Here is a 72,089-nt window from a genome sequence, read left to right on the forward strand (position 1 = left end):
CAAAAAGTCCAGTGTTCTTGCTGGACTGCACAATCGACTACTTACCGGAAGCCATAGTATACTTATACAGTCCGTTCTTTACCGGCGTCGCGCGAGTTAAATGTATGCGAGATCCCCTGTATGACGTGGTACTGGGAAACATTGAAGGTGCCCGTGCACCTGATGACCTGGCTAATTCATGGCCTCCGTTGAAACATGACAGTGACAAGACGAGTTACCCTGCCAACAGGATGTCATCCACCGCTCATGCAGAGCCACCAGATGTAGAGGGCCAAACGTTGTTCACACCTAAAAACGCAGCCGCCTCCTCGAGATATACAGAAGACTACGAATCTGGTACCGAGCTCGTTGCTGTAACAAGGGAAAAGAAGATACGGTCCCTGCCTACATTGCCTGTCCCGCAACCCGCAGTCACTGGAATAGAGCAAGACACATTGAAAGCTTTACAGAGGAACGATGGGTCTCTGAGGAGATGCTTCGAAAAGGTCGGCAAGATGATGGTCGCGGATGGCCGCGCATGCGAGTATTACCTACAGGACGACATTTTATACAGAAAGCACACAGTGTCAGGTGGGAAAATACTACATGAGCTAGTGGTGCCAAAAGACCTCAGGGGGATGGTGATGAAGTTGGCTCATGAAGGGATCCTCGCCGGTCACCAGGGTGTGAGGAGAACGGTGGATCGAATTGTTGCTGAATTTCACTGGCCAGGGGTCCAGTCGGAGACGAAACGGTTTGTTAAATCGTGCGACGTCTGTCAACGAACGGTGCCGCGTCATTTAGTCGGACGCGCTCCACTGGGTACGATGCCTGTAATTGAGACTCCCTTTGCTCGCGTAGGCATCGATATTATTGGTCCTTTATCCCCATCTTCAGACAAAGGCAACCGTTACACCCTTACTATGGTTGACCGAGTCGAGAACTGCCACCACGCCGCACCATCCCATGGCAAATGGATTAGTCGAACGATTTAACGGCACGCTAAAGCGCGCGCTCGGGCGGATGCGCCAAGAGCGACCTAAATGTTGGGACCGCTACCTCGGCCCGCTACTCTTAGCGTACCGAGAAGTGCCACAGAGCAGCATCGGTTACTCACCATTTGAACTGTTGTATGGGGCGCTATGTCCGTGATCCGATGGCAGTGCTAAAGGAACTGTGGACAAATCCCCGTTTGGATAACGACACGAAATCTTACGAATACATCGTGGAACTGCGTCAACGGCTAGAGCGTACGTATGCCATCGCCATGCAAGAGCTCACGAAAGCGAAACAGCAACAGAAAACGTATTATGACAGGAAAGCCAAGATGCGAGAGCTCAATCCTGGAGACAAAGTATACTTGTTCTCCTGCCTGGTGAAAGGAATAAGTTGACACTTATGTGGAAGGGACCTTTCAACATTGTAGAAAGGAAAAGTCCGTTGGGCTATGCTGTTGACCTTGGGAGCAGAACAACGGTATTACATATAAATATGCTAAAAAATATGAAGAGCGACCTAACAGCGAATTGCTTCGGGTAACAGCGACAACGGTGGGTACAGATGACGCAACAGGGCTAGAGCTACAAGAGACGACGCCGCCTTACCCGTCACTTATCCGAACACAGAGATCAAAAGACGTCGTCATTTCGAACCACCTGACTATAGACCAGCGACTCCAAGTTGAAGCTGTCCTTACAACCTACGACGATATATTCTCCGATCTACCTGGAAAGACTAATGTCGTGCAATGTCATTTTGAATTGACTACCACTGCACCCATATACAAGTCCGGCAGTACCCCATGCCATTTGCTGCCAGAAATGCCGTGGAAAAAGAAGTTCAGGACATGCTGAACTTAGGTATAATAGAAAAATCAAAGCCAGCCAGCGGCGTAGCCAGAAATTTCGTTCGGGGGGGGGGGGGCTCACTTAGCAACTCGGCCTCCTCGTTATAGAATTAGTCGAGGGATCATATATATATATATATATATATATATATATATATATATATATATATATATATATATATATATATATATATATATATATATATATTGTACTGTAAAATAGGGAGCAGTGGGGCTGTGGCTAAGAGAGAGGCAACGACGACGAGAAAGAACAACCTTGTTTCGGTGCTCGGTCGGCTACACTACCTCTCGCTGCTCCAACGTTCTAGTCGCGAACGCTTACTGCTCAAAGTGCTTCGCGACATTTGGTGGAAGGTGCTGGACTTATTGCCAACCTGGAACTTCGAAGCCGACCGATCCCTGTCACATCTCCCATGCCTGAGGAGACTAGCCCTACCGCGCCACCCATGGCACCGCCTCCAGTCATCTGTCCTGGTGCGCCACGCCAACGGGATCCTCCCATATTCAATGGAACTGACGATCATGACGTAGAGGACTGGCTCTCATCATACAACCGAGTGAGTGCCCACAACAAATGGTCTGATGCTGACAAGCTTGGCTACGTCCCTTTCTACCTTTCCGGGGTCGCCCATCTTTGGTTCCGCAACCATGAGGCTGACTTTTCCACCTGGTCAGCATTCCGAACGGCACTTCAAGAAGTATTCGGTCGCCCTGCTGTGCGCAAACTTCGGGCTGAACAACAGCTTCGCTGTCGTGCCCAACAAAAGGGCGAAACTTTTACGAGCTACATTGAAGATGTAGTTGACATCTGCCGGCGTATAGACCCTGATATGACCGAAGATGGCAAGGTCAAGAACATCTTGAAAGGCATCGAAGACGACGCCTTCCAAATGCTCTTGGCAAGGAATCCTCAGACCGTCAACGACATCATAGCGCTTTGCCAGAGCTATGAGGAGCTGCGCAAACAGCGGCTTTCTACGCGCCGAGCTCTCGCTCCGGACGTCGCGCTTTCAGCTCTGAGTGATGGCGTCACTTCGGCTCCTTGCAGTTCAGAACTTTTCGACAGCATCAAGCAGTTTGTACGAGAAGAAGTGGCGCGCCAACTCTCTCTTCTGCCAGTCGCTCCAGCCTCAGAGCCGCGCTTGTCTCCAGATCTCCGTCACCTGATACAAGAACAAGTCGCTAACGCAGTACCACTTGCTCATCAACCGCCTCCTACGCCTGTGCCACTTACGTACGCTGCCGTTGTAGCCAATCCACGGCCTCCTTCTGCAGGTAATCAATCTGGACTTACCAGCGCCTTTCCCTCACCTCCGCAAGCAGCTGCAACATATTCTCCTGCCCACCCAAGCAGCTACTGGCCGCCACAGCAGCCCGTGCGCCCACCTCGCCAATATTTCAGACAGTCTACGCCCGCTGTTCTTAATCCATGGCGCACCCATGACAATCGGCCTATCTGTTTTTCGTGTGGCCTACCTGGGCATGTAGCACGGCTTTGCCGCCGGCGTGGATGGTATCCTTCGGATTCTCCGAGGGCACAAAGTAACGGTTTCGACTCTCCGTCCCGTTCTGCTACTGCCGCTCAGCCCTTCGAAGCCTCGTCTCCTCTTTCCCGACCCTTCAATACCCGTCGGTCTCCGTCTCCCCGTCGGCGTTCTCTGTCGCCGCTTATCCGTCGTACTGAAGCTATCCGAGAGGAAAACTAAGGACCGCAGTTCCAGAGGCAAGAACTGCGATCTCAGCGAACTCCTCAAGACCTCATTTATTTCCTGCGAACATCTTTGAAGTTTATGCAGAAGACATTGCCGTTCATGCGCTTGTAGACACGGGAGCAGCAATATCAGTGATTTCGGACCAGCTTCGTCTTACCCTTAGAAAAGTCGCGACGACTTATTCAGCCATTTCATTACGTACAGCAAGCGCTGCGCCGATTGAACCCTTAGGGAAGTGTACCGTGCGTGTTGTTATAAGCGGCGCTTTATACCATGTTGAGTTCGTTGTTCTGCCTCGCTGCTCCCATGCCATGATTTTAGGATGGGACTTTCTGTCCTCTCATCATGCCGTTATAGATTGTGCCCGTGCTGAACTCGCGCTGTCGCCATTCGGCACCAACGTTTTTGAAGATACTGATGACACTTCCAGTCGTGTGTTCGTCACCGCCGACACCGAGATTCCTCCATACTCTGCCGCACTTGTACCCGTTTCCTGTGTTGGGTTTTCCAACTCCACAGTTCTTTTCACGCCGTCTCAGCTTGTTGCTCGCCGCCATCCTTTCTTGCTTCCTTTTGCCCTTCTTGCCATTCGACAAGGTTCGAGCGCACTTTATGTATCGAACCTGTTTCCTTGCCCTGCCAGGCTGCTCCACAATGAGTGTCTTGGTTATGCCGACGAACTCGAACCAAGCTTCCTTTACGATGTGCCTGACGACCCGGCTTCTCCTCCGGTTGACGCTCTGGCCCTTCAAGTTTCTCCTCCCACGCCGCCGTGTGACCCAGCATTTTACCAGAGTATTGATCCCAACCTCACTCCAGCGCAGCACGCCCAGATCGTCCATCTTCTAGACCGCTTTCGCACGTCATTCGACCTACAACAATCTCGTTTAGGCCGTACTTCCACTGTTGTCCATCACATCGACACCGGCAACCATGCGCCTTTACGCCACAGACCGTATCGTGTATCCGCCACGGAGCGTAGCGTGATCGCTGAGCAAGTTGCAGACATGCTCCAACGCGGTGTCATACAACCTTCGCACAGTCCCTGGGCTTCTCCTGTAGTGCTGGTAAAAAAGAAAGATGGCACAATTCGTTTTTGCGTGGACTACCGGCGACCTAATAAGATCACACGCATAGACGTTTATCCGCTACCCCGTATTGACGACGCGCTAGACTGCCTCCAAGGCGCTGAATTCTACTCATCCTTAGACTTACGATCCGGGTACTGGCAAGTGCCAGTGGCTGAGTCCGACCGTCCGAAAACGGCCTTCATCACACCTGACGGTTTATTTGAATTCACCGTGATGCCATTTGGCTTGTGTAATGCGCCTGCCACATTTGAAAGAATGATGGACAACATCTTGCGCGGCCTCAAATGGCAGATATGCCTGTGTTATCTGGACGACATCGTTATCTTTTCACCGGACTTTCCTTCCCACTTCGACTTGAACGCGTCCTAAAGTGCATCGCCGATGCTGGCCTCCAGCTTAACTTGAAGAAGTGTCACTTCGCTGCCCGGCAGCTGGTCATCCTCGGCCATGTCGTGTCGAAAGAAGGTGTACTTCCTGATCCGGCGAAACTACAAGCTGTTGCCCAGTTTCCCCGACCAACGACTTTGAAAGAACAGCGCAGCTTCATTGGATTGGCGTCATACTTTCGCCGTTTCATCCGCAATTTTGCCACTATAATTGCACCTTTAACGCAGCTTCTCCATGGTGACCACAGCCTTTCAACCTGGTCACGGGATTGCGATAACGCCTTCACAAAGCTGCGTCGTCTCTTGACGTCACCACCAATCCTGCGCCATTTCGACCCCAGCGCTCCAACTGAAATACACACGGATGCCAGTGGCGTTGGCCTTGGGGCCGTTCTCGCTCAGAGAAAGGCTGGCTTCGATGAGTACGTCGTTGCCTTCGCCAGTCGTGCACTCACTAAACCTGAATCGAACTATTCTGTCACAGAAAAGGAATGCCTCGCTATAATTTGGGCCATAACCAAATTCCGTCCGTATCTTTATGGCCGCCCGTTTGACGTCATAACTGATCACCATTCGCTGTGCTGGCTGTCATCCTTAAAAGAGCCGTCCGGTCGTCTTGCTCGATGGGCCCTTCGACTGCAGGAGTATGACATTCGCGTACTGTATCGTTCTGGCCGAAAACATTCGGATGCGGATGCCTTGTCTCGTTCGCCACTAACAGACGAGGCTAGCTTCCCGAAAGCCTCATTGTCCGAGTCTTCCCTTGCTGCCACGGACATTCTTCTGGAGCAGAAGAAAGACCCATGGATTGTGTCCATGCTGCGGTTTTTGTCCAGCCCATCGACACCCACTAACAATCGCGCATTACGTCGCCAAGCACATCACTTCTCCATTCGCGACGGGCTCCTGTACCGTCGCAACTACCTCCCGGACGGCCGCAAATGGTTGCTTGTCTTCCCGCGACACCTGCGTTCGGAAATTTGCGCAGCGTTTCACGACGATCCCCAGTGCGCGCATGCAGGGGTACTGAAGACATACGCGCGTCTACGCCTTCGTTACTACTGGCGGGGGATGTATCGATTCATCCATCATTATGTCCGCTCCTGTTTGGTTTGCCAACGCCGTAAAGATCCCCCTCGTCGTTCAACCGCCCCATTGCAGCCTCTGCCTTGCCCAGCACGTGCTTTCGATCGAGTAGGCATCGACATTTATGGACCTCTGCCAACCACATCAGATGGCAATCGCTGGGTAATCGTGGCCATCGACCATCTTACGCGCTATGCGGAAACTTCCCCTTTGTCCAGCGCTTCTGCACGTGACGTCGCCTGGTTTCTCCTGCGCCACATCATCCTTCGCCACGGAGCTCCCAGGGAATTACTCAGTGACAGAGGCCGCGTCTTCCTCTCCGACGTCATCGAGGCTCTCCTCAAAGAATGCCGCATCATTCATCGCACCACTACTGCGTATCATCCGCAGACTAATGGCATGACCGAGCGCTTTAATCGCACTCTTGGTGACATGCTGGCCATGTACGTTGCATCCCACCAAACCAAATGGGACCATGTCCTACCTTTTCTGACCTACGCTTACAACACCGCCACGCAGACTACCACGGGATTTTCGCCCTTCTTTCTCCTGTACGGACGCGAACCTTTTTCCACAATGGATACTATCCTTCCGTACCGCCCTGACTCCACGGAAACAACTACCCTATCCGAAGCTGCTGCACACGCAGAAGAGTGTCGCAAGCTTTCCCGTATATTCACGTCAGAAGACCAGCAACGCCAGAAGCACCATCGATAAAGTTCCAATGCTTCTGTATCCTATGCTCCTGGCTCGCTAGTGTGGCTTTGGGTTCCAGCCTCTACCACTGGACTGTCACCGAAACTCGCGTCGAAGTACCAGGGCCCATACCGCGTGATCAAACAAACGTCTCCAGTCAACTATATTGTGGAACCCCTCGAGCTACCTTTGGATCATCGCCGCCGTGGACGCGAAATTGTGCATGCCGAGCGTCTCAAGCCCTACTATGATCCGCCTGTGCTTTCCTACCCGTAGGTCACCGGGACGGCTTCCTTTTCCGCGGGGGAGATAACTGTACTGTAAAATAGGGAGCAGTGGGGCTGTGGCTAAGAGAGAGGCAACGACGACGAGAAAGAACAACCTTGTTTCGGTGCTCGGTCGGCTACACTACCTCTCGCTGCTCCAACGTTCTAGTCGCGAACGCTTACTGCTCAAAGTGCTTCGCGACAATATATATATATATATATATATATATATATATATATATATATATATATATATATATATATATATATATATATATGCATCTGTCCTTCAGCAACTTTGTTTGCATTTTCGTACGTATGCAACGATCAGGGGAAAATCTCAATAACGCTGTCCTTTGTTAGAATGTATTGCGCAGGGGCAGCTGTCACCGGTAGTGTATTGCGAGTAATTGCTCCGAAATTATAGTCGCAACTGAGAGCACATATAAAAACCAGGAGTTCTGCAAAATATACGACGGCGAGTCAAATGAAAGTTAGCGAATGCGAATATATGACTACTTATTTAAAAGTAGTCACCATGAGTATTTAGACACTTGTCCTACTAACGAGTCGCGTAATTCCCGTCTCATAAAACTCCTTGGTTTGATGCCTCAAAAATCTGTAAATGACTTACACGTCATCTTCCGACACGAATCTGGTTCGCTTGAGCAGTTCTTTTAAATTTTACAAAATGTGGAAGACGCAAGGCAACAGGTCTGGGCTGCATGAGGGATGTTGCAGCGTTTCCCAATTTAACGTTGCCAGTTTGGTATTAACCACATCAGCAACTTAGGGACGGGCAATGCCGTTAAGCAAGATGTTCCAAATGCTCAATTTTTCATGTCGTTTGTTCTTGATTGCGACACGCAGCCGATCCGACCTTTCACAATATCTGACACGATTTAGAGTCTCTCCAGGTTTCGAAAATTCGATCAATAATGGCCCCTGAAGATCTAAAAAGAAGTCGACACTTTTCCGGCAGAAATGGCGGCTTTTGTTTTCCTTGGGAGTGGTGAATTCAAATGTTTCCACTGTAAGCTTTGCCGTAGTGTTTCATGCTAGTAGTAGCGGCACCATGAGTCATCCCCGGTCACAACTGCAGACAAAAAGTGGTCACCCTCATCGTGATAACGGATTAGATGAGTCAAGGCAGCGCCGAGATTCTCCGTCTTCTGGCGGTGGTTCAAAATCTTAGGCATCCATTGCGCACCCAAGAACCGATAAGCGAGATGTTCACCCGAGCCGTGAGTGATGTTCACACGCCCTGCCACTTCATCGATGCTAATCAGCCTTTGCATTTGTTTAAAAAATATAAATTATGGGGTTTTACGTGCCAAAACCCTTTTGTGATTATGAGGCATGCTGTAGTGGAGACTCCGGAAATTTCTACCACCTGGGGTTTTTTGACGTGCACTTAAATCTCAGTACACGGGTGTTTTCGCCTCCATCGAAATGCAGCCGCCGTGACCGGGATTCCATCCCGCGACCTCGTGCTCAGCAGCCCAACATCATAGCCACTGAGCAACCACGGCCTTTTCAATTGTGTTGGGGGTGATTGCACGGTGGCTTTGGCCCGGCCATGGATCGTCTTTGTAACTTTCATGTCCTTCTTTGAACAGCTTGCTACAACGCTTCACAGTGGCCAATGAAACGCAATGTTCAGCGCATACGGCAGCCATACGGCGAATAATTTCTTTTTTGGAAATATCTTCATTTGTCAAAAACCTCACGACACCAAGCTGTCAAGCTTTTGGAGTGTCCATTATGTCACGCAGCCATGTTCAACCCAGCGTATGAGAGCATTAAAGAACATTTAACCTCGCCTCTGCATGTCACTTGTAAATGAGATGCGTATGTGCTACGCACCCCTATTGAAAAAATATGTATGATAATTGAGCGAGAACTTCTCTACGCTATTATTGCTTCGTAGACTCAGCGACATCGTATGTCACATGTGTACGAGTGGACATCGTCACTGAACGAGATTCTCGCATGGCTACAGTAAGCGAGATCGTTCTCGCATAGCTATGCTTGACGATATAGTTCTCGCATGGCTACGCTCAACGATATCGTTCTCGCATGGCTACGCTCCACGATATCGTTCTCGCATGGCTACGCTCCACGATATCGTTCTCGTTTGTGTATGCTACATGAAAATGTTCTCTTCAGCTATGCAAAAGACGCTATTCTTATTCAGCTACATTGTACAAGTGTTCTCATTTGTGTTGAACGAGTTCTTTTGTTCATGCAATATTTCTGATGAAGTTGCACACAGTAACATCGTCTGCCAACATTGCAGCGAGTGAATTTCAATCGCACGTGAGTCGGGCAATGAGCCACCAGCTCCGAAGAGGTCAATTTTAGGGCACGCAGCACAAACCATCTTTATTTGGCATCACGCAGCATGGTGGCCAGATGCTTGTTCAAGTCTTTGAGCCTCCTGGCCTCCGTATCTACAGTGCTCGGGTGGTTTGCCACAAAGTGCTCGTATGACTCTGCACAAAAAATGCAAACAAAGCATGCCCCGTTAGATTCCACAAGCCATTGGAACTGACATGCACAGTAGGTGGCTCCACTGCGTAACTGATTGGGCTAGTTCTGGCACGATATTGAGTGTAAAGCGTGAACATCTCACAGAGAAACCGCAAAAATAGAGCACGGAGGCTTATGAGTTTTTTACCAACGTAAATTGATATTTCAACATTAACCACAGCAGTTGAAAACAAGTGCTCGTCCTCGCATTCTTGTTCCCATCTCTGTGAAATGTTCGTGTTTTACAAACAATATAAATGGCTGCAGAATTGCAATAAAACACCACAGAAATAGTCTAATACATTTCCACACATACTTTACATTAATTAATCAAGTATATACCAGCTCATGCAAGTGACTACACAAATTACACAGCTTTTAGTTACCGCACCGCGGAATATGCAGATGGAAAACACTGCATAGATGCCAGTGCAGAACTATTAATAGGAAAGATTAATGCACCTATAATACCACCATAGAAACTAAGTGATAGTTTTTTATTAGCGAGAGCGCATCACTAAATATGCACATACAGCTATGCATGCCCCTGATGTGTAGATGTAAACTATGTCGGCCCATATAACAAGATCACCTCTATACAACCCCATCTTACAGCCCATTATATTCGTGCAGAAATAGCACCATGTGATAGGCATTGCTCCTTTAACTTCAAAACACTTCGCAATCGTTATGAAAACATGAGCTAGCAGGGCAGGGTCTACTTACTTCGAACTGCACCAAGTTTCTCTGGCGTTAACGCTGGCTTTGCTTCGCCACCTTCCTTGAGTTTGCTCATGCAAACTTTGCCGGTCATGCTCCTGCCCACCAATTCATGTGGCTGCCACAGGCACCGGGCAACCTCCCTGGCAAACGTACTGTCCGTTTTCGCTTGGTTCACCCAGGTCCACTTATTGGCACAAATAAACAGGCCATTTCCAATGTGTACCTACAAAAGATAAAAATTGCAAGAGATTAATTACTCAAATACAAAAGAGCATATGTACTCTCAGAAAAAGTCTCTGTTCTTGAAATAATGGATAAAAAAGGTAACAGTTATTAAGGAAAAGTAGGTTGCCAAACAGTGATGGCACTCAAGGATAAAACCAAGATATATGCAAAAGGTTCAAAGTTTACGCCCTGACTGTAGGAAGCCCTAGTCGATGAAGCTTCACTGATAATGGCCCAGCTAGGGACAACAATTCTACCTCGGAGGATTCACCACATTTAATCCCACAGTCAGCGACAAGCACCTTTTGTACGGGATATACTAGTTTTTATTTAGACTTGAGAAAAAGTCTAGGGAAGCAGATGGGAAGAGCAGAAAACCACAGTAAAACTTATTGCACACTTAAGGAGCTGCTTTGTCCCAGAGCTAGCAATCTTACCCTTGAGGCTGAAAACACTTCTTGCAGTATCCCAGTGAGCTCAAATTACACATGCGGTGAAAGAAGGGGTGTAATACAGTAAAACCTCATTCATTCAAATTTCACAGGACTGGAACTAAATTCTGAATTAACCAAATGTTAAATTGTTAAGGGTATGAAAAGAAAAAAACAAATGTTCACACCAACACACTTTTATACTGAATCAATCCGCAAATCCTGTTTATACTTCACATATAAGCAGTGCAGGAGCTGCAGATGTCATTTAGCGACTGATCATACTGCCCGCAGCGGCAAGGGCCTTGAGGAAGTACTTTCTTTGCAGTGCAGTCATAGTACAAGACTTGGCCGCATCTTTGTCGGAGGCATGCTATTCACTACCACATGTCCATCCCGATAATTTTTTCACCACTGCGCTGGCTGTACAACAGATTGTACAACAATCTCAATGTAACTGGCTGATTGGATGCAAGCCTGGCCACAGTACAATCACTATCCTCAATAGACACCATGTTTGTGAGACAGCATGCATTGCACCAAGTCGCAATGAACTACTACTTGTCACAACAGCTGCGAACGAAACCGTGGTCATGATCATCCCGACTACAGAGGGCAATTATGCAGTTCTGAAGGCAGGTGGCCAATGCAGTGTCATGCAAGGCAGCTAGCAAATGCGAGAATAAAGACACAACAAGGCATGACACATTTTGGCATCCCTGTACAATTTCCCCCAATGACAAGGCAATGTTGACTTGCTGTGTCATTTCAGTTGGACACTGGCACTGCTTTTGCTCTTTTGCATTGCACAATAGTCGCACACCTTGCTCAGAGCCCGAGTCATTAGGCAATACCTAATGTCACCTGCAGTGCTGAACTAATTGAATAGAAGTACTCATCCTCTGGAGGAAAAAAGAAATGTCTTACAATGCAGAAAGGATGACAGGACAGAAAGGGCACTAGTCTTCAACTGGTTTCATGGCATTGAAAAAAAGCTCTTAATGTTACACAATAGCATAAGCAACTGTTCAACACATGGTACTTTCACCAAACCACATTCCACGCACATGTAAGATACCACCATTAGCATGGGTTTTTCTTTATTTGGTAGCGCAACAGATGCAGGACTTAAACTATATCAGATATCTTTTATGCAATGAGCTTCCTGCAACATTCTGCATTACTCTATTATTTTTTCTCTCCTAGAACGTATGCTGCCAGTTCCTTATGGTATAGTGACAAGGCCACAATGTAAACGCACCTGTCTACTAAGTACTTAATATGAACAGCTTCTATTACACCACATGTCAGCTGCTGTCCGGCCCTGCCCAGATACTGCACTGGTCAAACAAAGGTGCAACCACACTTTCTACAATGGCACGCTACTGACTAACTGCCAAATTTCTTTAGATTGTTATGCTCCCGTAGCCAATCATTCAGGCATCATCCTGTTTGTCCTACATAGAGAATCTAAAGCACTGCAGGTGTATTGCCCGATGATGCACGAGGCACAATCAACAAACTTATTTTCACGCCTTTTTTCGCAGTGGAGTTTGGCATCATCATTTGGGTTAGTCATCCAGCATACCCTTGCTAGCTTGTTAGGTGCAGAGAATACTAGTTGTACATTCAATCGCTGGCCAATCTTTTTCGAGTTGTGTGATAACTTATGTATTTAATAAAAAGAAAAGCCACGCAGTTGAAAAACAATTTGTCCTGGTCTGGAACTCGAACCCGGGACCACTGCCTTTCCGGGGCAGCCGCTCTACCATCCGAGCTAACCAAGCGGCTAGTAGATGGCAGGGCGAAGTCAAATTTGTCGACAACTTGAAGCAAAGGCAAGAGGTTGACCTAATAGTTCTACAAAAACCCGCAAGTTGGAGAGAAGTAATTAATAAAGGGTAAAGCAGACCTCCAACCGTTCATAGCAATTGCCAAGATATTCTTGCAGAAAGGGGTTGATTAGCAGCCGAGAAAATTTAAACCAAACTTCATTTTTGCTCTCTTTTCTCGTACTGAATGTTGCCTACAGTCGTGGCTGCGAATGATTTGCGGTTGCGGATTATCAATGCCTTGGCACGCCCCTATTTACCTTGCGGTTTTCCGCAGAAATATTAGGTCAAACTCTTGCCTTTTATTGCTTCGAGTTGTCAACAAGTTCGACTTCGCCCTGCCATCTGCTAGCCGCCAGGTTAGCTCAGATGGCAGAGCGGCTGCCCCGGAAAGGCAGTGGTCCCGGGTTCGAGTCCCAGACCAGGACAAATTGTTTTTGAACTGCGAGGCTTTTCTTTTTATTCAATACATAAGTTATCACACAGCGCAAAAAAGATTGGCCAGCGATTGAATGTACAACTAGTATTCTCTGCACCTAACAAGCTAGCAAGGCTATGCTGGATGACTAACCTGAATGCTGTTGCCAAACACCACTGCGTCATCTGCCACTTACACCTGCAATGCAGTCTGCAATCTTATGTAGGACAAACAGGATGATGCCTGAATGATTGGCTACGGGAGCATAATAACAGTGTAAAGAAATTTGGCAGTGAGTCACTGGCCCAATATTGTAGAAAGTGTGGTTGCACATTTGTTTGACCAGTGCAGTATCGTGGGCAGAGCCAGACAACAGCTGACATGCGAGGTAATAGAAGCTGTTCATACTCGGTACTTAGCAGACAGGTGCATCAGCACTACGTCCCTGTCACCATCCCATAAAAAACTTGCTTAATTAAAAAGTGATGTTTACGTGCTGTCATTTACAGGATGTCACACCATTGTTGACGTGTGCAGAGTCCATAAAAGGACATCTTCCTTTCCAAAATAAGCAGTTGGAAGTTAGCACCATATGCGGTAGTCATTTATCTGTCCCTGCATTTTAACCGATATTGAGGCTCCCAGTACGAGACCAACTAGTCTGAATCAAGGCCTTGGCACACTACTTACTAAACATGGTAAGAACTCCTGAGCTGCCTTATCATACTACAGTAATACCGTGTTAACTCAAACTCTCACATCTAAAAAAAAAATCGGCAGTGGAATTTTTCCAAGGCATCGAACTATTTTTGGACCAAATAGCGGATACCTCAAAATCTTCACTAAGAGTGGAACAAGAACTCTGCCGCAGGACCGTTAAACAAGCTTCGCGCAAGACTGCTGCACCTACCACGAAGTGGACACTTTCCTAGGATGTGAACTCAGAACCTAGTGGCATAACAACTTTGTCAAGCAACCATGTAGCACATCATGTGATGGGAGAGACATGCGCAGAGGCAGGCCCGGCAAAATAGCATGCTTGACACAGTTCGTTGTGTTCGCTTTGTGCAACGCATGCGATTTACCATCAGAGGTCCAATTTCCGTTTTACTTTTATTCTACACAATGCTCGCGGCACTGAATTTTAGTCTATACAGCATAGAATAAAAACCCATGTGCAGCATGCATTTCGGTATGCCCTGCTTGCATATAGCGCATACTCGTGAATGCTCACATCGCTTTCTGTGGCAGGGTTCCCTGTAAGTCTGTGCTACGTGTGTTGCATAGTAGAAAGCGACATGAGCATTTACAAGTGTGTGCTATGCAACCAGGATGTACCGGTGATAGGTGAATTTACTGACACCGAAATCGCTGGGATGGCTACAAACAGAAGGGGCGGTGAAGGCAATTATAATGCAAGACCTAAAGAGGTGCCGACATCTGCTGAAACAAGAAACGTGCTTCACTTGCTGCAAAATAAAGTTAAATGCAGCGTCGGGAACGATCAGCTCATGCGATGTGTGAAGCGGCTCAAGGACGCTTTTCTAGGTCCAGGAGCTACAACGAAGCAGACCAGCCCTACGCACTTTTCATGCACAGAGTAAGACTGCAGTGCCACAAAATGGAACTGATTGATATCTCTGGCATGTTTTTATTTATTTCTTTGAAACCTTTATGTTTAGCTGTTGTTGAAAAGCTTGTCAGTAGCAGTAAATTTTTTAAAACGAACTCAGCTTTTCACTGCAATTTCCACGACTGATTATCTGGAAAATTCACTTGTCTCAAATTTTTTCCAGATTTTACTACTTTCAGTTAACAAGGTATTACTGCACATAAGTACTCTCATAAACCATTGCTCATAGACGATTGATGTCGACTTTTCCTGCTCACACAGCAATGCACCACTGCTAGCAGAGCATTCATTTTAATAGACGGATAAAACAATTGTAGGAGTGGTACATTCCCAGAAATACGAATTTTAGTAGAATAATGACAATCTTTATATGCACTGCGAATGAACTTGAAATACTAGCACGTCAGCACCTGTTATTTCTTCAGAACACTGCTGTACTGGCTGGCTGCTTTCACAACTGCATACACTAAGCTCCACAGTTAGTACCAAGTAAAGTACTCGGCACATATTCTGGTGTATAATGACATAAACTAGTTTGATTCAGATAAGCAAACACAGCTTGCCTTTCCACCAACTGGTGTGAAGAGTGGAGCTTCCACACCCAGCTCTGCAGGTACTGGGACTGGCCCCTGAAATAAAAGCAGCACACCTATGTGGTTAGCCAACCTACCTTTCCTAGTTTTTTCTGTTTTACACAAAAAAATATCAAACCTGACATTAGAAAGAATACCCTACAGAAGACTGCATACAATAAGCATGCATAATCAGTGAATGTGATTATACCTCATTTCCACATTGCTTGTGCATCAAGCACGTGCTATAAGACAAGCCTGCATCGCCACTGGCAAAAAGTAAACTACAAACTACATAAGCAGAACCTACCTGGAGATACATTAAAAGTTTTTTTTTTATATAAATGGTTCTTCAATGCCATAAACACAAATTTTCCCGTGCCAAACAAGTTCATTAGTCTAGCATTCAATTAACACATAGTCAAACCTCAGGATAGCAAAAGCCGGACACAATATTCTGGCCACAATGAAATAAGGTTTTCAGCTGTTGGAGAATTGTAAAACAATCCCCAAGCTTTGTTTTGATTTTTTTAGGGCTTTCCTAGATTCGTCATTCCACCATTGGGTGCGACGATTCTTTGCCAGTCTGTTAAATTGTTTAATACATTTTGTTGCAGCATCAATAACACAATCAGTTAGGTATGCCACAGCATCATCTACGTTAAAATCAGAATTGTCATCACCGCCTAAATATGCGAGTTCTCGAAAAAAGTTCCCAGTTTGCTGATTCGAGGTTCCATCAAGGAAAATGCGGACAGCATGCATCTGGTTTTGTTACCTTTAATGTAATTGGGAAGTAGTCACTCCCATAGGGGTTCTTCGGAACAGACCACTCCAGGTAACGAAATAGTGAGCTCGAAACTATGCTCAAGTCTATGGACGAGTATACTTTATGTGTAACAGTGTAGTATGTTGGTTCTTTTTTGTTCAATAAGCATGCACCTAAAGAAAACAAAATTTTCTATCAGGCACCCACACGCATCTGCACATGTGTTGCCCCACATGGGCCTATGTGCATTTAGATCACCACGACTATACATGATGGAGGAAGTTCATCGATCAAGCTGTGAAACTCTGCTTTAGTAAGTTGACAGGAAGGGGAGACGTACATCAAACTAACCGTAATTAGCTGACCAAATAGCACAGCTCGTAATGCAACTGCCTCGAGGGAGGTTCAGAGATTTATTTGCCGACATTCAACGCCCTTATAGACTATTACGGCTACACGCCCTGAGAAGGTGAGTGCATCATCACGGTGTTTGCGGAAAGTGGCATATTGCCTTAGAAAGTTGGTCTGCATTAATTTTAGGTGTGTTTCTTGTACACACGGCACCCTTGGAGTGAATTTGCGGAGGAGTTCTTTAACATCGTCAAGGTTGTGAAGAAGTCCGCTCACGTTCCATTGTAATATTTGCGTATCCATATGGGAACGAGGTTAGTGCTGTGTGTCTAACAAGAAAAGTTAGGTTACAGGGCCCTTTGCCGGTCCCATAATGCGATGTTTCTCTGTTATGGAACGGTCAAGATTCTCGCCGCTCCTAAGGCGCTGGTGGTGCTGTTTGACTAAGTGTTGTGTACATCGCCTCCTGCGAGGCGCTGGACACCGGCTCTTGAGAGCGATTTGTTTGTCGAGAAAGCCTCTTAAGTGATGAGGCCTTTGAGGCCACCAGCCCAGAGGTCGATGGCCCCTTCATCTCGGACGGTGGAACAGCGCCAGCTGCAACCGCCCAGGGGGCAGGTGACGGCACTGCCGGCTCACTGTGTATGGGCCACACAGCCGCTGGAGGCAGATGTGGCACTGCCCCGACGCGCCACTTTGGCAAGAAGGATACATGCCTGCGTGCCTCTTTAAACGAAATTTGCTCTTTGATTTTGATTGCCATTATTTCTTTTCCTTTTTTCTAAGATGGGCAGGACCGCGAGTACGCAGGGTGCTCCCCTTCACAATTCAGTGTGCAGTGTTCACGCATGACTCGGACGGATGTTCATGGTCGCTGCCATTTGGCACAGGTTATTCAGCCATAGCAGTTCTGGGAACTGTGGCCGAACCTTTGACATTTAAAAGCATCGGAGGAAATTTGGTATATATGGCCTGACCCTGATCTTCCATAGCCTGCCTCGATTGTTTCAGGCAGAACACCTGAGCCGAATGTGAGAATAAGATGCTTAGTCTGTATTTCTTTACCATCGCACCTCATCTTGATTCGTTTTACACTGATCACATTCTGGTCACCCCAGCCTTCAAGTAGTTCAGCCTCTGTCAAATCAATCAGGTCACTATCAAATACAACACCACGGCTGGTGTTTATGGTGCGATGCGGCGTCACATTCACTGGAAAGTCACCAAAAGACAAGATTCGGCAGCCTTTCATATTGATTTTGATCTCGGAGTTCTAAAAGGAGATCTCCACTTGGAAGTTTGGAAAGTTTATAGCCTTGACCAAGAACATTGGTTATTGATTTCGACACCAGAAAAGGAGATCATTCTCAGTGACATTGCGGTTTTCTCAGAATGCATGACATGGAATTTGGGAAAGTTTTCACTATGTTGGCCATAGAAGCTAAATACTTCTTCGGTGCGCCCTCGTTTATGAGGGCGATCAGCAAGTGGGGGAGAAGAACATGCCATAAATATATGCGGAAATTCAGCAGCACCGCCAACCACCCACCTCCATATGGAGCCCAACAAGGGGATGATGCAAGACCGTGAAAAAACACGTCCTGCAGGCGCCAGCTGTACGTACCCTACTATAACCAAATCTGTTATAACCAAGGTTGGCTATCCCACACAAGGTTAACCCTTGCTGTTTGGAAAAAGTGGAAGTAAGAGGAAGCCAAGAGGAAACAGGGAAGATCGAAAGCAAGAGAAAGACAAAGATTAGAGAGGAGGATAGGAAAGGGCAACTACCGATTTCTCCCGTGTGGGTCAGCCTGGGGTTGCCGTCTACGTGAAGCAGAGGCCAAAGAGGTGCGTACTGTGCCTTCTAAGCAGGAGGCAGATAGCTCTATCCGCATAGCACGATTCTCATAATGAGTTGGCATAAACTAGTATACAAAGTATGATTCGAAAATTCAAGCAGACCAACTGCAAGTGCATTCATGGCAATATTAATTCTTCAGTATGACACAATGTTTAACAAGAGGAAATAAACACTTCGTTAGGCTTTGTCTAGCAAGCATAGTGGCTTAGCAGGTGCAAATTATCAGGATAAATCTATACACTCACATGGGTGGAAGGCACATGGCTGGCTACCTGGCTGCCTGCCACCTCTTCACGAGGCCCAAGGACGCAGCTGGGCTTTGCCGACTCGCAATGAGCTGGCAGTGCCCCATCCATTGGGGCAGTGCCGAGATCCAAATCCTGAGCACAAATAGCAAGTTGATAGCACATCATAGCAACGAGTACCTCAAGGGTGTACAATAGATGCAGGTTAGAGAACAAATACAACTGAGCAATACAGTGTGGCAGCCCATGCAGAACACCAAAAAATAATTATGCAGATCCAAGACACACTGGAGTCGACGTGAAGCAAAGTCTTAGTGACATGCTTAATGAAGTGCTATGAAAGTAAAGGTGCATATAATAGTGTTTACTTTCACCCTGTGGGACCTGTAACTTTAATTATGCAATGTTTATGTTTGTTCACCATAAACATATGTGTGCAAGTGTCTCATGCAATTTCTTTTTCTTTATGCACTACGCTGCTCACAGGTTATGTCATATTGCAAATGCCAAATAAAGCAGATGCAGATACACATTGTGAGATGTCTACTGCATGCAGCGATGCAACAATGACAAAAGCAACACCATGATGTTTGTATGGCACACATCTAGCTAAATTTAATAATTCTGTAGCCCCTTGGGTCACAGTGGCACATGCCGAATGCCTAAACCCAAGGTGCCATTGGATATAACATTAAGAGGTCAGTGCGATTTTTAAAAATACCTTCAAGTCATCATTATACCCACATCTTAAATAGCAACTTTCTTTTTATCCAGAATATAGCATGCTAACTGGCATTAGTGAGTCCGAGAGCATACAGAGCTATGTCAGCCCAAGTGCTGGAGCCTGCAATCTTTTCACATAAACCTGCATATACATATCAACAATCATACCTACAAAGATACCGCAGCAGCAGCAACCATGCCAAACACAGGCTTAGGAAAAGGGGAGATAGAAAAATATAGGAAAAAAGCTTAGCTTCAAGAAAAAAGTGCTCGCAATCCAAAAAAGCTAAAGACAATGTTTACTAGGTCATTTTATTCTGCTAAAAATTAACAAGACCGTGCTTTCGCCCACTCACTTCAGCATCCGCTCTCTTAGATAAAGTGGCGAAAGCAACAATATCATTTATAGTCCCGTGGCTGCTACATTAGGTTTGCAAAGTACAAACTAAATGCGTACAAATCTGTCTTCGTTCTGGCTGTTCAGATTTCCAGATCTTAATTTTTCGCAGCCCCATGCAAAACACACTAGCTGGGCTTTTATGTATTGTGTATACATACCTCATACAGTGTGGTAGACTCTTCCTGAATGGAATTATCCTGAAATCCAGGAACCAAACACATCGCAATTACCACCACACATCAATTCTTTAAATGTGTAGGCCACAGACTTATCAGCATTAGCACATGAACTATAAAGAAGCTATGCAAAGTGTCTAAGAGCGATGGCAAAGTTCTTTTTGAGCCCTTTTCTGAAATTAAACAGGGCCTAACCTGCCACCTTCCTTGCTAATGGCTCAAAACACATAGATCTGGACCGAGAAGCAAGAAGCGTACTTGTCAGCTATTACTTAAACATATGTCTGGGCTAGAAAAAACGATTGCTTGGGAGCAGAATGTAGGAATGATGCTGCACAACAGGAAAGAGAAACATCAAACACTGATTGTTCATTTGGTTGCTGCATGGGGACAACCTGAAGTGTGTGCATTCTTCAGTCTAAATTCAATGCAAGCTTACCCAATATTTGAAGCTTTAAACCACCTAAAAATTTGTGTCGCACTACATGGTACTCTTCAGCTGAATGCATAAGGTTATCTTGCTGGCGGAAATACTACGGCCCATGTGTTGCCTATGTGTGACAACTATGCAACACTGCAGAGCACTACGTGCTATCACTACTGTTGAGAACTAGTAAAGCCTCAGAAACTTGTAGTGAATTATTATACTATTGCATATTGCTGCGCTGGAAGAAAAACACCAGCTTTTTAATTTGTATTGGTCAAAATGTTCACAAGTATACCAACTCGTACTTGCTCCACGCTTATTTCACAGGCATAGGAGGGTGCTAGTGAGTAATGATAAGTGCAAGGATGTGTGTATGAATGGGAGTGTTAACAAGCTTGAGGGGACGTATGGATAACAGCAAGTGCTGATAAACACGACTATGAATGAAATTTGGTGGCAGCGAGTTTCAGTGAATGCGAGTATAATAGGTGGCTGTCCACAAGTGCGAGTGAATGTAATGTGAGTGAATGGTTGTGGATGCAAGAATTATCATGACTGGGTACCATTAAGTGTCAATGCAAGCAACTGCAAATGCCACATGATACTGTATACCATTTTGTATTGCACAATGCGGGAATAGATTTTCTTTCTTTCATGAATGCAAGTGCCAATGACTGCGAGTGAGTGCATAGCCTCCAAATATATAGGCGAGCAAGTATGAGCGAGTATCAGCTTTTTCTGCCTATGACTGTTTAATGCAAAGGAGATATAACAACCTGGCCTTTGGACGTGAATCCCACAGATTATGAGAAAAGCCATGTAAAGGGCTCCAGATACTTTTTTAAAACCTCAGGTTCGTCAATGTACACATAAATCGATGCATGAGCTGTTTTGAATTCTGGCTTCATTGGATTGTGGCTCACAACACTGATAATTATTTCTTTTTACTTTGTGCTCTGTGGTAGGACATCGCAGTGGCTGAACCACAGTGGTGGGTATAACTTCAGCTAAATTTGAAACGGAAGTAACAGCTAGTGCTACAGGCACTTTTCTGTGTCGTACATTTTTTCTCCCTTGTTGTTAGTGCTGTTATGTTTATTTGACAACGAATGCCAATTCACTCAATTTGCCACTCTGCTAATTATACTGCTACTGCATTGAAACAACCCTTAATGAAAGTTTACACATTATTTCTTGCACTGCGAAACACATTTTTATTTCAGAAAACAATTGTAATGATCTTGTCGCTGAGAAATCTACACTGCAGACATATTAGCAGGATTCCATGCATTGCACAATAATGCTACCTAGTGCTCACCAGTGATACAGAAGCTAGACTGTACACAAGCAGGAATGTGCAAAGAAGCAAAGAAAAGCTTATCCACAGTAACTAGTATATAGCCATAAGTACAGTATTACGTGCACTAACATGCACAAAATATGCATAGCGCATAACAAAGCCGTACATATGCAAACTAGAAATGCTGTTGAGTAACACACACTCCCCATTCCTTGGTTTGATTACCTTAAATTATAATTCAGCATAAAATATACGACACCAAAGCTCAATACCATCAAGTTTACACTAGCATTTCGTGGTAAGTTAGATTTGTTTTAAAGTTGACTACATAAATAATGAGCAATGCATAATCATTTCTAACAAATAAATATACCAATGCCAATGAAGTTCTCACCTCACATGGCTTCATGGGAGCTTCCCGCACTGCTTGCTGCAAATTATCGCTGCAAACATTTGCAGCACAACCCTAAAGGGCAATTGAAGAACAGTACAGTTATCAGAAGTCCATTTACATTTTCTCCAATAGGCACTGGTAAATGAGTAAGGCCATTAAGGCTTGTAGGGTTTTGTTTTTGACACAACAAAACTTTACTGCAAATTAAAAGGTTTAGCTGCTTTAGACAAATTGCTGTAGCCATTAGATTCCCACGTGCTTAGAGATATGCATTGATAATTGTGCAGTTAAATGCATGGAGGAAGGAAAGATATAGGAGGGAGCATTACGTCAGGCAGCCAGCCTTGGCAAGCGAACGCTCCATGAAGCCACAGTGGTGGCCCAACATGTGACCTCTTTGGTCGAGATCTGCTAAGACGTTTGGTTCCCAGTAGCTATGCCAATATTTATTCGGTGCACGCTTGTTCAGCTGCCTTGCCGTTGCTCTGCCTGCAGAGTGGGAACACTAAAACCAGCCGCAAACTTCGGCATGCGACCACAGGTTGGGTCACCAGGTTGGCTTCAATCGCGTTGCAGTACGCTCCCACCTATCTTTTTCCTTCCTCCATGGTTAAAGGTAAACAGGCTAAAGTTTTGCAAAATGTGAGATCAGTGCATGAGCAATACAGAAGTGTCATTTATTAGTTGTTTATTAGGATGCAGCTAGACTCGTGTACTTAAATCGACAAATATTATTTTGCTGCTGCTTAGATGAGAAATTCTATATCAAGTACTATGGGTGCAAATCACGTCAGCTGCCAAAGAAATGTCATGATAGAAGTGTGATTGCGGCAGCAAAAGGTTAAACTAGATCGTCAAGTAACCAAATTTATAAATCCGTCCATGGGAAACAGTTGATGACTTGATTTGACATTTCAAAATCATGAAATTTTGCTCCCCATAAAATATCAACATGCCACATTACATACCTGTGAAGGCAGCCTTGCCGCACGAACTTCTTTTCTTATTGCCTCAATTATGGAGGCCTCCATGGAATCTGCATGGTGCACATTTACATAAACACAATCATAATTGTCACATAAATGTCCACACATAGCACAATTAATTCCACTGACTAGCATTAATCTAAAACCTTAGTTTGCATGCTGAGGCATTTTACTACGCCATTCATGCACAAGGACTGACAGCACACTTGTGAGGCGACACAGAATACTGCAAAAATAAATTTCTAAGCAAAATGACACCGTCATTTAAAATAAATTATTACTCACTCATCCTCTCCTCGAGCAAGCTGTGGCGTTTTTCATTCTGCTGCCGCTCTTCAATGCGCTGCTGCTCGCATATTCTTAACTTATTTTTCAGTCCTGCGATCTCATTTTCCGCTTTCTTCAGCATTTTCCTCGGCACCAACTCATCTTCACTGCTGGAGTCCGTATCTCCAGCAGCAGATTTTTTCTCAAGGATTTTCTGCATTCTTGATTTTTTTGCACTTTCCAGTCGGCGCCGCTTTTCCTTTGTTGGTACATCCTAGTAATAATGTAAATGGCAAGAGGAAAATGAAGTTGCATAATATTTGTTTCGGCAAACTTTGATTGTTAAAGCATTATTATCATTATTATTACCTTGAGGGCTGGCTTCGGCTTGTGGCGATGTCTCTCGCTTGATTGTTCAAACACGTCCATGGGAACAGGCTTGTGCTGCTTCAACATCCTCGCAATCAAATCAGCTTTGCCACCTGAAGGATAATGTAAACAATATGCTGATTACAAGAAAATATGGCATTTGTGATGGTCATCGCAGTTACCGATTAAAAAGCAATAATAAGGACACATGTAGAGACAGTAGGCGCTAAATATAACTGAGGGATTCTACAAGACATACAGAAAAGGAAAAGTAACAAGCGGAAGCAGTAAGTGCCCCAAAACAAGCACACTACAGCATGGGCATTTTGTTGCTTCACATCACATCTGTTAACATGCTGAGTGCTAACGTGTGTTAACACAGGTTAAGTCTTGATGCAGCAGGTTTCCCTTCTTTTGAACACATGTCGCACGTGCCAAATGAGAAACATAGGGTCTGTTGAGCTAAAATTTTCGGTAGAGTCGGCAACGAGGCCCAATTACAGACCAAGTAACGCGTGGCGAGCACATAAAAGGCTACATTTTTTTCAGTTATTTTCCCATTTCCTTTATCAATGACATATAAGCCGCCTATGTTATAACCACGATCGCACCGTGAGTTGTATGCTAAGATAGGCCGCGATTATGTGACAATGCCTTACGCCAATTCTATGCCACTCTAGCGCGGTCGGAGCGTCACTATGACCACTGATGCTGCGAGAAGCAATAACGTTGGAAAAGTCATCGCCATAACATCGCAGCACTAATCTCGTCGATCAGGACTCGTTACGATAACTGGACGCAATAAAGGAACGCGCACACAGCGCTGTGTGCATGCTTCATTTAGCGACATAGAGGCTGCATGAAATGCCGCGCTAAGCACCGCGATCTGCATAATCTAGGTGCTTTCCTGAGGCCTCCGTTTGCCTGTTACATGTGCCCTCCTGGAGAAGTACTTGTGAAAAATTCAATATATCGTCGCAACGAAAAAAAAAAAGCACCCAGCTACGAGAAAAGCCCCCCGCGACATCTACAACACCAGTCACAACTTTGCCCTGCGATCGACCCCCGCGAAGCAAATGAAGTGTTGAAAGTTGATATATACTCACATCCCAACACCATGACGTTGCCGGAGTAATAACCTTCCTCTCCTTCGAAGCCTTTTCCACGGTCTCTCCAATAAATGCGCTTGTTGCACGCCAAATCGTTGAAATCATTGGGACTGTAATCCTTTATAAGGCTTACCGAGACGATCGCCTTGCCTCCGTCCTCATATTCCACATAAGCGTGTGTCGGCGCTGACATTTTCAAGGACAAATATAAAAAGCACACTAACACAAAGAAATAAATACGAGGCTTACAAAAGTACGAAAAGTAATCAAAAAAGTAGCACAACTATATTTAAAGATGAAGGAACTATACACTGAATACACACATACAAATAAATTAATATAAGCACTTACAGAGAAAACTTAAAAGAAAAAATAATCACGGCACTACACTTAAATTAAGCTATATATAGATACAGTAATAAAGATATAAAAGATAATATAAAAGAGATATAAAACGATATAAAAGAGATATAGAAAAAGGAAATATGAATATATAGGAATAGGAATATAAGAATGGAAAAAAAACGTGGCGTATGCAGAAATATGGCGAGGGAAGCAGCGACGATAGCAGGAGCTAGGGTAGCAGGGCTTTGCACAAAGGCGTACACACGGTTTTATAGTCTTGTCTGGCTTGTAGTAAATATGCATAGACTGCTGACACCGTATACGAATTTATGGAGGTACTGAATGTGTGTGCTCTGTGTTGCCACATGGCAGTGGAGAAAAGAAAAATTAAAAAACGTTTATGCACAATCTTTAACACATGTCGGTCATGCCGTATTCTCAGTTCCGTCGTGTGCAGGCCGCAAAAGCATAGCCTTTGAGATCTAATACCAATTGAAATTGTCGACGAGCCATGGATTCTATACTACCTATTTGCAATATGCTTAAGTAACCATTTAAATGTCGCGTTATCTTATCTTGGTAATACCTTTTTGAGGATCCTCAGCGCCGAATTTGACGTCTATGACGTGTTTCTGACTCCCGCAACCGCTTCCGCCTTCTGCTGCAAGCAACAGCATGGCCTTCAAGATCAACGTTTATTACGTTGATGAGGACATCGCTGGGCCGTGGATTTGGACACCACTTGTCATTAATATTGAATCTCCACCCTCACGCGAACCGATTCGCGGAACATAAAGATCTGTTCGTTTCTCACGTGCTTAGGTGTGATAACCTGAATAACCACAGTGTACGTTATGAATAAAATTTTCGATACGTTTCTTTCCTCCTGTGGTTCATGTGGCCTGCATTTAGTTGCGTGTGCCTGATACGTCGTCTGGGTATTTTTGTCACAGAAGTGATTGAACTTAGAGCCGGAGTAATAGCTCAGGCCTGAGCTGTTAGCAGTTAAAAAATACGGCCAGTATATATTGGTCAAAAAGAAAAAAAAGGTCGTTACTATTTTTATGAGTACTGATACCATTTAAATGTGGCTGATGGTAAGACGTAACAAGCGTCCCAAAGGGGCACTCAAGGTTTATTAACTATTAGGTCCATTACATCTTTCTACCTGCAGCTGTCCCTCTCTTTTTAGCGCAACTCCAAGCTCACGTGATACATCATATACAAAAAATTAAAGAGAGGGGAAGGGAAAGGAGGGAAGAAATACTTTAAACTTCAATTAAGCATATTAATTGCCTTCGGTATGCGCACGCATGCTTTCAACACATCATGATAATTCTACACTCGAGAGCAAAAGTGATTAGACCACGGTATTAGCAAAAAGATGTATCGTTTAGCACAGCTAGCGCGCGCCGTGCGACGAAATCGTCTCAATGAATTACATTAGTCGAACAGGCACCTTCATTTCAGCCTGCATGCCAAGCTACCAAGAAATCGGACAGAACTCATGTACGATATGTCTGTCAAAGTATTCGATTAGCCGAAACGCATCTGTGACGTGGGTACCTGCAGCCGGGCTCTTGTAGCTAGCTCTCTCGCTTCACACGTTGTGCCTTCTGGCGTCGCCGCCGTGAAGTACGCGCAAGCCCACAGACATGTAAACAGCCACAAAAGTTGGCATCGAACAGGTTCATTGAAGAGCGCGCACAGAATCATTGCACATGCTCACTGGAACGGCCCACCATTTTCAGGCTGCACTATCTTCGGCATCGGTGGATATTCTTGGTGGCTCGATAGCTATATAGCCTGAAATACTACTGTTCTGACGGGGCCAAGAATGCTGTTCGCATTAATATTCATATTAAACGTTCTCTGCGTCTGGGTTACTTGCTCACGACTGTACCTTAATACGCACCAGCCCATCGGAAATATTGATTTCACGTGACCCTAAGGTATACATTTTTCACAGGTATATACGCCATCCTCGGCATGCGCACTTTTTATAACAAAGTGAAGGGCACTTGAGTCGATTGAACAGCCAAAGCCCTGTAAATAATGTAATGCAGTGAATCAACGTTATCTATTGTATCGTCGCATTGAACTATTGACTGTGTAATTCGCGCGAGACGCAATTAAATCGCACAGTACCTGCCGCTGTGGCGATAGGTGTGTATGTTTAGATGGCTATTGTATGAAGCTATAGTTGAGGCTGAAAGGGTCCGCCCGGCCACATCAGATAGAAAATGTGTATCGCACATATAGCCGACTGTACTGTGACTTTTCCTCTGCTCATAAGCTGGGATATGTCTCGGTGAAACGTGTGTGTGGGGAAGATACACCCAACGTAGGAAAGTATATAATAATCGTATCGACGTCGTGCGTGAAGAACTAAGCGCGCACAACGTATCCAAACTCTCAGCGGTAAAAGATACGCCAAACATAACAGCTAGCAGTCCCAAATCTTCAATGCGTACAGCTTCACAATTAACCAAGCACATTTACAAAACTCCTAGTAAAGTTAGTTCGTGATGTCAGTCGGAAAACGCGACTGCCAAATTCATAACTTTCATGCACTACAAAATCTCGCACTATTTATCGTAACGAAATATTGACAAATGTCCTTAAGAATATTTTGGTCTATATAATGCAGGTATTTGTGTCAGGAATGTATCAACGTTCTGGAACACACACACACACACACATACACACACACACAAACACACACATATATATATATATATATATATATATATATATATATATATATATATATATATATATATGTGCGCGCGCGTGTGTGTATGTCTGTGTGTGCAGGCTCAGCGAAACACTCGAAACGAATGCAAAGGTGCAGACGCGGTGTAGGCGTTGTGCTATGTCTGACGAATGTGCACGGTGTGCGTAAGTTTGAGAGGTCCTGAACTGGAGGTATGATCGGTTTCTGGGGCGTAAATGCACACCACAGTTGCGCAGACACATCAGACGCGCGTAAGCGGGGTTTTAACGGTACTCGACCGTGCTCGTCTGCTGCGTCGTCTGCTGCGCCGCTGCTTCGCATCTGCACCAAGTCGGCACCGACCGTGGAGCGGGTGCAGCAAAATCACGAACCAGCCCTGCACCTTTCCTGCACTTTTTCAAACGAACGTCGTGGTTCTGCGGGCGTCATTGCTGCACCGCTGAAACGAATGGCAGGGTGCAGCACCTCGCGAACTGGTTCTAGTGGTGACGGCGCTGGCATCGAGGCACCCTAGTGACGGCGAATCGAACGTACCAATCGGGGCCACGTGACTACATTCCGAACAGTGAATCTTGGCGGTGAGTGCGCGCGTATCCTGACAGTTGCTTTGTTATGTGGTTGTGTACGCTTTTATTTGCATAGCTTTTTCTTACTCCGTACCGTGGTCTCTTCGCGCCTATCAATGGAGCCTCCCGCTCGGAAGAGGAAAATGTACCTGCACGATGGCCAACGTTTTCACGTTCCCTCATCGACACGCCGCTATAGGTTGCGTCACATGTCACAGCCGGTTGCGCAAGGGCATGCTTCGAACATTGCCGAGCCTGATCTGTCCTGCTCGTTTGACGACTGTCCGCTACTTTCAGACGATGAAATCGGCGCATCGTCAGCTGGCCGTCAGACTGACAATGCATGCCCGGCCCCAGACGAAGGCAACGAAAGCGGGCAATCCGACCCAGTACCGCCGATAGACGTTGCCCAAGCGCTCGCAACGGCTCTGCGCGAGTATGGCACGGCCACCCTTCCTGGATCCACAACATCAAAAGCTGCTGCAGTCGTAATGATTCTAGCTTTTGTTGTGGCGCATGGGCTGCCTTGGGACACCGTGGACGGGTTGTTGCGTCTCATCGAAGCATTGTTTGGATTTCAAGGTGACATGCTGCCTCGAAGCAAGTATCTACTCAGGAAGTTGTGGAATCCAACGATGCATACGGCCGTGAATCGCCATTACTACTGCAACATTTGCGGAAGTCAACTAGAGCAGCTAAGTTCAGAGACAATGCGCTGTCGAGAATGCCAAGCAGATATGAAAGTCTCGCTATTGAATAACGCAGGTTGCTTTTTCAGCATCTTGAACATCAAGCAGCAAATTGGTCAGTCAATAGCAAAGTTTAAGGACCTTCTGTTCGCCCAAATGGAAAAAATAGAGCAAGGATTGCAATGCGATTCAATGAGTGACATCACCAGTGGTGCCATATACAAGAGTCTTAGACAGAGTGGCAAGATATCCCACAAGGACTTGACGCTCACATTCAACACTGACGGAAGCCCTGTTTATAAATCGTCGAAAGCGTCTGTGTGGCCCATCCAGTTCACTATAAATGAACTACCGCCAGGTGTGCGCCGCCAAAGCCCTGTTCTGGCTGGATTGTGGTTTGGCCACAAACATCCAGACATGATGGTGTTTATGGAAAAATTTGTGGAAGCATTGCAGGCTGTTGGAACTGTTGTGTGGCAGCATGGAACAGAAACGGTTAGATCAAAAGTTCATTCCATCTGCTGTTCATTTGATGCACCAGCCCGTGCAGCAGTGACAAACCAGACACCGTTCAATGGAAGGTTCGGCTGCTGCTGGTGCCTGACCTGTGCAGAGCAAATCGAAGGTATGGCGTTTTTCACATTGCTCATGAATTATTAGCTCTCTCTGATTCCGATGTGCCCGCTAGTTGAGTGACTACGCCATTTTGTCATAAGGATGTGTTGGAAAATGTCTTGCCACGATAACTAGTCTTAGACTCAAACATTGCAGATCAAAGTTGTTTTCACGTTGGCTTCTATAATGTTTTACTTTGTGTGATGATACCTTCTAAGCATACTTGTGACTTCCTTGCAATGGGTTTTCTTCTTAAGCTAGTTTATGGAATGCGTAAGTTCTGTCCATGTTTTGACAGTGCGGTGCATGCTCTGCATTATGTTGTGTTTTACAGCATCCATAGAGGAGTGGTGTGTAAGTTCTCTCTGCTCCGGCGTTCACCCTATTTGAAGTGCAACTGCTATGTAACAACTTTATAGTGGGGGGACACAGTGCTGCATTGTCGATTTACACTGTGGGCAATAGCTTGTAACAAAAGGTAGCACAGTACAGAGGCAGTAGCATTTAGTGTAGTGATTAAACCGATCTATTCGGGCTTACTTTATAGGTACTGATGGGCTATTTGGGTACCCATGATTTTGGTGAAGCAGTGCACTTGGAAAAAAAGGACTGCTTCTGGACATTTGGACATACGTCAGTGCATGTGTATGTCTTCATAATTCATTTTCATGTGAACTTGTGTTTTTTCCCTAGTGCGCTGATTCACCAAAGTCATGTCAAGTGGGCTGTATATAGGTCAGTGGCATGTTTGCACTGAGGCCTTTTGGTGACTTAGAGCATGCTAAAATCGTTTTGTTCAGGCTGTTCTTGGTGCAGTGCAACGTGATGAACTTGAAATCTACTGAAGCAAGGTGTTAGGCTGGGGCTAGTTGTTAATCCATAATGTGCCCGGCGCGACAGCATACAAAGGACGGAAAGGCACGATGGAGACAAGTACACGATGAACAAATTGGCTGGCACTTTCCTGCAAGCATTCTATATTGATGCAGATTCTTGCTAGAATAAAAAGAACATATGCTTCACATTTCTGTGCACATATTTGTTGAAAGTACTGAATTGCTTGCAGTTGACATCATAGCTTTCATGTCACCACCTGTTACTGTTTAACTTGTGAAGGGCCATGAGATGCATAAGGTGCTGCATCGCATTAATGTAAATGTCAGGCAACCTACTACGTTGTACCCTACAAAGCACCAATATGTCACTATGAGCACACTAGTAATAAACATTATGGGATTTCCTATAAATATTTGTATTTTTAGGTGTATGTAAAAAAATTTATGGGCATTTCCTTCATTGTAGGTACTCCTCGTTACATCCAAACGGACTTTGCACTGAGAACAGAAGAAGGGGTCCTGAGAGACATGAAGCTTGCCCTTGAGCTGAATATGCCAGTGAATGGCATCAAGGGTCCATCGCCCCTGATAAACCTTAATTTGTTCAATCCAGTGTTGAGCCAGGCAGTTGACTACATGCACTGTGTGCTGCTTGGAGTGACAAGGCAGCTTACCGAGTTTTGGCTGGACAGTGCAAACTGCCAGGAGCCGTTCTACATCGGTATGTACCTGTGCTCACTTGTTAAAGTGGAGTAATTGAATTCTATATTTTGTTCAGATAAGTCAATTTTGAAGGGAAATAACAATTTGCTCTTGCAGTGCATGTGACAAGAGTATGCCTGATAACATCCATGATTTAGCTGGTACTGATGTTATACACATACAAACATTACTTTTTTTTTAGAAATATTACATATCTTGCGCACAAGTCAGAATACTAATGTAATGCAATGCGCTTGCCATGCTCTAAATTGGAGAAAAAAAAGAAGGGGCAATCAACCATTCCTGTATACTGGGGAGTGCCGAGCATTGTAAAAAATATCCCACTAAAACTTGCAATTGGTCCAGTGTGGATACCTGCCTGGAAATAGCACTGAAAAGGAAATGTTTACAGACTACAGTAGGAATGCCTTTATGTAAGAAGTACACGTAACCGAAATTGACAGATTTGGCCGAGCTGGGTTGAACTAGTTATAAAACAGCTGATTGCTGAGTTGTCGGCTAGTTATTTCAACAGAAAAGACACAATCCAAAATTTTTGTTAGTACTTTTTTTTATTTCACGTGATATTCTGTGACTTGCATGTTCTAAGACCTATGGTAAGCATGTGGCTTAAAGAAACTAGAACACGTCATTGCAGTATTACCAGCGTCTGCATGTTCATCATCATTAACGTCTCCGTTTTTGTCGATTAGTATAATGCTTGCATTCTTCCAATTTTCTGGGACCCTTGCAGTCGATAGTCACCTTGAATAAAGAGCCGCCAGTTTTCCAAGCATTGTGTCTCCTCCATCTTTGATTAAATCGACTGTTATTCTATCTTCCCCTGCTGCGCTCTCTTGCTTGTTTCACGTCTTGTAAGGCCCTTCTCAGCTCATCGCGAGTTATAGGAGTTTCTGTATTCTGTTCTTTACTGTTTTGAATGGAGTTCTCCCGAGTCCTCTGGGCACTGTACGGGTCAGTACAGAATTCTTCCACTGCCTTTACTATACCTTCAAGATTGCTGATGGTATTACCCTGCTCATCTTTTAGTGCATACATCTTGGTTTGTCCTATGCCAACTTTCCTGCTCACTGATTTCAGGCTGTGTCCATTTTTTACGGCTTCTTCAGTCTTTCTCATGTTATAGTTAAGACTATCACTTATTTTCGCCTTGATCAGTTTTCACAGTTCCGTGAATTCTACCTTATCTCTTTAATTCGACACTTTCATTCTTTGTCGTTTCTTTATTAGGTTCTTTGTTACTTGGGAGAGCTTGCCTACTGGTTTCCTTGGTGCCTTGCCTCCCACTTCAATTGCTGCCTCTGAAGCCAGCCTAGTTACGGTTTCATTCATTACCTCTATGTCAGCGTCTCTCTGTTCTAAGGCTGCATATTTGTTTGCAAGTACCAGCCTGAATTTGTCTGCTTTTACCCTTACTGCCTCTAGGTTGACCTGTTTCTTCTTGACCAATTTGGCTCTTTCTCTCATCAAATTGAGGTGAATCCTAGCCCTTTCTAACCCATGGCCACAGCACTTTATTCTACCTATCACTTCTACATCCTGCACTATGCTGGGATCGGCAGACAGTATGAAATCAATCTCACTTCTTGTTTCACTATTACGGCTTTCCCAGGTTCACTTTTTATTGCTACGCTTCCTGAAAAAGGTGTTCATTATTCGAAGCTTATTCCTTTCTGTGAATTCTGCCAGCATCTGTCCTCTAGCGTTCCTAGAACCAATGCCATAGTTTCCAATTGCCTGTTCCCCAGCCTGCTTTTTCCCCATTTTTGCATTGAAGTTACCCATTACTGCAGTATACAGAGTTTGCACTTTTCTCATCGCTAATTCATCTTCATAAAACCGATCTACTTCATCATCATCGTGACTGGATGTTGGAGCATAGGCTTGTACTGCAACCCTCTCATTAATGCTGTAGAATTCATCAATGTTGCCCGCCATGACCTTATGGATTAGTAATCCTACCCCATATTGCTTCTTATCTGGGAGACCTCTATAGCAGAGGACATGGCCGTTATTCAGCAATGTATAAGCGTCACCAGTTCTAGTCTCACTAAGGCCGATGATATCCCAAACAATATGTGGCAGTTCCTCAAAGAGTCCTACTAAGCTAGCCTCACTAGACAGAGTCCGGCTGTGAAAGGTTGACAGGGTCATTTTCCATTGGCGGCCTGCCCAGACCCAGAGATGTTTAGCAGCCTCTGCTGCGTTGACCACCGCATTGGTTAGGTGCTTCGTAGCTGCTGGGGACTGAGACCCATGGGTTATTTGTAGGAATCATAAGGGGAGGGGGTGGCCAAATACTGTACCAGAGAGGTCAATTCCTGTTCTGGTGAGGGAGTGTCTTTGTCTAAGCTGAGTGTGCCTTCCTAATTTGGTTGTCCCTGAATTAGCATAGTCCCACTCGCTCTCTGCATCTTTTGCCGGTGTCAGGCATCACTGCAAGCCTCTGGATGTCATATAACTGTAAAGGCAATGTGCTTCTCTGTGCATTAAGAAAATTGATAGTATAGGTTTCATATCACAGCAGCCAACATTGGCTATAATGCACCAAGCACTAATAAATGTTGTTTTAATAATGCCTAATGCTTGGATTGCTATAAATATTTGTGGCCTTGCCACAGCTACCATACTATGTGGAGTCTGTATATTTATGTGTTTGTGTCCACATGGCATTGCGTGAAAACTAGGCTATTACTAAGACATGGTTAACATCTAGTCTTGGTACTTGAGAAACTGGGCATATGATTGCACTATTCCCAACCATTGCAAGTATTGTAACAGGTGAGGCAAACATCCTCTTCATGGCATAGGTGGAATTTGTGGTAGTAACTACGGCTTATTTTTGTGCAGGTGCTCCTTCAACTATAGCCAAGCTGGATAAACGTCTCCTGAGTATTTGCCCACCCCACTGCTTCACACGGCTGCCACGGTCCTTGGCAGACAGGTGCTTCTGGAAGGCGAGCGAGTGGAAGAACTGGCTGCTCTACTACTCTCTGCCAACAGTACTCGGAGTGCTGCCACCGCGGTTCTGGAGGCACATGTCAATGCTGGCCGAAGCCATTTTCACTCTGCTCAAGAGTGAAATTTCACCAACTGATCTTCAATGTGCAGGTAAATTGTTTACTCGCATTTAGACTATCTTGCTTCTATTTTTAAGAGTATTTACTACTCAGCCTGTTATTAGCATTCTCCTGCTGCCAGTGTTCCCTTGTCATAGTCATTAGCTGGTCCTTCATCAAACCTGCAGCCCCCAGCGACAGCTGTTAAGTGCATTTGCTCTAAACGTGTGTGCAAGAGTAAAAGCTTTTAATCTCGGCAAAAAAATACTGCATGGCCATTTGGTCACAAGTCTGCTTCAGACCAAAGTTAGGGGTGTCGTTATTAGGAATAGGTAAACGAAAATCGAAATTTTCGAGAGCATTGTTTAGGGTAATCTTATGATGCGAATGTTATGTTAGTATACACATTACATACTTACTGTACACAAACTGAAAAGCCAAAGAGCAACAATGTGCACACCTTTGGTTAGAGCAGAGGCGCAGAGACTACTCTGCCCCTACACAACCTTTTGCGCATCACAAAGCATCACATAGTACGTGCCTTAGCCAATCAATTCTGTGGAAGCTTGCTAGGTGGTCATTTTCCATCTTAGCTAACCACTATACTTGCAGGCTGAAGTAATCAGCAAGCCCAAAGCGACACTGATTATGGCAAAGGCTTGGATTTGTCAGGGAATTCAACCTTGTTCTGCAATATAGCTTTCTGATTCACTCAAATAGCAGAGTGAAAGGCCCTAAAAGTGCCTGTCCCTGGATCGAGTCTTGTAAAACAAATGCATCCTCTAGTGCAAAGCTTTTCTCCTGACACTACTTTTCTTTCATGACTTATACAGCATGCTATATACCACTGTGGCAGGTGCATTTCTGATCGTCCATTCACTCTGCATATTCCCCTCGATGTCCCTGTACCCAGCTGTGCACCCAGTGAAAAAGTGCTCCCGCAGCCTCGTTTGCACAATTTTCTGGCAGATGTGTTTTGTCTGATATTTGAGGTCGCACTGATGTGGGAGCATTGTGCACACACTCTAACTTCTATACGAGGGTAAACAAGAGTCAGAAAAGACTTATATCTGGTCCTGCACTACAATAGGTTGCATTTTATGTGCTCTGAACTGCATTTGCTTTGTTCCACTGCTGCACTTCTGAAGCTGTGCTACACCAACTATCCTAATTTTGTGCACTGCTGGTTTCTTCTGGTAGCCATAGCTTCTGAAATTTATGAAGCCTTTAATTAGACTGTCTGAGTCATTACAATTTCACTCTCATTGACAACCATGGCAGCATTGTTTTCTTTTCTGTTTTTTTTTTCTGTGAATGCTAAAACAAAATGCGATGCAGGAAGATAAAACACTCAATCTGTGCACATTTCATGAAAAGGGACAGAGAAAGGACGATAGTGAAGCGGCCAACAGGGGTGGATGTTTTCTCAAGTTGAGTATGCAGTTATCATGTGACTATTGTAGATACATCCGCAGACACTATAATACATGCTCAAGCTGTGTCAGAGTGTATTTGTTCTGTGTCCCCCATTATGTAAAGTTTTACTCTTGATACATGGGGATGCTCTAATTTAAACCTTGTTAGAGACACACGTTAAGTGGATGAAAGTATTGGAGATGTGATAATTTACACGTGCATTGACAAGCTTACTCAAAGCTTTCTTTCAACAATACTCTTACATGAAACAATTATTTTTTCTAGGTCACCTGCTTGAATCATTTGTGTGCAGAGCTGCAAACCTCTATGGGACTCGCTTCATGACTTATAACGTCCACCAGCTTCGCCATCTGACGTCAAGCGTGGAGCATCTGGGTCCTCTTTGGGCAAACTCAGCGTTTCCCTTCGAAACAGGGAATGGGAAGCTCACAAAGATGGTAAAGGCAGCAAAAGGAGCTCCGACACAAATACTGGAGAGAGTCACTCTGGAAGGAGAGCTGGAGCTTGCGCTGCATTTGCTTTCTCTTCCGCATGATGTGGTGAGGTTTTGCGAAAGACTGCTTGGCAATGTTCCTATTAAGAAAGTGACTCGAATTGATAATGTATGCTTATTTGGAGCACCAGTTACAGCTATGTTGTCCGAGCGGGAACTGCAATCTGTGCAAAATTTCTTGGACACAACATGTGCTGTAATTGAGGAATATTCAAGAATGAGCTTTGAAGGCACAATTATACACAGCCAGCAGTATAGAAAAGCAAAGAAAAGTGACTGTTCTGTCGTTGCAAGCCATGATGGGAAATTTTTTATAGTTTCCCATATATTGCATGTAATTGCCGGCATTTCTGGCTTGGTTCTCTTGCTTTGTCAGAAACTGGGAATTGGTGAAAATGCTGATGGTTTTCCTCCTCACATCAAAGAGTGTTTTTTTTCACCTGTTGACACTTGTGTTGTTTTAAAGCCTGCTTCTGTTGCAATGCCGGCTTTGTTTATAGATTTTGAGGCTGAAAGCAAGCAGTATGTATGTGCATTGCCCAACATTGTAGAACGGGATTGAACTGAAGTACAAAAACAAAAGTCTCTGCGTCACTGTATTTACGGAAATCTAACTAGCACGTTTTTTCTGAGAAACTGCGTTAAAAAATAACCTGAACTTATATAAAACAAAAGCTGCATATATGGCCACCAGTGTTTGTGGCATTGTGGAAAGCTCGGTATCTGCAAGAACGCTCGCTGCCGCCTACTTTGACAAGTCAGATGCAGAGTTGCATATAATCTGAATTAACTTCTGGGGTGTTACATGCCAAAACTATGATCTCATTATGAGGTGCGCTGTAGTGAGGGACTATGGATTAATTTTTACCACTCGGGTATATTCAACGTGCCCCGAATATGCACTGGTTCCTTCATTGCTGTGTTCTACTGTGGCTGTATACTGCTCTTTGAGCTGTTTGGTCGGAGTAAATTCCTCAAACTGGGCTTTACTCTGCGAAAGCAGAGACGAGCTTGCATTGCTGAATGTTTGGCAATGTCGATGTTAGGAGAATGAAGCTAGGATTGGGCTTCCTGAATGATCCTATTAGTCTGCGCTCGTAATGCAGATTGCTTACCCTTAAATCAATCAATCCGGATAGTGTCGAAGCTAGCTGATGTCCTTGCAACTGTGCCGATCTTCACATCCATGATCATTTCATTCCTCATTGCCCTCAATGTGAAGCCAGAGTAGAGTTGTAACCTTGCAGAAATTGAAGAAGAGACTGGCAGTCTAAGCTTACCGTATTTACTCAAATCTAAACCGCCCTTTATTGTAAAAAAACAAAGAAAACTTACCTCAAATGCAAGCCGAATTAAAAAAAGGCCTTTTTATTGACAGAAAAGCATGATTTTTATTATATAAGTGTGCGTACCATAGGCACGTCCTAAGTTCACTTGTCATCCACAACATCGCTGTCCTCCTCTTTGCTCACTTCCCAAAGAGCATCGTCCTCACTTCAGTCCAGCGTGTTAGAAATGCAGCATTTTCGGAATGCTCTGGTAATCATTTCAGCTAGAATTTCATCCCATGCCACTGCAAGCCAGGGCATCTATTCTGCAATGGTGATACCATTGTCTTCATGTGACGTAATGCTCAAACAGCCAATCAGCTCATCCGATTTTTCTCAACCAGCCAATCAGTGTGCAATTGAGGGTGACACTACAGTTGAACCCACTTATAAAGATATCGGTTAGCACAACAAAATACTGCTACACTGTCAACTTTTGTATGTTTTGTATGGGGAAATAACCTGCTTTCTACAGTGGCCCCATGCCGCATTATCGGTTATAACGATGAATTCTGGCTGCTGAATGTCCGTGCTGAAAGGTAACGGAATCTGAAATCCTTGAAAAGAAAAAAAGTGAAATGCTAGCCGCTCCATGCTTGCCCGCCACTGCAACTGCCGCCGTGCGCTTCCCTCCATGGGAGATTCACACCAGCCTCGCGCATCTCTCCCGTCGCCCTTCCACCCCTCCGAACAAGAATGGGCTGCGGCCATAGCTCTGTGCCTCGCCACTCTCCAAAACGCAAATGGACCACGCCAACTGCACCGCCGGCACTGCTCCCAGATTGCTCGCTGGGCCATCTCTATGGCTGGGTCCTCACTGTTGGTTCTTTATTCTATGGTCCTCATTCTGCCCAGTTCTGCTAATGGATTAAGTCACTCGTACTTGTCTCTGTTTGTTGCATCGAAGCCATTCCTGGCCATGTTGTTTCTCAGCCTTGTATGAGTTGCTGCCGAAATGGAAGATGGCTGATCTGCCTGCTGTTCATCAGCAATGCACTACTTTGCTGGTGAAAAAAAGGCACACTGCTATAGATTTGGAAACCAAATGCTTCTAACTGATGAGGCGATCGTCACAAACGTGCATCGGATAGCGACAGTGACGGCCACGACAGCAGCGCCGACACTGTAGGGCAGGCTGCTTCAAATCGGCTTCACCCAGTCCATCGTGGCGCTGTTCATGGAACTTTTCTCGTGAACGTGCGCTACAACATTCCTGGGGAACTTTTATTTGGCCAGTAGTGTGTTGTGTCCGTCCATCGACAAAACAGCACAGCATTGCTCTTTTTCACTTCTTCCCATAACCTGCTGTCCTAAGCTTGATCTCTTTCACTCTTCGTTTACTGTGTATATGCCATGGGCATGTCGAAGAACACCGGTGTCTGGTCAGTGTTTGCAATCTGCTCCAGTTGGTAGCTCTTTTGCAACCATTTCTCGATGACGTAGTACTGGAATGCCATGAGCTTTTCCTCAGAATTCGCTGGCTAGTTTCTGGCACACGAAAGCCAGTTGTCTGAGGCTGAAGCCGAAACATTTCATGAAACGCGTTACCCAGCCTTTGCTGTGCTTGAAATTGGTTTGTGTGATATACCCCTAGCATTGGTGACCTCCCTTGCCTTTGCCTGTATAATCCCCATCGTTATGTGCATTCCTGCTTCTCTCTGTTCCCTAATGAATACGCCGTATCTTCCACCTCATGGTGTTGACTCCTCTGTGGTCCGGTGAAACCCATGTGGGCTGCACTGCAGTTGGAAAGCTTGTTCCATTTCCGCCACCGTAGCATGTTCTTTTCGTCCATGCCGAACTCGTGCTGTACTTGGAGGTTGGAGGTTTTCTCCATGTGTAAAACGACCTTTTGCCATTAGCCTGTAGTGTAGTGGCACCACTTGGTCAGTGCCACCACAGTGGCTGGCACGAGGCTACAGTGCAACACTTGAAAAAAATTTGGACAACCTGCTCTGAACGATCGCTTCCAGAAAACACTATGGCGCACGCATATGTTGCTACAAGTCTGTGACGGTGAGGTGGCGATAGGTATGTGGCAGTTGTGGCCAAACCACCGACTCAAATCTAAGCCGACCCCTTGCTTCCGTACTTCATTTTCTTTTTAGAAGTACGACCAGTAATTACGGTATTACAAACACTGCACATATGTTAGTACACTTGTTTTTCCTGTCCCATTATAGAAGCACATTGTGTTGGAAGCATGAACCAACTAGCCAATTTAAATATTTAACTTTTATGTTACCTGCATTTGTAGGTCTCAGTATCTGTACATGAGAATGTTAAATTTACATGTACAGTGAAACCTTGTTAAATCGTAGTTGGCCGGAGCTTGGAAAAAGTATGTATTAAACGGTAGTACTGCTAAACTGAAATAGTGTGAGATTGCTCACTTACCTGTCAAAAATGGAACTCGGAGAGAGTGCAATAAAAGGGCAAAAAACATGCAGTATTATCCATTTTGCACGACAAAAGTCTGTTATATTCGTTTGATGCCGCGGCAGCCTAGCAGCGACGACAGCAGCATCAAACTCCTTTAAGCTCGGCAAACACTCGCATGAGGCTGACGTAATGTGCATCTTCTGCCACTGTTGGGCCTGAATCGCCCGTGCTGTCGTTTTCTGTGTCGTCCTCATCACTGTCGTTAGGGGACGCTTCAGCAATAACAGAGGCAACGATGGTGAAAAGACAAACCTCAAAAAGTTTAACCTCGTAGCCAACGTCTTTTCGCAGTCCCAGCAGCACTGCCGAGCATCTTCTCCTTCGCATTCCAAATGCCACATACCATATTGAACGTTGGATCCTTCTCGTGTGCCAGCACCAACTTTGTGCCACGTTCGGTTGCACAAACAATTTCCAATTTTTCATTTATGCTGAGCACCTGGTTTTTGTCCAAACTTTGGCATGACGCAAGTCCTAGCTTGCACGATGCCACAACACTATCTGGCTCGGCACCGAAATAATGTTGATGTTAGTGTGGCTTCACCCTTCCAAGCGGCTTCTGCGTTCGTACTTCGAGGCCGTTCTGATCTCAGGCTCATTCTGCCTGGCCGACCTACCGCCGTGATTGTGCTAGGAAAAGTGCAAACACTATGTGTTAACCAATACGTACGCAATAAACTGGAACGGTTTATGCGAATACAAAACAGATTATGTTGAATAGCCGCTGAGTTGGGGTTACTACGTTTAAAATGAAACTGCTGTTTAAGCAGGTACAGTTTAGCGATGTCTTACTGTATTCTTGTACAGTAAGTCACTGCAACATAGTGTTTGTAGTAATAATTAATTCATCAATAGTTAATAGTTAGCCTTTTTGTATCTTGTTTCGTAATCCACATTGTGAAAACTTATTGCTGTTTCTGACGATGAGCCGTCACACTTATAAGCCATTATATTTGGAGAAATACTTTGATGGCTGATAATTAAATCCTCTTCCCGGAAGAGGTGCACCAGTATAGTTCTGTTGCGTATGGAAATCTGAAATCACAGCTACTTGATGGAATTTGATGGAATTCAGACTATAAGGTACATATGTTGTCCACTGATAAGCATGTAGTACTGTAAATTCTTAATAACACTGCACTGAGCTTATGTATGTAAGCTATGCATTAGGAGACATGTAATGTGTTTAGTTGAACTAGTGCAGGGGTGTTTTTGCTGTAGAATATATCGGCCAGGTCGGTAGTTAATATTCTACATATTGGAACCCAGATCATGGTAGTGAATCACAATTTTTCAGGTATTATGACAATAACAAGATTGAGCATGTGCTGTTGAAGCAAAATTCTAGGGACCATGGGAATGGTGGCCAAACTGCACGGCTGAGCTCTCCAGTGGTGGCGTACCTTTGTCTGAAACTTCTGTACTGCCCAAGTGCATCGTTTTTACGCAAAGCTTTCCTTGGCTTTTGCAAGGGATGTTTGCTCAGTCACTTTCTTACTGAGTATACTTGGCAGGTTTCTTGCTGAGTAAACTAGCCAATGCTTGATGCATTCTTAGTAAACTGGGCTGGTCCCGGAGATGATGCGGTCTGAACTAGGCCAATTCTGGAAACTCTAATGTGTTGTTGCTTGAGTCACATAGAGTTTCCACAGTCGTGTGGGCATTTTTGGTGGCAGAGCAATTTTAAAGTTGAGCATATAAAGAAAACCTGCATTGTGGGAATTTGTGGCATTTGCACCTGTGTCATGGGACTGAAGCACATTTTTAAAACTTGTGCTATGCTAAAAACATAGTACATAACGCAGTTACCCGCGCATTAACACTAAGTCAATTGGCTCAAGTTTTCTGTGATGAGAGAATGCGAACAGTTCCTTGTATGTACAGTGTCATACTTGGTGGTAATACATCATACTACATGCTAAATGGTAGAAGTGTTAACTTGCAACTACAAATTTGCATGTTACACGTTGGCTGCCACCAACAAAGAAATGCGACCCCACAGTAAAGGTTGGGTGGAATATACACTTAGCTTTCTTTCTTGGGAAACATAGGCAATGCCAAACAACGTTTGAAAACTTTAGTTGAAGAGCACAGCCAAAGAGTAGACAATGTATAGACCTGTCCAGCTTTCCCCAGTTCACATGTGTGCGTGTTTGCAGTTTGTGTAAAATACCATATGTCCTGGAACATGCACTAAACAGAACGCAAAGCCGCTGGGGACATGATACAGAAAAGATATAATGAAAACCACATACGATTATATGAAAAAGAAAAAGGTAAAACCCATTATGGGGATTCAGGAATTGCCATTCTTCAATATCAATGAGTGTACATAGAGCGCAGCGGTCCTGTTTGACCACCACTTCAATGGTTCATACAATTTTGCTCTCAAACCATGCACACAACTGCTTATTTGTGCTCAAGTATTAATGTGGAATAATCTGTGGTCTTCACTAGTCTTTTTAACGCCACTTAATTGCTTGGGTCGCAGATTGCTATGAACAGTTTTTATATACAGCACAAACCTTAATTGTTCTCAATGAAGTGATTGAATGTAACAGTGAATTTTCTTTACCTTCTCTTCTTACTTTCGTGGCACAGAGTGCCTCCAAGCTGGCGTAACCAGCGTCCCATCTCTGATAGAAGAGGAGAAACGGCGACAGCTGAAGCAAAGTTTTCTCTACCAAGTAAGCTGGTTACGCCAGCTTGGAGGCACTCTGAGCCACGAAAGCAAGAAGAGAAGGTAAAGAAAATTCACTGTAACCATTCTGTTTTTACAAATAAATGCATTGTATAATACAGCTTGTTAAATGACATATGTAATGCAAATGCCTTGTTGTAAAAGAAGTAGTGTGTACTTCAGCTGCCCACTCATTTTTCCTGGCACCTCATGGACAAAAGGTCAACAAAAAGTGCAATGCTGCAGGACAGCACCTTTTGTCCATGAGGTACTTCATGTTGCTTCAAAGAAAGTGTCATCTACAGAGAATCTGACACAGTGCATGTGCTGTCTGAAGCGGGACAGATACAAAGTTGAAGGAACGTGAAACAGAGTGACCTTTTCACTGAAAAGCACAATTTCTTATGCTTATTGTTTGTTTATTAGGCGAGCTCTTACAAACTGGCTCACATGCACCAATACTCATTCCCGTGAACTTGCACTGTACTGATTTTTTATCACCATAAGGATTATGAAACTTCTTTGTTGTTTCAAGCTTTTTCAGAACTATTTCGCTAATCCCAAGGTACAATATGTGTTCTCACTCACAACCAATTCTGTCCATTCTATCTGCAGGCATTGATGCAAGGAATGACTGCCAAAGTCATTTTTCACACTGTTTATAATTGCTGTACACTGGGCATGTGAACTTCCATCATGAAACACTACGGTGATATTGTACAACGCATTAAGTCCATGAATATCCCTGACTGACATCTCTGATGCAAGCAATATTATTAGGATGTGACAAAGTGCATGCGTCTTCTGTCACTGATCAAACTGCCTGCAATAAACTCCTTTGCCAACTCGTCCTTGTTTGAAGTGTTTCCAATGCGCTATAATCACATTGCCAGATTCTTTTATTGAGTGCACAAACAAACATGTAGCATTTTATTATGAAACTTTGATGGTACCCGACTCCTATATTGCATTAAAATCTTAGGCAGATCTACTCTGAACAAGGGATTCATTCTCTGATGATAGCTTTTGACAATATCATTGTGCTAAATGCAGTGCTTATTGGTTGGTTGAGGAATGCGTTATGCAAAGGCAGTAGTATCGCCATAAGCGTTCATCCGAGACTATGTCCCCAAGAGAAAATCATTGCATCAAAAGTACCGACACCTGCTTTGATGGGGCTGTATGTGTTCGTTGCATGAAATTCCAGAAGTTGAACTCTGAACATCTTGTTTGCTCTGGTAAATATGTGTCACAATGGTTCAGTGTCATACAGCACATTGATCATGCTCTTGCATGTACTACAAACAACTCATCATAAATCTCGCTGTCGATGAGCTTTTGTATGCACTACGACTTAAGTGCACATACTTTGTATGCAATTCATAGTCATCCTCAAAGATCATGTTGCTCATATGACTACAGTGCGTACACATCGCATGCCACCTCACACCTCACACATAATCTCGTCAGGTCTACACAGCACATCGCACACGTCATACAAGCTCTACGCATTCTTATCGCACACGTCACACAAGTACTACGCATTCTCATCGCACGTCGCATAAATCTCGTGCACTTCTCTACGCATTCTTATCGCACATCTCATAAATCTCGTGCACTTCGCAAAAGTGTGCGCAGCACATCACAGAGATCTCGCTCATCTTCGACGAGAAGTCGCTCAATATGCGTAGCATATCGCTCATTTCTTGTCAAATCTCTGCGACATGCATACATCTCGTTCAATTTCTCACACAAATTTTTCAATAGGGACATGCCTCAAAAATAATGAACCGAACCATATTTCGCGGGGCGGGTTGTCTCACTTTCATTTGACTCGCCTTCGTACATTAGAAATGCGAAGATACAATGGAATATACAAATGTGAAGATACAACTTGATAAAGGGCAAAACATTGTCACTGGAAACAAAGTTCACTGCGCATACACACAAAACCGCGCAACAAGATATATAAAAATACGTGTAAGTGTCGAATAAATCTACGTACTTAAGAAAAAGTCACTGTATATAATGCGTCAAACAAGGCAAATAAACAGGTCGCGTAGCCACAGATTCACAGATCACAGCACCCCCCCTCCCTCCACTCCCAAAATGTATCGCGCGTGACGGAAGGCGGCGCGCTTCCTGCCCGCTTTTCTCCATTGCGGCACACAAGACTCAGCCACCATCGTCGGCTCACCCCCTCTCTCCCACTCTTTCCCTCGCACATAGAGCATGCGGCGCGCGGTCAGGATGTTATCGCCCTTGGCGTTTATTTACACGGAACATGAGAGCAACGGCAGGAATGCGCCTGGAGTCATCATATAGCTGTTATCGCAATATTTTAATAGTATCCGGCAACTGAAGCGTCCTGTGGCCCATTACTTTCCGCAAAAGAAGTAATAAAATCAAACTTTCACCATGCGACAATGCGCTGCGCCGCAACAATGTCTTCTTTTTTTCTTTTTGTGGTGGGGGGCGGCGAAATAGAATAACGCAAAGGAAAGCATGTTGGCTACAATTGAATGCCTACTTTGGGCCCCTAGTGTGGCTACCGAAGGAATATCGAAAACGTGTGACGCTTGGTCCACAGAAAATCATACGCGTACTGCTCGGTATCCTACACCGGCGAGACAAAATTTTCCGGAGAAGTTGCGCTCAAGCGAACGCGTTGCAATCAGTCGAGTCCCCGCAGTGCTGGCGGCGAGCGACTATGCATTGTTTCTTTTCCTCGTCTGCTAGCCAGAAAGCGTCCAAAACTCTGCCAGGCGAAAATGCAGCCGGCCAGAGAAAAAAATTGGAGGACGCTTAAGCTTCGCCTTCAAGAGTGGAACGCGATAGCGTTATCGCACCCCGTTCGCACCGCCTAGTCAAACGCGCTACGCCAGCCAAACGTCGCGATCGGCAGAGATAGCCGGGCCCCGACGCGCCATGAAGGCGGACGCGGTCATGAGGCGAGTGGCGCGCCACGTGTCGGGGCTGCGCCGTCCATTGCGAGGAGGGGGTCTTCTGTGTTTGCCGCAAGATGGCTCTGCGTGTGCACAGAGCGCTGAAGAAGTTTAGCGGAAACGTACTTCACTACTCGTAAAGCTGCGACTTCTGTAAGTTACATGGTCATAATTACCTATATACACCGCAGTATAACTTTCTACGGCACGTTTCTAAGGCAACACCGCATTCACTAGAAGCGATTTTGTCCCCTTTTGAAGGAACGAACTCGTGGCTGAGAGGCAGCGTCTCCGTCTCACACTCCGGAGACCCTGGTTCGATTCCCATCAGCCCATCTTGCAAGATGTTCTTTATTTATAAAGTGCCTTCTGGGATTTATCGCTCACGGCCATCGCCGTGGACGCCGACGACACCGGCTTTTCTGCGACACGAGCTCCTTAACGCTGTCGCGTAAAAATAAACGCGCATCCAAGTGTACCGCGCGGTTGTCGATGCAGCACGAGAAAAACGCATGCGCTCTGGCTGGATCGGCAGCCCGCGGGTGGCGAGAGAAAAAAATGAGGCTCAATGTATCTTCGCGAATAAAAGTCTCGGTAGAAAAATAAATAAGAACTTCGTTACAATGGTGGCTTAAGTGTCTTGACATGGATGCTTTGGCGCAGGTAAACAAAAAAATGTTCTTATTCTTTTCTGTGACCTCACGGCACACATGAACCACCACAACGCTTTGTCTCATCAGACTTCGCTGCGTGCTTTGTCAACTTGTCTGATAGTATGTTGATTTGCTTATCTCGTTGTATGGCCCGATGTATGACGATGTAAGTCGATGCAGCGTTGGCATCAAATGTTTACAACAGCATCATTAAACCCACAAATTTCCGGAATTGAAAACCTAAAGCACGACTTTGGTTTACACTTTACACCCACGATGTTTCAGAATTGAAATCCAAGCGCTCCGTAGATACCGCTGCCTCCGCGAGATGCCGAGACGAGCCCGCTCACCATCAAAACGCCCTTGAAATTTTTTGCTCGGTGGGGCTCCTTGCGTTACGATATGTGACTCCCGATGCATGGGCGTTGCCGCAAAATCCAGCCCGATTTCGCAATGTTCGCGCTAAAATTTCTTTTCGAGCGTGAATTAAGGACATTCTAGACAAAATCGAGCATGATTTCCGGCGCCGGGAGTTGTTTTGGCCGGCGGCACATGTCAGCACGAAAAAATTCCGGGGGGTGGGGGCTGAAGCCCCATAAGCCCCCCCCCCCCCCCCCCCTGGCTACGCCCCTGAAGTCAGCATATCAGGCACCCATTGTGGTGGTCAAAAAGAAAGACGGCACAGTGCGCCTCTGCATAGACTTTCGAAAAGTTAATCAAATTCTAGTTCCCGACTGTGAGCCCATTCCTAGAGCAGAGATGATGTTTGCCAGGCTCACTGGAAGTCATTATTTTTCTAAATTTGACTTCACAAAAGGGTACTGGCAAGTACCCATGGCGAGTCCAAAGAAGCCACTGCATTTTCATGCGACTCTGGACTATACCAATTTAAGTACATGCCTTTTGGCATTAAGACAGCACCTGCTGTCTTCAACGGATTGATGAGGGAGGTTGTCGGAGACATACCTCACGTCTACTATTACTTCGACGACGTTCTTGTGGCAACAAAAATATGGCAAGAGCATTTAGAGACTTTAAATTGCTTGTTTCACAGAGTGCGCACAGCCAAACTAACCATAAAACCCAACAAAAGTGAAATCGGCTCCCCAACAACATGCTTCTTAGGCCATGTGATGGGTAGGCGTTTTACAGCCCTTGAAAGACACCACCAACAAGATCAACACTGCCAAACGACCTGGAACGAAGGAGCTCAGGGCCTTTTTAGGACTAAGGGGATATTACCGAGACTTTGTTCCGAACTACGGTGAGCTGGCCCATCCACTCACCGACCTTCTTACGAAGAAGGGCTCTCCGAACCGGCTGAATTGGCAGACACCACACGAAGAGGCATTTATGCGATTAAAAGAGCTGTTGTCACAGCAGCCTATATTAAAGGCTCCAGACTTGAGCAGACACTTAGTGCTACGCACAGACGCCTCTTCGAGAAGTCTCGGAGCAGTTCTTTTGCAAGAACGCGACGGGCGTTTGCATCCCGTGTCCTACGCTAGCCGGTAGCTTTTGCCACGTGAAGCTGCCTACTCCACAATTGAGAGGGAATGCCTCGCCATAGTGTGGGCTGTACAGAAATTTCATGTGTACCTTTATGGTAAACCGTTCATCCTGCAGTCCGACCACCAACCACTGCGATACCTCAATTCGGCGAAGCACGTGAACAGTCGCGTGCTACGTTGGAGTTTACTCCTTATGGATTATGACTTTCATGTGGAGTATATTCGTGGATGTGATAACGTTGGTGCAGACTATCTAAGTAGAATAGCTACGGACACGGACTAATCTGTCATGAGAGTAATAATTTGAACTGTGTGACTTCCGATACTCCGTAGTGCTACCCTCCTCGACTTCTTCAACTTGGGGGGAAATGTGATAGGAGTTTGGACTGTTTGAATGTCGCGGCCGAATGCGCGTGATTGCTGTGCGGCGGCGACGGACGAAGAGGAAGAGAAGGTCCGGTGTCTGGGCGGAGACGGCAGCCATGCGATCTGCCTGAGCTGCTTGGACTGGCCTTCCGAACGAGCCGAGCAGTTCGTCTACCCAAGGCCGGTGTTCCTGGGTGTGCTGGAAAAATAGGCCGAGCTGTCCTTGGGCTTCAAACGGCCTGCTCCACTGCAGGGCGAGCATCCGACACCCGCATGTTCCGGTGCAGCTAAGCCTTCCGAACGGTCTACCCTGTGGCGGGCAGACGTGTCGACCATGCTGTCGCGCGAGTGGCTCGTCGTGTTCCGGACATCCGCCCCGGCCTGCAGTACCTGCGCCACTCGCCGTTCCGGATTCATCTTTGCGCCTCTTCGTGCCGTGAGTGTGTGACACCGACGCGCTATCGGACGCCTTCCTACATTGACGCTGAGCGTGACTATACTTAAGCGACAGACATTTATGAAAGGAACTGTGTGTTTGTTATCGTGTACGTTATCCTAGTCCTGTCCCCGTGTCATTGAAGCCTCTCTGTGTTCATTGTGCCATCCCTGTGTGCTTGAAGCCTGGGCCCACATCCTCCTATCAGACGTACACAGTTTTCATTGAAAGGTATACAGAAAAATGAAATTGAGCTCTGAAAGTGCTGGCGGCTACTTGCGGTATGCCGCTAAGCCATCATTTCCCTATAAACATAGAGGTGACAGGTTCGATTCCTACTAAAACAACCTTTTTTTATTCTGTTGAATTTTTCTTTTTTCCCAGTCAGAGCTGTTTTTGTTTTTCCTTTCCTCCTCACGTATCTATGACTAGGAAACTCGCTAATCGGGGGCGGATAGGGAGCACTGGGCTTATCCTTGTTCTTAGATCTCCTAGTTTAAAAGCTAAGATGGCTTCTAATTTTACCCTTGTTCTCATTTGGACTGCCATTTATGCAGGTTCAGCGAGCGCAGAATGGCACCACTGGAGAGGCATTACGAAAGTAATCATGGATTAATAATAAAATCGAAATGCAGTCTGTGTGCATTGGTAGGTTCGTCACGATCGGTAGCCGCTCATCTTACGTACTGCTCGCAGAACAAGGACTCCTCCTTAACCGATACATGCTGAACTCAAGACAGTCTAGTTAGCCGCCAGAAACCGCAAGTCACATCTGCATAACTGCAGGATGCTTCTTTGCAGTCTAAAACTCAGAACGACGAACTAGTGCTTAGTTACCCACCTCCTCGTAATGTCTGCCCCTTTATGCTAGGCACAATTTTCTTCCGCAGCGAAGGTTGAGCAGCACATTAGCAAGCACGAAAGGATTGTAACTTGGCAATCCAGCAGCTGCAGCACATTTAGTCATCGAACCTCTCTCAGTCGGCATCAGTGCACTTCACCAAGTGCCGAAAAACACTGTCCGCTTCGCAACCCTAGACTCATGGAAACCACAATACAGTTAGAACTATTCAAAACAATGGCACTTCATCAAACTCTGGGAAGTTCACTTCAAAAGATTGAGGAAACAAGCTTTGCACGGCACGAAATAATGGTTACGAGAATGGAAATAATGGAAATTTGGGCAAAGCCACTCCGAAAGACGGAGGTCAAGCGGCTTGGTCGGAGCGGGAGATGCGCGCTGTCGTCGCCGCAAGGGCACAGTTGAACACGCTTGCCAGTGCCTATCAGCTCAGCTTCAACCTACCGGCACGTTCGGCGGCGGACGTGGCATCATTAATACGGACTGCTGAATTCTTGCATTTTGAATCTCAGATACCCGAATCAGCTAGAATTAAAACCACTCTTCGTACCGAACCGGGGACGCGGCTTGCATCCTTCTGGAAAAGCCACTGCACACAAGAAGTCAAACCAACCTCTGGATCTTTCCGTCTCGCTCTCCTCCACCTCTAGTGGGGATATATCATCAACCCCTGGGCCGGTGCGTTGCACACCCACTGGTGACAATGTCCCACGCCCATTTCCCCTGCGGGCGATGCCCGTGTGCCCCCAGGGTGCGCAAACCAAACAGATGCTCGTGACATTGAGATCGCTGGAGCCGCTCAGGTCCAGCTGAGGATTCTTTGATGATACCCCAAAGAAATGATGATGAACGGGCCCGTCGGCTAGCTGGGGGGCTATTCTGCAAGAGTCCACCTAGTGGACTGTCCACTTCGGCCTGACGTCATCAGATGCGCGTTCTGTTCTGAACTTCGGCGAGTGCTGACGTCATCAAAAGGGAATCCGAACTTGCACTAAAATGCAGTGGAAGACCGCGTACCCGAAGAGCGTAGTGCCCGGGTCGCCCTGGAACTCACCCGTGACAACGTAAATCGAATGAAATGCCGTTTAGCCGTTTGCTATTAGTTTCGGTTGTGGTTTGCCGAGTGAAGATATGAGACGAGCTTGGCCGCGTGACTGGTAACAACATAATGTGTCTGAAAATTTTATTTTCATCATCTTTTTGTACGGTATAGCGGCGTTTCACTTTTTTCTGTCATTGTAAACTGCAATTGCTAGTTTGCCACCAGAGGGCCACGTATCGAACCGAAACTCAAGATGGCAGCTGTTTGAAATGAATGAAACAGCTGACCACAAACCGTCGCTTACCGACCATCCCCGTAAACTGCTGACGGCAGCACAGTATGTCTTGTTGGTAGATGCTGTCTTGGTGCATTCGCTAACACTAGTGTTGGAACTGAACATGACAGCGTCTACGCTTGCAGTGAATAGTTGACGCACGATCGTCGGCCACTGAGCGTGGGTAATCCCTGTAAAGTAGCGGTGGCAGTATGTCGTGTTGATGGTTGCTGTCTCGGAGAGTTCTCCCATAGTACTGCTGCAATCGTTGTCAATGGACGCGCACCAGATGGTGTATGCCTGGTCGTCACGACTGCGACGCTTCGAGAGAACTTGCAACTCGAATCGCCTCTAGTACCACACCGACAACTATATCGTCTGCTGCCTCGACGAAATATGACATTCAACGGTAAGTCGCGGCATTGAACAGACGGCAGTGATGTTGACTGCGCATAACAATCTTTATGCAGGCCCACAAGTTCAAGAAGAGCGTACTGCAAAGCGTTTATTCATGATGCTGAATAAAAGAGCCCAGTGGCGGTCTGTACGTTTTCCTGAATATTTTCTACCCCTCTGCAGTTCAAGCTTCCAGACGACAGTGTTTGTCCATCACAGCGCCATGGCACCACGGGACATTGGCCCTCACATAAAGCATCGGCAACCGGAAATTATAATCAACTTTATGGAACGAAATCCGCGCTTAGTGAAATCATCATCAGATCTAGACCCAAAATTCACAGCTCAAAGAAAAAAGGAAATGTGGGAGGAGCTCGCGAAATTGCTAAACGATGCCGGCCCTCCCACAAAGCCCCTGGTGCAGTGGGGTTGCTGGTGGAACAGATTTGTAAGTCGGGCCAGGGCTGACGCAGGAAACCTCTCCGCCGAGGTGAAGTAAGTAAACCAGGCGTGTATGCTTTAGGGTAACGTCTGTTTCGAGTGTACGCAAACCACATTGCGGGTCTACCGGCGGTGGACTTCTTGGGGGCGCGAAGGGCCGAGTGCTCGCCCTACTCGGGCCTGCGAGTACAGTACCGGTGCGGCCTGCGCCTTTCTTGAGCAGCCAATGCGAAGTGAGAATCTCCCTTGTATATTTGTATTCCTTTAGAAAAGCCAGGATTGGCAGTTAGAAACCTTCACCTGTCCTGTTGCCTGGTTTAACTAAGCAGTAAGGAAGGGCATAATGAGGTTTTGTAAATAAAACTAGTAGGCAATAAACAATGCTGGAGCACAGGTTTCCATTACAAATGAAGGCCTTTGAGGCAAGCTGTACCTAAATAGAGCAAAGCCTACTGGATTGCACAATATGCTTCACCTCTTGTAACTATTGTTACCAGTGTCTGCATCTCTTAAGCTTAACAATTTGTTTTTCTTCAATGCAGAGCGACTCCCACCAACCACACACCTCAGCTGTGACTGAGGTGTCACAGCCAGGCGACACCTTAGTCTCTGCAGCCTCAGCACCTCAGCAGCAACCACCATCTGCGAGCACTGGCGTCACGGGAAGAAGGTGTACTGCCAGCCGTAAGTGTGTGGTGTATGAACGTGTATGAAAGTACGTGTATGTGTGAACGTAATTGCGACCTCACGCCAAAAATGTGTGCATTGAATGTCAACATAGCTGTAATAGTGATACAGAAGTTCCTTGTACTGGTCACTGAAGATGAAAGGCACCTTGCAGTACTTTATGCATGTGAGACAAACATGTCAAGTGAAGAAAGGAAACCACACAGAAAAGGTATACTCAAGAAGGTATACTACAACCAACTGATTTTACTGCTGCTTGGTCAGTACCAGTGTACACACAGAGGCACAGCAAGGCAAAAAAGAAAGTAAGCACAAAAACGCTGTAGATCACCAAATAAGTTAACGTGGCATTTGCATGTTGCGTGCACATGTTGACATTTCTTTTTCTAGCTAGGAACCTATACCTCATGACACAATTAAATTAGGCTAAGGTCCTATGTCTACTGTGTGTGCACAGTTTATGTGTACTGGTTAGTGGTATGTCAAAAAATTGCAGTAACCTTCATAGTGGTGTTGCGATGAAGAGACTATGCAAAACCTATTTTTTTAAAATTCGGGACACGATAGATTGAATATAATGTCCTGAAATAAAAGATGCAATCGTTACAAAAATGAGAAAGGAAGACACACTTTTCACATGTGTATAATGTTGCTTGTCCCCGTCTCCCACGGTGTTATCATACATTACTTACCGATATGGCCAATTATACACGCTTCATAGCAAGTGTTTAAATGTGAAAGGCACGTGAAGTTTATTTGTCCACGTGGCGTATTGGTTAATAGGAAAACTGAAGGCATACAAGGAGCACTTGTTTGGACAGCACTGTAACCTAGTGGAACTGCTAATGAACGCTATACACACTGACACCGAAACAGCACTGAGGAAAAGGTGTGTCAGCAAGGCATGCCATACATTTTCAGCACGTATATTTCCTATTGCTTTCCTGAAGCAGTAAGATGTGCACCTACTTGTAACGATGCATGTGTGGTACATCTTTATGCTGCAATATCAGAATTTAACACCATGGCAGTGATTTAATAACCCATTCTTTTTGCTTTTTGGGGGATCAACTTTATGGAACAGGACATGTAGTAACGCACCACTGTAAACTCGTTGACCACTAGATGCCTGGTAAAGTCCAAGCATTCGCAATGACAAGGCAGTTATGCTTGGAAATTACATGTGGAGCCACACGTGCTTTTTTCAATTCATTTAATTTCCTTTCAGACCGCAGAGTAGGAATGTTACCTAAAGGGCAATAATATTTGAACAAAACAAGCCTGCTCATATGTGAACATGCGATGCGAGGAGCTCAAGTGGATGTAAAATGCAATCGGGTGAGGCGTCTGAGTAATGCATGTAAGAGTCTTGGTCATTAGTGGGTATGTTATATGCTATGCGTGTGCTTGAGGCAACCTCATGTTTCACCTACTCTCAGCTGTGCAGCAGATTGTTTAGCTTTCAGCTTCAATTGGAGCGGTGAAGAGCCGAACAAACTGAACGCATACTTCATGGATACTTTGTTATTGAATGTTAACGCTCCGTATGTTGTACATAATAAGTGCAAATGGATGTTGTATGGTTCAGGTAGTTTGGATATTTAGTAATGAGGCAATACATGAATAAAGAATTTGTCCAGAAAGGTTTTTAACTCTGAGCAGAACAAAGGCCACTGTGAAAAACCGCTCCGAATGTATGTAGTATTATTGGTGGGCAGACTAACCTAACGCATGGGAGATGCCCACAAAAAGGTAACAAAAATTGAATGAAGGCAACAACTACAGCACATTGTGAATGTAAACCTCCATGCTATGTATACGCTGAATGTTTGAAAAAATATTGCACACTTTCAGTCATGCATGTGCGATTACCAAGTGGCTGGCTAACAAAGCTCGCCTATGCATGAAGCTAGGACTGTATTCTAGGAAGCCAATGTCACTTGTTGTGTTGCGCTTTTCTAGATGGTATGAACATAACTTAATGTGCAAAACAAAGTTGCGGATCACATGCAAGTTTATGCCCAGAAAAATGGATTGAAGTCTTGTAACAAGCAGCTTGTAGTGCTTAGGCAGCCGCAATAACTTTTGTCATATGTAGTGCTGTTCAACACATTATTATTCATGGACGCATAGCTAGCATAAAATGTACTGATTTCTGCAATACAAAGTTATGAACCCTTTCATTGTTCACCCCCAGCGGTTTTTCTTTCTCAGATATTGCAAACAAAATGCCAGTTTCTTTTTGTTTGTGCAGAAAGAAAAAAATATGATGCCACCTACAATGGCAAATGCTCCCTTTCTATGCTTCTCAAATCACTGTCACACAAAAGCAATGTCAAAGAAACGCAGAAACACATCAGTACGTCGACGGCGCTGAAAGGGTTCAGGTGATAGCTTATCAGGACCTGACGGCCTCCAGTACGAGTTTTATACACACTTCTGTAATCAGTTGAAAAGCAATGTGATGCAGCATCATGACATTTGCCAGACATATGGAGAAGTGTAGCGTATCGAAACAGGGCGATGTTTATGTGAATTTGAGACACCTCATAATTTTCACCAACTCCCCCCCCCCCCCCATGACCCCCTTTGGCATGGCCGAGAGCCTTTCGTTATGAATAGCAATGCTGCACTTGCAACGGCCAAAATGCGAGACACTTTCTCCTGGTGTCAGGGGCACATCATGCCTGTGACAAGAGCAGTATTTCTAGTGGTTGTACTTCCAAACATTGAAGCGCTATTACTGGCGCATTCATTTAGAAAACATACATACATTTGACAGAAAATGCAAGATGTGCAAGTGGAACAATACAAAACTGTTTTACCTAGCTGTTAGTTGCATACCAATGTGGGCATAAGCAACCCTACATATCACAATGTTGCTTTGAAATTGAGTGCATTTGTTGCTTACCTATCGTCAAAAGATAGGCACACTCTGAAGTGTGGAAACATTGCATTGTTTTACACTGCACATTTGTCATTCTGTGGTGGTGACCTAACATGTATTTTACATGTGACATTTAATTGATGTTTGCCTGCTTGCAGCGTTTTCCTGGGTCTTGCACTCTGACCATGCAGTCCTGCTTGTATATGTACTCTGTGAACTTTTCCCGGGTCAAGCATTCTGTTGTCAGTGGCCCCTGAGACTGTGTCTCGCTTCAAATGTTCTCAAAAAATTTTGCTCTGCTCGCAAATGCATCAAGATGCCATGCATATTATCACTGAACATCTGTACCTAAGCATGCTTTTCATTCATCTATAACGGCCGCTATAACTGTGCTGTAACCACACATCTGGCAATATCTGAATCTCATGTGAGAGTCCATAAGGTCAAGCAGCCATTGTCGATTGCTTTGTAGCACTTCATCTTTTTATTATGTTATTTGTGAAGTCACATGTGTCCGTAGCAGCACACGGCACATGTAAAAGATTTATGCCAATTATGATGACAGAAATCGGCACGGCGCGACATATGATTGCATCAGAAAGTTTTACAAACATGGCGTGGACAAGAACTGAAAAAAACCGGCAATGCTACATAACAAAAGAGACGGACGACCAGCACATGACAATGCGAGCTACAGCTGTAGTTTTTATGAAACGAGACACCCGAGCGCTTTGCTAGTAAGGCAAATGAATAGCACCAACAATATCAATACAAATAAACATGTCAGTTGCAAAGCAGCGACGGGACAATTAGTAACATATGTGAATCATTACAAACCGCACACTGTTAATGAATAGGCCCATTACAAGTCATCACTGTTACCTGTAGAAATGAGAGGAAATTACACATCTGACTATCAATGCAATACATGCTTGCAGGTTTCGCAGAGGACTTGGCTAGCACAGGAACATGCATTCCATTTTAATTGTGGATCGAGAGCTATAGTGCAGTAGCAGAAATAGTTGCACCAAAACGTACAGGTAGAAGGTGCATAGTACAGAGCAGCCAAACGAAGCTACGAAAGCTTTGTTTCGCAGAACAGGCTTGCATATGTCCTGCGTGAGTAAGTTGACATTACATAAAGTGCATTGTTCACTTGTCTATGTAGTTAACCATCAGACATGTTGCAGTGCCTACCCAACAGTTCCCCCTCAGAAAACAATACGTTGGTACGTCCTCGCAGTGATGCAAGCAGTACCGAGATTGAGAGTGCACACATGCAAGTAGGAGTCACATTAGGCAAGCACTAGCAAGTTGACGTGATGTGCTGCCATTGCAACACTTCACCCAAATGCGGATGCAAACATCATTCGGCAACGTCACCAAGGCGAAAGAGCACTGGATGAAATCTATACAAGAGCAAAGTTGCGCCCAACCTACCACTAGGCATGCAGTCCACTTCTGCAGTATGTGAAACCAGCTGTCATTCTGCTGACCCAGAGGCACAGGCCAGACTTGCATGCCTGTCAAATCACACCTGCTCCACGCCAGATGATCAGTCGCCGAGACGCTATGCAAACGCTGCATTAGCCTGTCCAGGCTGGGCCGTAATAGACAAATTAATCACGTGCGAATTGCCGCCTACGCAAAAAGCACAGTTTTGTGCCGGTAAAGGCTAGCCATGTTCACGTACAATACATGGTTCAAGTGACAACCCCACTAATGGTTCATTAGATTGTCTACACGTTTCGCATGCCTGGCTTTGACCCAACCATACTATTGTGTTCCCAGTGCAATTGCATCCAGTGCTGCTGCATGCTGGTAGAGTGAAAGTAGAAGCCTCGTTCTATCCGTTACATTTTCGCAAGATTTAATGACAGCAAGTCAGAACGTGGCAGCACGTTTGTTAGGCGGATGTGTACGAAAGAGCCCAAGTTTGGATGAATGTGTCGGTACTAGTGGCATTGCATGGCGATGTGTTTTGCCGTCGAAGACGACTGCATGTTCAGCAAAACTCTGCCTTTCACAGTAACATGTGTAGAAGCATTGCTGATGAAAGATTTTTATTGCAGCAAACTGCTGAGCTACAGGTGCTCAACGACCAGGTTAGCAGGCTGGCCGACGCCATGGAGCGGCAGGCAGACGCCCTGGAACGGCAGCTGAGGCCAATTTCGGAGTTGGCCACAGTCATGGCCTCATTTATAACAAATTATACGCCACAAGTTTAGTGTTGATATCTAACTAATGTGTATGTATTAAAACTTCTTAAAAATACCAGCATATGTTTCAAGGTTTACTAGTAATGTAGTGTAGCAATGTCACAGGTGAAACTGCCCCAAATTATTTTTCAGCAATTATCGGAGCAAGTAACATTGCGTGTTAGAGCAGTCTGGAGCAGACATAATTGTAATTTGGGGCAGAAAATATTCATTTTGATGCAAATTGGGGCAGGCCAATGTCAATTTTGGAGAAATAATGGAATTTACAGGGCACTTCGAAATCACGTAGGTACATTAAAGACCAACACGCAAACAACATTACAGTATGTAAGGAAGCAGCATTGTGCATGTTTTTCTGCATAAAGGCAAGAGGATTGGTGGCACTATGATCTAACTACACATTCCCGTGCCAAAGCTGATAACTGCAATGTTATTAAATCATGTGGCGCAATCAACGCGGTCACACAGCTTATAGTTCACGATATGTCACTGCAGACGCAGAGAGTCGTGACCAACTCCGGGCTGGTGAAACTTCTAGCTATTCCAATCTGTTTTTACCGCAATAGCAATTATATGGACACTGTAGGCGCATTTCTGCCGTCGCTGTAGCCGTGATGTTCCAGATTAATTCCAGGGGCGATAACGACGTCGCCGTGTGCTGTATGCTGTAAAGTATGTGCGAGTCAAAGCGTGTGAGGATGGGCCGACGATGCCATTTGACGAACTCAACATTTCATGAAGTACATTCTAATTCTAACATTCATGAAGTACATTCTAAGCTCCCAAGTGTCCGTACATGCGCCGGCCACTAGCAGGAACCGCTGAAAAGTCCGCTGTTGTGAGCGCAAAAATTCATGTGGGAGGCGCGTTGGCTAGGTGTGCAGCATGTGAACAGCTGTTCCCGCCTTTTTTTTTACATAGGATTCGCTCCCTGTTCATGGCACAATCCACTACATTTTTGTTTTTGGCGCAGTATGGAACAGGAATTCGCCTTTCTGTCAAGATGGTGCAATTGACAAAGGAGTTCCAGCTTTGCAATAATGTTGTGAGGTACCATGCACTTCCAGTGCTTTTCAAGTATGGATAGGCACCGCACAACTTTGTTGTGCCATTGGAGTATAGAAAAAAGCCGATTTTAAACTAATTCTTGCAGCCTCACTGCCAACACAACATCACGTATACTTCGTGTAGATTACACAAATGCATGCCAAAGCTATGAATTACATGGATTAGTAGTTTACGTCCGAGCCACTAACTGCTGTCACCATTTCTTCCTACGCTCATGCTGAAAGGAAATACTAATAAAGTGTTACGCACGCACACTTCTTTGCAGTACATACGAGCATAACATGTCGAAAAAGTAAACCGCTCCTCGATGATGGGACATAAATGTGTGCCCGCCTCAGACAGAGGAAGAATCTGGTCATGTTAACGACTTCCAGCATAAAGAAATCTCGATGTGTGTCACAATGTAACACACGTAGGAAACACTATGGAAGTATTCAACAACAAACTAAAGGGAACATGATGAATATGGCCAATCATTCAAAGAGGTCAAATTCTACTAAAAGAATTGTCGCACGACACCATTTGAGCAAGCACAGTAACAGCACAGCCCACATAGCATGTCTTCCAGTGCATGCAGATCAACAAGCTGTTGCCACAAAAGTTTGAGTGCGTTCCTTTACAGCTTATGCTATCGAAGCCTAAGCTGTATGTTAAATAATTCACATGGACATAAAGGAGGTGGAAACTACGGCTTGGCATATGAACTGCATGCATTTTTGGTTTCGGTCATGAGTGAACATGACCTTTTAGGAGCACATGGAAATACACGGTAATAAGAAGCTTGTCTTTGTCGGCCATGCAACAAAAATCGGACTTTCTCAGTCACAGCAATACAGGTGACATATTGAGATACACATGATAATGCAACATAGATCGTAACTTATCATTTAACCAAATGAGGTGACCAGCGAATTTTGAAACGCACCTAAAAAGAAAAACCCAGGATGCCGCCCCTGCCACTTGATGACTTTAAGGTGCTGCATTGGTTGTTTTTTTTTGCCGGCGTCTTTGAATTCGAGGTGTCCTTCTTGGCTTTCTTGCTTCTTGTGATCCAGGCGCTTTCCGCTTCGATTGTTCGGCCGCTTTCTGCATCATAGTTCGAGGAACATTCCCCGGTGTTTTCTTATACGAAAGAATAATCACAAAGAGAATACAGCAACTCATGGAAGGGAAGGGACTGTATCCGCACAGTATGTTTGGCTTCCGAGCAAAGCTATCAACACAGGATGTCCTCCTACAGATTAAGGAAGAGGTCCTAAGCAAAGCACCCAAGACAGGAGAAAACATCATAATGGCACTAGACATCAAGGGAGCCTTCGATAATGTCAGCCACACGGCAATAATGCAAGGGCTTCAAAACATAAATTCTGGGAAGAGGACTCATGACTACGTGAGAGCCTTCCTAGCAAAAAGAACGGCCACAATAGGGCTAGGGGATATAAGAAGCGAAACCTTTGTCACCCCAAGCAAAGGTACGCCACAGGGCTCACTCATTTCACCCATACTGTTTAACATTGCGATGCTTGGCCTGGCCAGGGAACTAGGCGAAATCGAGGGCATACGACATGCAATGTATGCGGACGATATCACAATATGGGCCAACCAAGGAACGCTAGGACAAAAGCAAGAGAAACTGCAAGAGGCAGCAAACCGCGTAGAAAACTATGTTAAGGCAAGAGGCCTGGCTTGCTCCACAGAGAAATCGGAAATACTCAGAATTGGAAAGAACCCCACCAAGGCCGAAATCGAAATAAACTTAGAGGGCCAGCTTATAGCGGAAAAGAACATGATAAGAATTCTAGGAATGTGGCTGCAAAGCAGCGGAAAATGCAGTCACACAATTAGCTTACTCCAAAAATCGACAGATCAAGTAAGCAGGATGATTACGAGAGTTTCAAATAGAAGACATGGCATGAAAGAGGCAGACACGATCAAGTTGGTTAAAAGTTTAGTGGTCAGCAGAGTCACATACTCGCTACCTTACCACTTGATGAACAAGCTAGAAAGAGAACAAGCAGAAACCATACTAAGGAAGGCGTACAAAACGGCACTGCACCTACCGAGGAATACTTCAAACGACAAGCTACTGCAGCTAGGAATACACAACACGTTCACCGAGCTGGCAGAAGCGCAACTAAACACACAAATAGCGAGACTTTGGAAGTCGGCTACAGGAAGAATGCTCCTAAAGAGACTAGGATACGATACGAAAGGGGCAATAGATCGAGAGGCAGACATCCCAGACAACATCAGACAAACCCTCAGAATAAGTCCAATTCCACGCAACATGGATGCCAACCTACACGCAGCCAGAAGGCAGGCAAGGGCAGATTACGTGGAAGGCCACGTGGCAACACAGGAAAACACGGTGTACACGGATGCAGGGCTATACCCGTGGGACAAGCACGCTAGAACGCACAGAGTAGCTACGGCTGTAGTAGACTACATGGGAGAGACAATCAGCTGCGCAACCATAAGGAATTGCACGGTAGCGGAGGGGGAAGAGGTCGCCATAGCGCTTGCAGCGACCGAAGGCTACCGAAGTAACAGATCACTGACCATATTAACAGACTCCAAAGCTGCATGCAGGCATTACATGCAGGGGAGAGTCTGTAAAGAGTCCCTGCGAATCCTCCTCGGAGCAGGAACCCTCGGAAAGAAAGTGACACAAACTTTTCTGGATACCGGCCCATACCGGGATAGAAGGGAACGTGAGAGCAGACAGTCTAGTTCGCGAGATCACATACCGAGCTGGACAGATAGAGCCTCTCGAGAACCCTACAACGGTGGAGCCGACGTGTGCGGAAATATTAAACTACTATAGAGGGCAGAGAATCAAATATCCTCCTCCACGCACACTACTTACACAACAGGAAGCAGCCGACTGGAGAAGGCTACAAACAGGAACTTTCTATAATCTACACATATTAAGTAAAATGTACCCGACACAATACAGAAACTCCTGCCCATGGTGCGGAGAAATACCAACTCTTTACCACATAACATGGGAATGTAAGCATAACTACACATTCCATAAACATAAAAACCCGAGTGCGGAGCAATGGGAGGGCCCGCTCACCAGCAGCGAGCTCACAGCCCAAAGGGCGATCGTGCAGCACGCGTGCGAAGTGGCCAGGCTCAGTGGAGCCCTGGAATAGGCGCACACCCGTGCTGAGAAGCCAGGCAGCAAGCGCAAGACGGCTCACCGCTAAACCCCTTGATAGAACCAATAAAGTTTCTCTCTCTCTTCCGTCCGGTCTGTTTGCATAGCGTTTGCTTCATCTTCTTTCTGGTTTGACATTGCGCTTGCAGCAGCTGCGTCTCGGCTCATCGTAGGGGCTTTTCGCCGCGGCGTGGGCGAGCGCTCGTACTCACGCGGCGCGCGGCGCGAGGGTGTTTCTGCCGATGAGATCGCGGGAGCTGGTTCCGGCGTTAGGCTTAACCGGGCGGGCGGGCGGTGGTCGGGAATAACGCTTGATATCTTGAGATAAGGTGCACTCACCCGAAAGTGGCTAGTGTCCGCCGGTTACTCTCGTCTTCCCGGTTGCACCGGCGCAAAACTTGGGTTCGTATCCGCCGCTCGGTCATTCGTACCATGTGTCCCGAATCGCCGTATGCGGCAAGTCGCACACGACGCGCCGTACGACAGATCGCACGGAAAATCGCACCATGTGTCTCCCGCATAAGTCGTCCGAGCCGACGGACGCCCAACTTGACGTCTTGTTGTCCGACGTGTACAACGATGCCCTCGCCCAGGCCCTTTACCCCCCCCCCCCCCCCCGCACCAAGGCGGATATGGCTATGAGGAACTTACGCATGGGTGACATGCTCAGCCATATGCGGCGAGAGTCCATGCTGGATGTGGGGGTGCATGTCCTCAGACTGTGTCGTGGTTTCGATCACGTGACGACATGTAACCTGCTTCTGGCAGCCATCAGCTTTGAGGATCGCTGGTGGGGGATTCTGGAAGGGTGCGGAGCATTTCGCGGGGACGCTAAACACTACCGAGCCTGCTGTAAAACTCTGTCTGATACCGTTAAGAAGACGAACAATGAGTTGCGCGCGGACGATAGGGTGTCATTGTATGAATGCGCCTCGCTCTATGGTGCGATGTGTCCCCCCATATCAGATTGGGACCCAATCTTGGAGACGCGAGAACTGGCCTCAGGAGGGCAGACCCCCCACGGACTGTTGGATGGTGAGTGGCTCCCACCGAGTGCGGTAGTACGCCGAATCCGAGACCTGGTGAGATATCCAGGCGTCAAAAGACCTGAAGGACGGCGTTTTGAGGAATGGCTGGCCTCATCAGATTGGGAGCGGTCTGGAGCGGCTTCCCTCGGTCGGGTCCATTATTCGATCGAGGCAGATGGGGAACGCCGGACGGGCTCTTTTAAGGCGCGAAAGAACCTAGTGCTTGATGTGGTGCCGCTCGATGAGCTCGTAGACTCTGTGCGCCGCCATGACACCCAGGACTACAAAGCGCGGATAAAGAGTGAGTTCGGGAAGATCCGACTAGCCGTCTCCGCCCCTCTTGAGGTCTACCTTCAACAGGCCTTCTTGTTCCCGGTGTCCGGAAGTGCCTAGCTCCAGTGGCCTGGGATTACGCTTGAGGAAAGCGTGGTTCAGGAAATGACCCGCAACGAGAAGACATTCTCATTAATGAGCAGTGGACGTTTCGCCCTGCCGTATGACTTTGCGCGGTTCGACCACCAGCCAACCACAGAGGAGGTAGTTGCATTTCAACGGATAACCTTTGAATGCGCACATGAGAAAGCGTCCCCTCAGCGAAAAACTGACGTTACTTTGTTTGAGACGCTGCTAGAGACCGTCTTCCAACGTGCCACGTTGACTTCCCCTCCCGGGCTGGGAACCCAGCAGACTTTTCCGGTACTTGGTGGACTCATGTCAGGCCTGCGGTCAACTTCAGCCGTAGGCAGTGGCTGGAACGCAGTTCTGGGGGAGACTGCTAGAGACATAGCCGGCTGATTCAGACGTCATGGCCGTTCGCTGGACACATGGCAGATAGTACGTGGGGACGATACCCAGGTGGTATCGACAAGCTATAACGATGTCTTAGCTGTCAAGCTGGGCTACGACTTACTAGGTGCCGAGGCTAATGAAAGTAAGTTTACCCTTCGCCGAGGCAGGACTGAATTCCTACGAGTCGAGACCAGCGATAGAGCCCGAGCATACCCCTTTCGTACAATCCAGATGTTGTACCAGCGACATCCTTGGAGTGTCCGCCCTCCCACCGGTGATGCCTCCGTGTCCCGCGTGGACAAAGTCGGAAGTGTGTTAGCCCGCCGCGTACAAGACCCTCGTCGGCTTCAGCGGTTCGTGGACTATGTTTGCAACCGAATGCTAAACATGATGAAGGTGGACATACGCTTGGCTTCGATACCGACTACGCTGGGGGGACTGGGGCTTCGCCCTTGGTATGGGAAGTGGCACGTTAAGACATGGTCCGCCTCTCTCCCTGTTCCTGTGACCGTAACTAACAAGACGGATTTCAGGCCGAAACAGTAAGTGTTGCGATACGCGAAGATGGGCGTACGCATCAGACCGGGAGAGGCCATCCGCCTGGCTGAGCGGACTCTCCAGACCAAGCTTGCTCTCGAAGACGTTCTGGAGCTGGCAGGTGTGGTCCGTCGGACCAGAAGAGCAGAGCTCGCCGGGCGGGAGATCGTCAAGACGGCCCCACCTAAGGACCGACGGAATGTGATGGCCCGGTACTTCACCGAGATAGTGGAGTCCTGTGCATGCCTGAGACCAGAAGAACGAGCCTACCGGTGCTTGGACGCTTTGATCAAGTCAGCCCGTGCTGAGGTGGCCCCAGACTATGGCTCGGAGCGGCCCGCAGTAGAACGCATCATGGCACTCACTGCTACTCAACTGCTACTGCTAAAAGCGCGCGAGTTAGGCGACGCAGGCCACCATGCTGATTGAATTCATTGAGCAGCATCCATACATGGCGGGAGGCGCCACAAGCCTCCCGTGTTGGGTGAGGACTGGAGTACGAGTGCTGCTCAAAAAAAGAAGCACACTGGGAGGAGGTTGCCGCGGCGCTGGCGCCTCTATTGGGCCCGGCTATGCTATGCTGCCGGAAGATCGCGGCGAAGGTGGGCGCCGAGAAGACGTGAGCCTGCGGCTAGCAACATCTTCGGAACGTATAAGCTCACGGTGTCCATGCATTTGCAGGAAGACGGGAGGCGGGAAGCTGGGCGGCCTTGAGGGCCGCGTGATCGACGTGCTTGGCCGAACCGGCCCAGCTTCCGCTCCGGTGGAGTTTTTCGGCGACGACTCCAAGGTGAGTAGCAATGTTCGTTGCTATGCCTACCGATGTCGGGCAGTTACACCGTGGTGAATATTTTGCCGTTGTGTGCTTGTGTGTGTTTTCCTACAATTCAACACACATGCCAGCACACGATATCCGTACTTTGCAAGAATGGAAATGCTGCCCCACTGCTGTTAAAGCAATGCCCTTAAGAAACACCTTGCGGTGGCTTACATGGCTCGTTAATCCGTAAAGCATTAGCAACGAGTTTTCAAAGCTCTAAGTTACTAGTATGTCACATGCTGCACTAATAATTTTCTGTAGAAATTATTAAAACTAAGTGAAATAGACACTGCAAACAGTTGATGGAAATTAATCACATTATGTCAACTGCACTTTATTGGTCCGTCAGGACACCTCCAGTGAGGAGGAGCCTCCTGATGTTCCAATGCTCCCTGCCCCACCAGCAGCTGCCCACTTGTCGATTGGCACCGAGCCCGGCACAAGTGGCACTGCACGTAAGGCACTTCAGCGGATATTGCAATACGAACACATCACTTAAAGCAAGAAAGCAGCATAAGACCTTTTAAACAGAAATTACTCATTTTTATTATTTACATGGCAAAGAAAAAGTGCCTGCCTAAATGTCACTGCAAAATGGAACAACATTCCGTTCAACTATTGACACCATTTGTAACGCAGCTTGTGTAGCATACAAGCTGAATGTACTATCAGTGCAGCATTTTGTAATGATGTAGTGATTTTTATTTATGCAAATTTACTGCTCTTTTTGTGAACGGTTCGTTGCTGCAATTATTTTTCTGGGCTTCCACGTGATAATGAACGAGTAATATCTCTACGGAGGACGGAGCGAATTTTTTTTTATCCTGTTAACTGATTTTGTGTTGAAGGACTATCAGCTCGGCAGCAGCCTCGCAAGCCACCCCGCCAACAGCCGCTGGAGGATGCGGCCTGCAGTGCAGCCGCCGAGTATGCGCGGCGGGGACAGCTCGCCGAGGCAGCAAATGCGGCGGCCGCCAATTTCCACCAGTTGCTGCTGCAGCAAAATAGGCAGGTACGTACAACTTCACCAGGACATTTTTAAGAGAGGATTAGTGCGCATGGTAATGTACGTTACAACCAGATTACACATGAGAGGCATCTGTAATCATTGGGCTCATACATGTTTACACATCTCCTTTGAGGTGTTCTTTAACACATGGCAATTTACAAAACATTTACATGGTTGCATGCATCACCAGAGCGTAATTGTAGTATAGTGCCGCCCCCTGCCAGGTCTCATTGTTATCATAATTTCGTAGTAGTCTAGCTAGATGGCGCACCTCGCTTCTGTCATGTGACGAGCTTGTACCAATCAGGAGGTGTAAACGGCAGCCACTTTGGCGGACGAGTACTGTTCCCGCAGAATGGAAACTTCAGAAGTGCAAAGAAAACAGTCGGGAACATTCAAAAAGTTTCAGAAAGCATAGAGAGAAAGTAACCAAGAGAAATCCGACAACGTTCTCGCCCAAGTGCATGCGGTCAACGCAAGTGAACCAAAAATGAAGTCGATGAGGATAGCAATAGGGGCTTGTTGGTACGGCATATCTTATTTTGTTATAGCGCAAGCTTGACAAGGACAAAAGTGTGTGTCTGCAGATGTGTCTTCTTTTGTCCTTGTCAAGCTTGCGCTATAACAAAATAAGATGAACCAAAAAGTTGAGCGTCTGCATGGTAAAGATGAATGGATTAAGTAGACTGTGCTTAAGGACCTTCCTGATTTTATTTAACAGGTAATTCTGCGGTATTCATTGCTATTTCAATAGCTATTGGGGAATTTATGCTCCATAATAATTTCGAATAATCCACCCATTTCTTGGCCAATCCCCAATCGTGGGTAGGAGCCACACGCATCAACGGCACCAACAACAAGAACAGCGATGAAGCCAATTACACTCTCTGAGCGCCGTCGCTTGGCATATCAAGCGGCGGTGCTCATATTCCGCAAGCGCACCGGACCAGGATCGGGAAGCGTGCTGCCGGCTCGACGCAAATTTCCGGCGGCCCGGGAGCTGAGGAAAAGAATCGCCGCCGCCGCCGGCCACGGTTCCAGAGCATCACCGGCGGGGCTGCCCGAGCTGAAGTCGGGATGCTCCGCCTCCGCTGGCCGCGGCTCCAAGGCATCCCCGGCCGAGCACATCGCTGACGGGCAGCTCCGTTAGGCCACTTTTTCCAAGATCTTATTCTTATGCTTGGTCGTCATACTCACGGGTATGTGCGTTATGATCATCACAAACTTGGCTGCGTCACCAACGGAGGAGCCGTACCGGTGCAGCTGAGCTCCGTATCATCGGCGGCGATCGACCGGGGTCCTCGCCTGTCGCCCAGCTGTGCATGTCACCATCGGCACTTATGCCGTACTTCTGGCACGTTAGCCGCAGACGGGGGAAACGTAATAAAGCTCGTGAATCTTGCATTGTGAGCCTAAATGTTGTCTGCTGAACACTGGTTCAGCCGCCAAGTATATTTCTCTGAATGATCTGCCCAGCTGCGTTCGTACTGCAGTTACGTGCAGTGTCTTAAGACGCTTACTGCGAGTTCAGCACTAGTTCCAGCTCCTAAATGTTGCATTAGACTTCGGCGTGCTAATTCGACTTCACTGATAATATTAACATCGATAAATATTATGTGGCTCGTTTCTATACGGATCCTACTCGTGTGCCCGAGCATGACAGGGCAAATGTGTTGCCGTTAAAATTAAAGAAATGATAGAGTTAATGCCTGCGCTAACCAACTCTTCTAAGTATCCCTGCACGTAGCGCAGTCGTCGTATACAACCGAACGAATGTGCACATACACAATGCTCAAGATTGGTTTTCAATTTAACCCCACTGTGCACTGCAGTTATCGATGACATTGTGAAATTTGTAATTCTCCGTTCGGTCAGATGCATGATTAAGGCACAACTCCTCCGTAGATGACGTTAAGGGACACTAAAAGAAAATACTAAGTCGTCGTGGACAGTTTAAGGCGCGTATTCAGAAACAGAACTTAAGTGGGGCGTCAATAAGTGCGGGAAAAGTACAAGTGTTAGGAAAGCTTTAGGAGGGTGTTTCAAAAAGGACACTTAAGTATCACTTTTGAAAGTAACACTTTTCGAGTCAAGTATGTCGTCTGGTGCCGAGGATACGTAAATAATTTCTCTGAATTTCTCTCGCCCACTCTGGCCGGAGGGGGGCTCGATGAGCACCCCGCTCAGCCAAGTATGCCTGCTGCCCACCCTTTGACCCTAACAGCCGGCCGTCTCGATGGTCACGGGAAGGGGGCACCGAGTGAGGAGAATAGCAACGACGTGAACTCGGTCCACGAACAAGGCCCAAGGCATGTACTTGCTTCTGGCTCGTGTGACGGACTCTCTATCCCGGATGGGTGCAGCCCTGTGTCTTCGTCTCGCGCTACCTTAAATATATCGAAACCAAGTAAATTATTTAATGAGATTATTGATGACCATTTTAGCGAACTCAACCTTATTCAGCCACCCGAGTCGATTGCCAGTACGCCGCCGAATCTAGACTCAGATGGGCCGGGTAAGGTAAGGTAGGCGGCAGTGCCCCCTGCTAGCTCCTACTGCAGGTGGACGACGCCGCAGATGCTCATTCTGGCCAAGGCCCTTTCCCCCTGGTGAGAGGTATATAAATAAAAAACTGGCTGCCGTTTATGCATTGCCATCTTTGGACGCTATTAAAGATCTTCGAAAGAGTCAAAGGTATAGAGACCTTTTGGTTAGAGAATACGAGCTCTGCCAAACTAGCAATAATGATAAGTGCCCTCCACTGTGGAGTGAACGAATGTTGGTCATTCAGTTTTCCTCCAACTACAATATTAAGTTTCCAGGGCTGGCTGATAACGCATGTAACACTCCAATAACAGTGCCTCATCTGATATTATTTACAAACACTTTGGAGTTAAAACAAGAAAAGCAAAAGCAGGCGGAGAACCCAAAAGTGGGCCTCATCCGTAACAAGAATAAGAAAGCTAGGGATTTCAAAAGGCGGCAATACAAGAAGCATCAACATTATATAGCTTTGGTCCGAAAGTTCCCTTAGAACAACTGCTATGTCAACAGGATGAGCTTGGAGAAATTGAAAGGAATGACATTCACAATATCTTTGACTGCATTTCAGGGTCAGAATCAATTCCGCTAGATAAAGTAGGTGTGAAATAAAATTCATTGCCTCGTGAAGCTAACATTTTTTTCCGAGAAAGAAATTGAAATGATAATGAAAAACATGGGCGCGGGTTCGGCCCCGGACCGCCTAACTGTGCCTGAAATGAAAAAAAATCCCAAGCACCATTTGGACTATAATATTCAATAATATTTTGAGTTTCCGGAGCCGGCCCGATGATTTCCAGCAGTCAAGAACCATTTTTCTTCCTCAAACCTGCGATGCGGCCACAGCGGCCGAGCTTTGCCCAATCACCATTGCGTCGGTGGTGGTTCGCACCTTTTCCCGATTGCTTTTTCTACGGTTACAAGATTCTTACCATTTCAATAGATCACAAAGTGGTTTCTCTACGGAGAGGGCTGCTCAATCGAATCTCCTTCTGCAAGGCGTCATGAAACACGCCAAGAAGTTGCACAGACTGCTCTTCGCAGCCCCACTCGACCTACGGAAAGCCTTCGACTTGGCAAGTATCCGAGACATGTAGAGCTCTCAAGCAACTACATTTACTTACAGAGGTAAAAGTGACAACGTAAGAGTGTATGTCCAGAGAGGCATTAAACAAAGCGACCCTTTGTCTCCGTTTCTATTTAACCTAACTGTAGAACCCCTACTAAATGAACTAAACTCATCGGCATAGGGATACGCAATCAGTGGTAAAAGGATCGCTGGCATTGCATACGCCGATGATCTCCTATTTGTGGGCTCGTCATACGACGAACTGCACAGAAACCTGGAGGTTGCAGAGAACCACTTGAAAAAAAAATGCGGATTGGCGGTAAACCCCCTTAAAACGCAATGTTTTGGCTGGCGGTTAGACTCCCACAGCTTAAAATGGTTCGACTATGGCATTCTTGCCCAAACAGTTGGGAATGCTGTGATCAACCCAAAGGGTCGTAACAAACCAATCCGGTACCTGCGAGTCGACCTTTTCGTGAACAAGCACCCTACGGCTTCAATTAACGCTATTCGGCGTGATCTTCATCTCAACCTCGGCCCAGTTGAAGCCATTTCAAAAACTTAACTGCATCTTAACTTTACTGGTTCCAAAATTGATGTATGCAGCCTCCAGCTCTCTGACAGTTCAATCATTATCGCGGAAGCTAGACCGCGAAATACGCCAGGAGCTTAAAAGAATCCTGAATCTCCCGGCATGCTTTCCCGACATCACCATACACACTCCTCGTCGAGCTGGGGGCCATGGCGTGGTGGAGCTATCGCGAGCGGCGGCTGAATGCCAAGTGAAAGCATTTGCGCGGTTTCAACGCCTAGGTTCCCCAATCGTGGATGCTGTGCTAGAAGAAGGGCTTCACGGGGACCGGGAGGCACTCACATAAAATGTAGGTTCACCGACCGCCTTCGTGGAGCCTAAGTCCCTGCAAGAAGCGCTGCAGCAAGCGCGTAAAACACACTTGGAGGATTGGAAGAGAAATTACGCAAACAAAGGCCTTTCTGCTTTTGAGAATGATCAGGCTGAAAATGCGTGGCTTCGGCCAGATACCAGGTATATATGGGAGATGGTGATAGCATCCGCTCTCTGCGCCTGCGTACTAATCTGTTTCCAACTAGGACGCTCTCTAATTAGCACTCGAATGAGGAATCGGCCAAGCTTTGTAGAAGGTGCCATCAGGCTCAGCAAACCACATCACATGCTCCAGGTGTGTCCATCCGTCCACGAGCCGCGTTGATCTCGGCATTACTTGATTTCTCAGGTCATCATCACTGCACTGCGGGAGAAGCAGAACGATGCTGAGATTTCGAGCGAGCGGCTCCCTGAGACCGGGGACAATACCAGGCTTAGGCCTATAATGTTCTCGAGCTCAAGCAAAAGCATTCATTTTGGATGTGGCGATCGCTTGGGATGCCAGAGCAGAGACACTGGAAGGCATGTGTGCTGCTAAGCGCCAAAAGTACCACGCCTTGGTGCCGGTACTTCAGGCCAAGTGCCCTGGAAAGGAGTTGAAGGCCCTAGGCCTGGCGTTTGGCGCACGCGGTCTCCTTTGTCCCAGCACCAACAAGGCTGCCAAAGAAATTGCCTTAAAGAATGGGAATCGACCTGGCTGGCGGCACGCACTTTGGTTGGCACTTATCTGCCTCTTGAGGCCATCCATGTGTCTCGGCCCGCATTTTGATTTCTTTTCTCTTTTGTTCTATATTTTTTATCACCTAATACTCATTATTACTTCTTTCCTCACCTTAACTAGCAAATCAATAGTTTAGCTCCTGTGTGATAACTCTAGCATAATAATAAACGTAAGTGTAAACGTAATGATAAGCATAATTTTATACGTAATGATAAAGGCGAAATAAACTTACATACTCAATAAAATAGTAATATAGATACCCTTGGGGGCCTTAATTTAAAGGTTAGTGACCAAGGTTAGGTCAATATAATTCATATTTGGCAATCTACACAGCCTTTGGGGGCTTGATTACTCCTTTCTTTAGGAAGTCTTCGGAGAGTGTGGCCACATAAACAGGTACACTCCATGTTACTTTTTTGTGTCTACCTTCTTCAGCTGCTGCATTTCTTTTATGGTTGAATGACAGTTTATATTCTAGCCACTCAGCTGGCCCCATCGGGAATAAAATGCCTGTGCACAATAATGCCTCTCCGGTGTTCTACCAACTGCGCCAGAGTATCGCGCCGATGTGCTCGTATCTTCGGCACGTCATCCTTTTACTTTTTTTTGAATCATTCATTCTTCTGTCTTCTGTAGTTCTTTATTTTAATTTCTAGCAATCCGAGAAGGACTTCTTTAAGCCTGCTGGTTCCGACATAGGACTACAGTAACTCTACGCACATCCAGTAAACGTTAAGGTAAACCGGAACTCCCACAGCCTTCCGAAACAGGCCAATTTCGGCCTGCATCTATGGTTGCTGGTACCAGCGTGGCTACCCCTGTACATCTAAAGGGAAGAAAATAGAGTTTTAGCCACTACAAAGGGAACATTATTTTTGTGCGCTCAAGATAGGTTTAGCCTTGTAGTTATTCCTGTAATTAGAAGTTAGACCGCTACCAGTTTCG

General features: G+C 46.0%; 2 protein-coding genes across 2 annotated transcripts; one reads left to right on the forward strand and one right to left on the reverse strand.

Moving 5' to 3' along the window:
• Window positions 1–9,441: 9,441 nt before the first annotated feature.
• On the reverse strand, window positions 9,442–27,859 carry LOC135921648 (BEN domain-containing protein 5-like). Its single transcript, XM_065455922.2, has 10 exons — window positions 24,824–27,859; window positions 23,718–23,830; window positions 23,367–23,622; window positions 23,064–23,131; window positions 22,096–22,167; window positions 19,957–19,995; window positions 18,676–18,810; window positions 15,441–15,506; window positions 10,342–10,561; window positions 9,442–9,578 (listed from the first exon to the last, which is right to left on the reverse strand). The coding sequence occupies exons 1-10, from the start codon at window positions 25,017–25,019 to the stop codon at window positions 9,469–9,471; spliced, it is 1,275 nt and encodes a 424-aa protein (XP_065311994.2). The 5' UTR covers window positions 25,020–27,859; the 3' UTR covers window positions 9,442–9,468.
• Window positions 27,860–27,959: 100 nt separating this feature from the next.
• LOC139048786 (uncharacterized) lies at window positions 27,960–41,601 on the forward strand. Its single transcript, XM_070523439.1, has 4 exons — window positions 27,960–29,788; window positions 31,081–31,335; window positions 34,188–34,448; window positions 36,098–41,601. The coding sequence occupies exons 1-4, from the start codon at window positions 28,591–28,593 to the stop codon at window positions 36,886–36,888; spliced, it is 2,505 nt and encodes an 834-aa protein (XP_070379540.1). The 5' UTR covers window positions 27,960–28,590; the 3' UTR covers window positions 36,889–41,601.
• The last annotated feature ends 30,488 nt before the right edge of the window (window positions 41,602–72,089 follow it).

This window comes from Dermacentor albipictus, chromosome 8, assembly GCF_038994185.2.
Source record: "Dermacentor albipictus isolate Rhodes 1998 colony chromosome 8, USDA_Dalb.pri_finalv2, whole genome shotgun sequence".
Taxonomy (NCBI): domain Eukaryota; kingdom Metazoa; phylum Arthropoda; class Arachnida; order Ixodida; family Ixodidae; genus Dermacentor; species Dermacentor albipictus.

Coding starts and splice junctions, on each gene's coding strand:
- LOC139048786 (XM_070523439.1), top strand. CDS start 28,591: ATGGAGCCTCCCGCTCGGAAGAGGAAAATGTACCTGCACGATGGCCAA. Junction 29,789..31,080: donor CTGTGCAGAGCAAATCGAAG/GTATGGCGTTTT, acceptor CCTTCATTGTAG/GTACTCCTCGTTACATCCAA. Junction 34,449..36,097: donor AACTGATCTTCAATGTGCAG/GTAAATTGTTTA, acceptor TATTTTTTCTAG/GTCACCTGCTTGAATCATTT.
- LOC135921648 (XM_065455922.2), bottom strand. CDS start 25,019: ATGTCAGCGCCGACACACGCTTATGTGGAATATGAGGACGGAGGCAAG. Junction 23,132..23,366: donor CTTGCTCGAGGAGAGGATGA/GTGAGTAATAAT, acceptor TGCACCATGCAG/ATTCCATGGAGGCCTCCATA. Junction 18,811..19,956: donor AGTCTACCACACTGTATGAG/GTATGTATACAC, acceptor ATTTGTGCTCAG/GATTTGGATCTCGGCACTGC.